We start from the raw sequence: 57,146 nt of genomic DNA, 5'->3' as shown, positions 1-57,146 counted from the left end.
GACTATGTCATATACTTACGGACGCGGTAGTCACACAATTGAGGGAGAAATGCTAATATGTCAAATAAGAGTTAAAGTTCTACAATTGATGGAATAGTAGATGTTGAATAACATATATGTGAGATGACACGCATATATACGCCTAGATATTTTGAATGAAGATATAATATTAATCTCACGTGTGTGATTTCTCATAGTCTAATACGATGAGACAACCCAATGCAAGCTCTATCGGAAGCATAGACATTATAATGATTTTTTTTTGACAAAACATTACAATGATTTGCTTTGTTAGTTTTTGAGTGTCATTTGTTTATTATTTTATCTTAAATTTGATACTTTGAATGTCATTCGTTTTCATGCAAATTTTTTTATTCAGCCTTTATTATTTCAAATTTCTTCACCCTTTTTAGAGTTTGGGCAAATGAGAAAGCTAATAATGAGGTGTCAGCATAGTTGAGAAGTCGTAACTTGCTCTTAATGCCTTTGTATTTTATTCCTTTAAAAGAATCATCTTTGGTCTTTTGTGGGAGGATCTCACAAAAGGAAAACATAGATGTATTGTACTAAGTTAACAAAGTTCATGTTTATTAGACATTTTAAATTGATATTTTTTTAAGGGTTAATTAAGTTTTTGGTCCCTATAAATATCTGCAGTTTTGTTTTTAGTCCCTATAAAAATAAATCACATTTTTTAGTCCCTACAATATTTTTCGTTAGTGTTTTTAGTCCCTGTTAAATTAAAATTTGTTTAATTATGCTTAAAATTTTAAATTTTTTAATGATTTTTTACATACTTGTTCATAACATCGTAAGACACTCTTTTGTATAAAAATTTAGTTTTTTAACATGTAATGAATTAAGTATGAATTTGTCTAAAAGCCAAATTTTCAATATTATATTAATGAAAATTTGGACGTAATAATAAAATTTTAAGTTACTTTTTTGCGGAGAAACTTTGTATAATATTCTAAGTAAGTATATGAAAAATATATTACAAATTTAAAAGTTTAAGTACAAATAAGCAAATTTTAATTTTACAAGGACTAAAAGTATTCGTTGGTCCCTGTTAAATTGAAAATTGTTTTATTATACTTAAACTTTTATATTTTTTAATGATTTTTAACAGACATGTTAAGAACATTATAATAATCTCTTTTATAAAAAATTAGAATTTTTTGACACGTAATGAGTTAAATATAATTTTTTTAAAACGCCAAAAATTTAAGATAAAACTAACGAAATTTAGACGTAAAAATAAAATTTTGAGCTAATTTATTGTGGCGGAACCTTTTATAATGTTTTAAACAAGTATGTATAAAATCATTAAAAAATTTAAAATTTTAAGCATAATTAAACAAATTTTAATTTAACAGGGACTAAAAACATTAACGGAAAATTTTGTAGGGACTAAAAAGTGTGATTTATTTTTATGGGGACTAAAAACAAAACTGCAGATATTTATAGGGACCAAAAACTTAATTAACCCTTTTTTTAATAACTCTAATATTTTGGTAGTATAATTACCCATAAATCTCCAACTTCTTCAATAAACCCATAAAATTAACATCAACTTATTATTTTCCCTTATTACTTCTCTATGTTCAAATTTCTTTTTCATCTTATTTCTTTTTCTAATTTAATTTCTCTCTTCTCATGAAAGAAAGGGAAAAAAAAAAAACATCTCTCTTTGAAACTGCCACCCACCCACCTTTTTTACCAAGTTGTGCCTCTGACCTTATCAGACTATCTAACCAAGTCACAAATACAAAGAGTCTCACACTTAAAAAGAGATGTTAATGTGTCATGTGTGAGTTAAACTTCTAGGTTGGATGCAGGAGTAGATTTTAAGCAACGTGTTAGTGAGATACGTAATGTCTTACGGTTTTGGATCAAAATATGCCGTCGATCTCATTTGTGAAGTTTCTCTTAGCCAAATGTGGCGATCCAACCTATTGTATACTTCCGCGAAACTCTGAACATTATGATGATTTGTCTTTTTAGCTTTTTTTTGCGTCATTTGTTTGGATTTTATATTAAATAAAAAAACTATTTCAATTTTTTATTTTATTTCAAATTCCTTCACGCCTGGTCTTTGGTGGGATCAAACCATGAAAAAACGTCAACGTGTTATGATGAATTGAAATATGCATGTTTATATTGCTTCAAATTCCTTCACTTTTTGTCTTTAGTAAATGAGTTACATACGTACACAACAAAAAAAAAATGTACAAATTTTGATCTGCAATAGATGAAATATGTCGGGATGCAAATAAAGGTCAAGGTTTCAAATTTAAAAGGCAAGAAAGTCCTTTTTTTTTTACAAATGAAAGTCTGCATCCTTATTTACTTTGAAATGCATGTTGCCGTGTACATCTTTGCGATGAAACCATTTGATTGTCATTGCTATTGCTATAAATACAATAATGAGCTATTAATTGATATTATATATTTCTTAAAAAATGTTTGATTAGAAATTATGATATCACACATTTCCAGGTTAACATAGTGAATGATGACACAATTGAATTCTGAGTGAAGAGAAAATTTAGTTTTGTATAAAAATTGAGACCCAAGTTGCTAAGAAAAAATAAAAGCACTTTTAGTTTAAAAAAATAAATTAGAAAATTTAGCCTCAATCTCACTATATGTTTAAAAATATTTTTCAGATTTCGTGATTAGATCTATGCGATAAATTGTTAGAACTTGAGTATATTAAACTTATATAATTATATGATATTCTTATGTTCTTCAATAATATTTTTTCTTGTAGAATTTTCCAAAATTTAGTCTTCTCGGTTTGAAAAAACTAATTGAGGCTATTTAATGACTACTATAGAAATTTAAAATTGACAATTTAAATAAAACAATTTTTTTTAATAATTTTTTATGTGAATTGGACTCCGAAGACTCGTCTGAATCAGAGGACATCTCTCACTCTCATGATTCAAAAAGTATTTAAAAAAATATTTGCAAATCACTCACTCATTAGATTATCATGATGGCAACAAAAGTTGAATCAACAACTTTGTGGTTGGGTGAAAAGAGTGGTGAGTTGTGAACTTTTTTTTAAGCTTTTTCTTTATGTACTGAACCTTTGTCATTTATTTTAATTTATTTTTGAAGGAGACATTTATTTGAATTAAAATACATATAATTAATTTCTATGTAAATGATAGTGTGTTATATATTCACAATGTATTTTATTTAGATCTGTTAATTTAGTATGATCAATATTCATTGCATTGTATCCGTCAAAAAAAAAATATTCATTGCATTGTAACATTCTAAATTTTTTTGTACGACTTTAAAAAAAAAAGGTACAAAAAAGGTACATTTTAGCTTTAAATAAGATATTGAAAACATCTTTAAATTGAATTGATTTGAAATGTTGGTGGACTTTTTTTTTTTTTTTTGTGAGATGTTGGTTGGATTTATCAATTCCTATCCAACCATTCTTATTTTATTAAATACTATTAGGGTCTGTTTGATGGTCAGGATAGGGAGACAGGATATGATACATTAATTATATCCTGCTTAAATATCACGTTTGATAGACCAAAGGGATAGGATAAAATAAATCATTTTCTATCATATCCTGACTTTCCTTTGTAATTTTTATCCTGAGTATAAGCTGGGTTAGAAATTATCCTGATGGGATTAGAAGATCATTCCTTATTTATTATCTTGATATTCTGTCATTATTAAAATATTGTCATTTTTAAAATAATGATAGGATGTATTCTATTATAATTAATAACGTGCCATTTTTATAATATTTAATTAAATATGAGAGCAATTTTTTCATTTAATTATAATGATATCTTGTTTGTTATCATGTGTGCATCAAACACATGATATGATTAATACTTATCATGTCATTATCATATCTTATCTCTATCCAGCTTTATATCATATCCTTCCTCTATTCTATCCTGACCATAAACGGACCCTTAATATGATTCAAAAGAATTTGATAATTGGTGATTTCTTCTTATTCTTACTTCTAATATATGATTAAAAAATAATTGGGGATTTCCTTTTACATATTTGATAATTGACTAATATATAACCAAAAAATCATTGAGAATTCCCTTTTACATATTTGACAATTGGCTCAACTTAAAATTCCAAAAAAAAAAATTGGCACGGATCTCTGAATTAATCCTTCACATGTGTATGTAAGAATTATCATAGTGGCAAAAGAACAACCATGGAACGGAGATTGGACATGTTACTCATTCTTCGTTTAATATATACATTTACTTTATCATTAAAAAAAATATCTTGGAGATTGTCTTATATTATGCGACTTCAAATTGAAAAATAATAGCGGAGTAGTGAGTTGAGCCTTCTATTTTCTATATGATCAATTGCCACAGAGACACGCACATCTTCATAAGAATACACCCAGAATCTCATTGTTATTCTGATTGAAGGTACAATTATCCGAATAAATAAAATCTTTGACTCTGTGAAAAAAATTGTAAATAAATAAAAAACAACAACAGTCTTATCTCACTGAGTGAGATCGATTACATGCATGAATCAAGCATACAATCAGTGGCGGAGCCAGGAATTTTATAGAGTCTGGGCAAAAAATTTATCGCAAAACGTTACTTCCTTCCTGCGAATAATTTCACATTTCCTACGGATATATCTTTCCTGCGGAACCTAAATCCTTGGCAAAATCTGCAGGAAATGTGTTTCCTACGGAATTTACACAAAAATCCGCAGGTAAATCCGCAGGAAAAGCTAAAAAATTTAGTAATGGTTGGGTTTGCTACAAAGAAAGTTGGAGCCGAGCCTGGGCATTAGCCCAGGCTAGCTGGGGGGTGGCTCCTCCCCTGCATACAATAATGTTCTATCAAAAATCATGTCTTTAATTCTCTAAGACATTTATCTCTAGATTCTTCTTAATAGTTTTATCTTATAATTTTTTTAGTTCTAACCCTACATACTCAAACCATCTAAGTCTAATTTATATCATCTTTTCTTCTATATGAGCAACCTCAACTCTCTCTAATGTTGTCATTTTTAATTTTATCTCGTCTAATCTTAGAACACATTCAACACAACATCCTCATTTCTGGAACGGATCTCTTTAGAGACCCATGGAATCCATGACATCCCAAGAGTTTAGTATATATATATATATATATATATATATATATATTATTATTAGGCGTAAATATATAATTATATTTCCGTCGGCTGCAGTGGAAGGGTGACCACTCTTTCAGGGAGATTAACAATTATAAAAACTACCCAATCAAGGAGTTGTTAATTACTTGTTGCTATTTCTTGAAACAGTTTCATTATATGAGATAGGATCTGTTGACATCAAGTGTCAATGGATTCGTTGACACCAAATCGTAGCCTTCCATTTCATTTTAATCAATGGCTCATAATTAATCAAATCAAGTAATCATGAACCCTTCTGGTATACTTTAATTTCGCTCTTTAAAAAACAAATCTCATTTTTATGATTAGTCAAAGAAAAAGATCTCGTTCTTTATGATATTAAGTGCAAGTTTATTATATGGATTATCGTATTGGTAAAGATGAATGAAGGTATTTCAAGCAGACAAATTACCATGATAATGAAGGTTTTTTTAATTAATATTCAAATGGATGCTTATAACAACAAATGATTGTAAAATTCATCATGGTAGTTATTATATGATGAATAATTAAAATAAACTTGTTGAAAAGAGGATCACAATGATGTTGGATTGCCTTTTGAATCTTGTGATAGATAAAATCAACACTTAGTAGACATAGATCAATCGACACTTTTTATTCATTTTTTAATTAAATTTCTAGAATTAAATTTCTGGATTGCCTCTTTCATCATGTGTTTCATGAATCAATTATTTCCATCTGTAATTCTTTAGAGATGCCATGGCAAAATTGGATCAATTATTATTGTGATAATTCATGAATAATAGTGTGCGATTCTGTCTTTGTAATTGAGATGGTCTTTGTTGCACTAAAGTAGATATTTAAATGGTTTTTAATAGTGTAATATTAAAAAAGAGGATGCGTAGGAAATAGAATATAGACACTATTATTATCCTTTGATTAAATAAAATCAACGGTTAAGATTTTGTGTCAACGAATTCATTGACACTTGGTGTCAACGGATCATGACTCTTCATATATATATTAAATACATTATTAGCATCCCTAACAAATAACTCAAGATCCGACACTGCTCATTTCTATAATGTTTACTTTATGTTTATGTTAGTTCTTCACCGCCAAACATAAACATTGTCAATCTTACAACTAAGAGAAAATTTGCCCTAAAAAGTTCAGATAAGGAAAAAAAGTAAAGATTATTTAGTATTAGTATAAAATTTAAATATTGATTTGAATGATATTATTACTGTTTTATAATTAAAATTATTACCTTTTATATTAAATAAATATTATGCTCGTATGAAGAAATATATTTTTTTAGGAAAAAAATATAATGCTTGTTGACTAAAAAACCATTTCCAAATTTAAGACAAGACCAAAAAATTTGTGTTAATCCTAATGGCCTAGTCCACTCACCATCTAGCTCTCTTATATATAGATTGCATTTTGACCCTAATTTTCACATCTTGAATTTACAACACTTTTAGTTAGTTCTAAATTACTTCAGAAAAATGATTTCAAAACTAACATTGCTTATCCAAAGCCTCTTGGTCATGGCTGTTTTAATCTCTTTCATGGGGGAAGCTAGGCACTTGGGTAAGATTTCCTCAATCTCTAGAAAGAATGAGTTTTCAATTTTCGTTTGTATTTTGCAGTCATAATAATTGAATAAAATGCAATAATAGGTTCAAGAGTTATTCATTTGATGATTGGCAATTTTACCTCCTTACAACGCTCATATAGAATTGACCATAGAGGAATAAATTTCCATTCCATGTTCAATTTCCCTCCATAAACATATCTTCATACTTTTCTTAATGGTCAACCCCATTACATTAAGGATCCACCCTTTTCTTAACCATAAAAAATAATTCAAGTAGTAAGTCATTTTCACCACTTTCACTCTAATTGTTTATTTTTAATTGGGCACTCTTATTGACTTGTTTTGTCTATAGTAAAATTCATGTGATCATCTCATGCACCTACACAATTTTTGATGGATATATGGATGTCATTTATTATGTCGAACCAAATTTGTGAAGTTTATGTTCACTATTCTTAAATTACTAATTTCAAGAAAATTTTGATGGAAAATATGTGTAATTTGATATGATTATGGCTCTTATTTTTGCAGCTGAGACAAAGCAAAATGATGCAAGTTCGGATTGTTTCAATATACCTGGACTTCCCGGTGTTCCAGGCCTACCGACATGGCCCGGTATTCCAGGCCTACCGACATGGCCCGGTATTCCAGGCATTCCAGGATGGCCCGGTGTAACACCTGTAACTCCTCCATTAAAAACAAGTTCACGTGCAGTTAAGGTTGCTACAAAGCAGAATGGCGATCCAAGTACAGATTGCTTCAATATACCTGGATTTCCCGGTGTTCCAGGCCTACCAACATGGCCTGGTATTTCGGGCATTCCTGGATGGCCCGGTGTAACACCTGTAACTCCTCCATTAAAAACAAGTTCACATGCAGTTGAGGTTGCTACAAAGAAGAATGACGATGCAAGTACAGATTGCTTCAATATACCTGGATTTCCCGGTGTTCCAGGCCTACCAACTTGGCCCGGTATTCCAGGCATTCCAGGATGGCCCGGTGTAACACCTGTAACTCCTCCATTGAAAACAAGTTCGCGCATAGTTGAGATTGCAACAAAGAAGAATGGTGATGCAAGAACAGATTGCTTCAATATACCTGGATTTCCCGGTGTTCCAGGCCTACCAACATGGCCCGGTATTCCCGGCATTCCAGGATGGCCCGGCACAACAAATCCACCTCTAACTCCATTAATACCAAGTCCACCATTAATACCAAGTCCAGTTCTAATTCCTCCAGTTCCATTAGTTCCAAGTCCACCTCCACCTGTAACTCCTGCAGCTCCATTAGTACCAAGTCCACCTCCACCTGCAACACCTACAACACCAAGTCCACCTCCACCTGCAGCACCGACCACACCAAGTTCACCTCCACCTCCTACAACATCTACTCCACCTCCACCTAGTCCACTATTTTAAATTATCAGATGTTGCTAAAGTTAAGTTAAAATAATGTTGATTGTATTCTTAGTGCTATTTATGTTAAAAGGTTGGAAGTATATTTGGTTTAATTATGAGAATATATTTCCAGAATTTTTATTCCGTGCTTGCAAATGACATATCTTATTTTATCGTAAACCTCATAATAAGTCACAAACTTTTTGAAATAGTCAACAGTGTAAACTTTTTGAAACTTAGAGGACATATTGAAGGTCAAATGCATCTAAAGGTCCTTTAAGTTTTTCGTTTTTCCTAAAGTGGTCCTTTAAATTTCAAAAGTCCAAAGTGGTCCTTTTAGTTTTTGAATCGTTTTAGAATCATATTTTTCCTCTGAAAGCTACGCAACAATGGTCTATGAATAAACTCTTCTCCATTACCTTCTTCACTTTGTTCAGTTGGTTGAACTTTGATTTGCATTGTGCTATGAGGATTTGATCTAATCAACTAATGACTATAATCATAAAGCCTTCTAAATTGCTCCTTAAATGACGGAAAGTGTGATTCTGAAACGATTCAAAAACTAAAAGGACCATTTTGGGACTTTTGAAACTTAAAGTATCATTTTGAGAAAAACAAAAAACTTAAAGGATCTTTAGATGCATTTGACATATATTGAAAGTAAGGTGTCATTTAATTTGGGAAAGGAGAGTTCTTTCCCACCATGGGAAAGTTGATCATGTCCATTAGATTAAATGAGGAACATATTCCTATCATACTCTCTCAACCACTAGATTATTTTTTTATACTATCTTTCACACTCTCTCTTTCATGTCCCCAAACACTCATACCACCACCACTAAATCACAAATTCAACAACCACTTTGACCACCACTGCACCACCACACACCACCATGGTTGCTGCCGGAAAACTTGTTAGCGTACCATTTTCAAGGATCAAACAAAAATTGTCAGTCACAATTTATGATTGCACAGGACGAACGCCTTCAGAGATTGTAAATAATACGAAGATCATTAAGTCACAATCACTTGTTCCTGCTTTGAGTTAATGGCTTTGTTCAGAATGTCTTCCAGATCCATCAATTGCTTTTATCATTCAACATTGATGATATGATTATGACTTTAATCACTTACGCGTACAGTGTATTTTAAGAAAATTTAATTATGTTATATTTTTCATAGATACATGCGCAGATCCTGAAAGCTACTAATTCATTTCTCTATTGGAAGTATCATACGGTCATACCTGCTTTTGTTTTTGTTTGATGTGTTGTTACCTACACCATCCTATTAAATGCTGAAACCATTTTCACAGTTCTTGCAACATCGAAGAGCATGGGAGAACCTGTTAGAATGATCCCTGAGGCACTATCCATTATGATTCACACCACCAAGATAAAGAATTTTGAAGATCCATGGTAGATTTGGTGGTGGTCAAAGTGTGTGAGAACATGAAAGAGAGAGGGTGGAAGATAGTGTAAAAAATAATTTAGTGTTGAGAGAATATGATAAGAATGTATTCCTCATTTAATCTAATGGACATGATCAACTTTTCCATGGTGGGAAAGAACTCTCCTTTCCCAAATTAAATGGTACCTGAAAGTAAAACTTCAAGGAAATATTTGGCATAGACATATAATTTATGAGCAATGCTATAGATAGCGACATAATTATGACAAATTCTATGGTACACCCAATGAATTTGGGTGTATCGGTACACCAAGTCGTAAAATTAATAATAAATCAGTTGTTTTTTTGAAGAAAAATAATTATTTTCTATCATTGACAACTAAGATAATTAAATTTTATTTACCAAAAGCTTCGACGAAATAAAATTTAATTTTTAAGAATTTTTATTACTCATAACAATGAATATTGATTATTTTTTATGACAAAATGTAATTTTTTTAATATAATCCTTATAAACAATGAAATGATGTTTTCTAAAATATAAATATTGACAAATACCTTTTTATTTCATTAAACTGATCGTTAATTTATAAATTTTGTGCAACAAAAGTACCGGTACATTTAAAATTATGGATGTACCATAGAAGTTTCCACATGTTATATCCGGAACAGGTCAAGAATAGAAATGGACCAATGAAAAATCAGGAACCAGCGGAAATCAAGGGAAGTTTGGAAAATAAATAGAAGTGAACAACATAGGGCAGAGTAGAATACAAGTTCGGGATTATTTTCTCGCGTTAAATAGTATTTCCCATGACTTAAATGAACACTTATGCCACCTTGCTCGCAAGAAAACTTATGAATATTACTAAAAGAAAGAAATATATGATTTACATATTTATTTATGTGTGAACCCAATATACAATATATTAATAATTTATACAATAAATATATTAATAATTTATACAATAAATATGGACATAAATGATGTTGTCTTATACACTAAATATGTTTAATATGGACATAAATTATCTCTTACTAATATATAATATATTAATAATTTATACAATAAATATTTTAAATTCTAATAAAAATCAACCTTCAATTTGATACTGGATTTTGAACATAGACCTCCCTTCTCCTTTATTAGAAAAAAATATAAAAAATCAAGATGTGTCTTGCAATATGTACCGCTATTAGGGAATGTGAGATACTAATTGCATTAAAATTCAAAGTCAACAAAAAAAAAATCTAGTAAGATAAATCCAATATACTACCAAATGGAATCGAGAAGATAGAGGCCGTACGCATGATCTCCCGTAAGTGTAGATGGATGAAATGTTGTCACCTCTCTCTATCGAGAAGATGAGTGAGAAAGTAGATAAAAAATAAGCAAATAACAGTGAGACTAACATGCAAGCAAAAATCAAATGCAAGATATGAAGTAATGAGGGAATAAAAATAGTTAAGTCAAGGATGGAATAAGAAGATCTTAAACCTGTAACTAGAATTGAAATTCTGCTGAGTTGATGAAGGAGGAAGAAAATTCAATTGCTTTAGTATCAATGATTTCTTTACTAGGAGGTTTCTAATGGAGTGATTGATAGTAGTAATTGCTTGAAATTTGACGAAAACAATAATGTGTGATTAATGATAATCAATTGCCAAGATACGTTGATAGTATTGGTTGTGTATGTTTTGGTTAGTGAAGAATTAAGGCATTTTAGGCCAAATCCAAGGTCAAATCGGTCCCAAATAATAATATTATAGATGGCCTCGTCCACTCACCATCTAGCTCTCTTATATATAGAATACATTTTCACCCTAGCTTTCACATCTTTCATGTAGAAAACTTTTAGTTGATTCTAATTACTTAAGAAAAATGGTTTCTAAACTAACCTTCCTTATCCAAGGCCTCTTGGTCATGATTTTTTTAATCTCTTTCGTGGTGGAAGCTAGGCACTTGGGTAAGATTTCCTCAATCTCTGAAAAGAATGAGTTTTCAATTTTCCTCTGATTTTTGTAGTCATGATTATTGAATAAAATACAATAATAGCTTCAAGATTTACTCATCTCATGATTGAGAGTTTTACCTTTGTACAATGCTCATATAGACTTGACCATAAATGATACAATATATATGTATGTTAACAACTATGACTAACAAAATTTGTGAAGTTTGTTACTCAAAAAAAAAATTGTGAAGTTTGTGCTCATTATTCCTAAATTACTAATTTTAAGGAAACTTTGATACAAAATATGTGTAATTTTATTTGAATATGATTCACATTTTTGTAGTTGAAACAAAGCGAAATGATGTGGACAGAGTCAAAGATTGTGCAAAAACAAGTGGTAAAGACAATGGTGATGCAAATTTTGATTGTTGGGTACCCCGTCCATTGAAACCAAGTCCACCATCTCTAGTTGAGGTTACTACAAATCAAAATGTTGTGGATAGTGTCAAAGTTTGCGCAAACACAAGTGGTAAAGACGGTGGTGATGCAAGTTCTGATTGTTGGGTACCCCATGATCCATTCAGACCAAGTCCACCATCTGTAGCTGAAGTTGCTACAAATCAAAATGATGTGGACAATGTCAAAGATTGTGCAAAAACAAGTGGCAAAGACAGTGGTGATGCAAGTTCTGATTGTTGGGTACCCCATGATCCATTCAGACCAAGTCCACCATTTGTAGCTGAAGTTGCTACAAATCAAAATGATGTGGACAGGGTCAAAGATTGTGCAAAAACAAGTGGCAAAGACAGTGGTGATGCAAGTTCTGATTGTTGGGTACCCCATGATCCATTGAGACCAAGTCCACCATCTGTAGCTGAAGTTGCTACAAATCAAAATGATGTGGACAGTGTCAAAGATTGTGCAAAAACAAGTGGCAAAGACAGTGGTGATGCAAGTTTTGATTGTTGGGTACCCCATGATCCATTCAGACCAAGTCCACCATTTGTAGCTGAAGTTGCTACAAATCAAAATGATGTGGATAGGGTCAAAGATTGTGCAAAAACAAGTGGCAAAGACAGTGGCGATGCAAGTTCTGATTGTTGGGTACCCCATGATCCATTCAGACCAAGTCCACCATCTGTAGCTGAGGTTGCTACAAAGCAATTGGGATGATCGATTTTCTAAGTTTAATATTGGCCAAATAAAGAAGACCATGTAAAAGTCGAAATGCCACGCATGCAACAATATATCCTCTTATGCGGGTCAAATTATGTGCTCCTTCCTTTCCTTTGTGTGTCATTGTCCATTAAATATATATATATAAATAAATGAAAGATGTTATAAGGAACTTTCCTTGTAAGCATGTCGTTATTATTAATGAGATGCAAAAATATGGTTAATCGAATTAATAAATAAGGTTGTATTGATTAATTATTGAGGTTTGATAGTTAAACTGATTTTAATCGAATTAATAAATAAGGTTGGATAGTTGAACTAATTTTAATCAAGTATTAAAAGAGTTGAAAATTTAAGTTTGAATCTCAGACTAGTGTTAAGAAAGTGATCTAACAAAATTATTATCATATAAAATATTAAAAAATATATATATCTTGAATACCATTACCACTAAATAAAAACTACACCAATGAATCAAAAATCATTTTTCCTTTATAAATTATTCATTATGATAAAATAATAATAATAAAATATATAGTCATGAGAAAAACGAGGGACGCATTGTACTACTACAGTTCCAATCTTGATCACATTTAATTCAGTTTTGTATCCTCCAACTAACTCAAAATTGAGTTCTTCGATCTGAACTGAAAAGATGGCAGAGAAGGAAAACGGAGTTACAGTAGAACAAGAGAGCTTCAACAAAAAGAAGATATACGACGTCGTTCAGAGTTTGATATTAGAACCTTGTGATACTGCAAATCGAATCAAAACCTCACTCTCTCCTTACATTCCCGAAGCTTCTAGAAACTACACTCGCCGTGTTCTTCGTTGGTCTCGTCAAGGCTCTTCCCTTCGACCTCTCCTTCTCATTTCGGTTCGGTTACTCTCTCTTCATATTTTCTATTTCAAGTAATGAATTTCAGTGTTAATTCTTGTTGTTGTTGTTCGTATATTATTCCAACGCTTTAAATTTTGATTGCACGATGGTCTTAGATCTTCAAAATATTTATATTAATTAACAATGCTTGTTTTCATGAGTGTGATTAATGATTATAGATTACTTCTTAACAAGAAAAAAATCATATGAAAATTACTAAATTAGTAATGTTTTTCAGAGTTTTAAATAGCGAGTGTAGTTTATGTGAGCTTAGTTGGTAGGGACATTGCAATATAGAGTGGCCGCCCACCGGGGTTTCAATCCAGGATTTCCACTTATTCGAATGAAATTTCGGTCACTTGGCTACTTGACCAACAAAAAAACGGGTGCAATTATTAGTGTAAAAAAAATAAAAGAGTAATGATATTCGGAGACACATTTTTTCCCACTTCTGCGACACTTTGTTAATCATGTTAAAAAATGTGGTTAATTTAGTTGATTAGATATATTTTTTTCAATTCACACTCAATTGTGATTAACTCAAGTACATGATTAGGGGTTGGGTAGCTCACTTGGTTGAGCTAAGGGATTAACGGTCGAGAGTTCGAATCTTGACAAGGGAGAAAATATTAACGTAACAACTAACATACTAACATTTGTCATTCAAAAAAACAAAAACTCAAGTACATTATTAACCACATTTCATAATTTTGAATGTGATCAATCTAAACTAACTATTTACTCAGCTGAATTAACAACAATTTTGCATGTGATTAACCGGGTGTCGCAGCCCGTAGGTGTAAGGAAAATTGGGTGTCCATGAAACACTTTGGTGGGGAAAAAAAATAGTGGTTGCAGTAACAATTGGAATGTTAATCATGTTTTGATCATTGATATTGTAGAGGATCACAATCGATGAGCCTCAGTTGTGGTCGCTTTATAGTTTCAAAAACATCAAAAATCCGTTATATCCCAGTCTTGATTGTGGTTGTGGACCGCTCCTTTATTTAAAATCCTTATGTGCTTATCCATGAAACATGTAATACTAAGTAAAATTAGTCCTCAATGAATATTAGACTATCATTATGCAAGTTGACTTTGCTGTGTAAAATGTTAGTTTTAGACTTTTAGTTAGTTAGTTAGTTACAGAGTAGTTAGTTAGTCTGTGGCTTCTATATTTATTTTATGTGGGACTTGGGTTTTCCCATTACACCCCCTCACTACATCACTATTGGGCTCTGGTGTTTATAAGCCATTTGGTTGCTCTTTGTTAATCAGTGAATGAGAAAGATGGCATTTCAGTTTCATCCTTCTGGTTGTGTTTCCTGCAATATTTGTGTGTAATAAATCTCATTCTCAGTATTGAAATCATGGATGTTGCTACACCAATTCAAGAGAACATGGTAAATGAAATTGTTAAGCTGCATAATTATCCATATTCTTGGTGTAATCATCATGTTAAGAAAATGGGGTATCATAAATTATCCTTTTAGCTGAATGTTTATGGTTTCTTTTTCACATTGCTGCAGGTTGGGACAATTGCTCTTGTTGCCTTGACAGGACTCCTTACCTTTATGCTTCTCCTTCTGGTTGCAACTATCAATGCCATCATCGTCTCTCTTTTCATTTCTTTGGCGGTAGCCGGAGGATTCTTGGCTCTTTTCTTTGCTTTAGTGACAGCAATATATATTGGAGCATTATCAGTAGCCATATTTGCAATTTCGACGGTTGTGTTTTGGACAACCGTGGCTATTCTGATAACTGCAGGTAACTAGCTGTTTCCCAACCTTTTTCTTTTCTCTTTAATTGCTTAATCTTGTTTGCTATTTAAATTGTTATGAACATTTTGATAGATTAGCTATAGATTAAATTTTCTTAGCGACATGTAGATATAAATTGGACTATGATACATGCTGAGATTCTGAGTTTCAATCAAATTGCTTTTTTTTTAATGAAGACTGGCATTATTTCAGATCTTCGATTGGGCCAGTTTCTTGCATTACCCTGTATAGAAAGATACTTGAATCTTCCCAAAGTGTGTGTTCTGGTTACTGTATGCATTTTCATGATATATTGATTGTTTTCATTTTTGCATGTAATTGTACATTGACTAGACACAATCTTGTTGACATCTATGAAACATTAACACACACACACAGGCACAAAACCAACACAAACACATAGAAACAGGTATCAATGTCGAATGAGTATCATACACTGACACCTAACACAATTAGGAGATTAAATGATTATCTGATAATTATTTGAGTGCTGACACACTGCCAGCCAGTCAAAATAGTTTCTGAATACCAGAATTACCTGATGGAATTCTTTCTTTCAATCTCAACTCAACAATTTGGAAATGGATTCACTGCAGTTGACATTTCCAACAGTTGTGATCTTGGCAATAGGATGAAAATCGATCAGCTTTGATTTAAGTTGTATTCTATATCTAGTTTAATAAGTTCAAAGTTAAAATACAAGTAGCAGATCTCCATCCAATGGTTGACATTCACCGACTAAAATGATTGCATTGTTTTGCGACTATAGGAAACCTAGGTCCACTGCTTGTTTACAGATGTAGCCACATCAGAGGTTCTGTGGTAGCTCTTACTATAACATGACAATGCATTTTGTCCTTGCCAGTCTGAAATCAAATACAATGCTGAAGTTTTTAGCTTTCTGAGATGGATTTTTATGTAAGATTGCTTTTTATTTTCTCCTTTTTTTTCTGGTCTAACACTAGTATTGCATGAACATGAAAATATACGAGCAGGATGGGTTGGATTCTTTTGTACTGCATGGTTAATAGCTAGCAAGAGCCTTGGATTTGCAAAACACTCATTTAGCGTGAGCGGCTCAGCAATTTCAAATTATTCTGCTGCTTGGGGTAGCCGCAACCTTTCACACAAACATTCTGATTAGGAGCTGATCACAGGCAGGAGCTTATGTGTTGAGTTACATGTGGATGCTGTGAAATAGCAAAAACTTCTTCTGTCGACTGGAATATTCCCAAATCCCACTCACTGTTTGGTTTCGATGGCTATGATTATGTTTGTACTTATGAGCTGAGAGCAGTGTTGATAAAATATGCTGGTTGTATGTATTGTGTTACACAATTAAGGGTTGAAAAAGTATTGGCTTTTCTTTGTTAGCCTACGTTATTACCTGGTATTGTACAACTTAAAGCATGCATAAAATTGCATTTGTGTGGTTAATAATGTAATTTTGAAATGTTTGTAGTTTATTGATGTGCTTGTATGAACAAAAGTGTATATGCGATATTAATGTAGCTAGCCATCATCATAAAGAAACAGATGTGAAAACATCGGGTATTCAGTTGAAACCAGAGCAGGATCATATTAACATGCGGTCTATTGGTTCCAAGTTCCAACATGCCATTTTATGTCTGCAATTTTTATAAGTGTGATTGAAATTGACCTAAATTGGTGCAGAGTGCCAGCATCCACGAGCTAGCCTCTCCCAAACGATATATTTTGTTGGGAAATGTAGCACAAATTCTTAGTTTTCTCCAAATTTATATAAGGGAAATACTAAAGAGTGTCCTTAGGGCATTGGTGAAGAAAACAAAAATAGAAAAATTGTAGGCAAAATTACACAATTAGTCCCTTAACTTAATTTTAGGTAACACTTTCGTCCTTTATCTTTTTTTTTTTTTTTTGTAACGATTTAGTCCTTTATGTTATAAAATGACACTATTTTATCATTTTTGTATGAGATTTTTTCAATGAAATTTGATTTTCTTGACTAGTATGATGAAGATTTGCGTTTGTCTATGAGTTTGATGAATTTTTTTATTATTTTTTTCATAAAAAGGATAACTATGTTGTTATTTTATAACATAAAAGACTAAATCGTTACAAAAAAATAAAGGACGAAAATGTTATTTAAAATTAAGTTAAACGACTAATTGTGTAATTTTGTCAAAATTGTATTATGAAAATGAAGGAAAGTTGTGAATTCAATTTTTTAAAAGTCAAAAAATGTACAACTTAAGACACTTGTTAGCATTGTCTCTTGGGAGCTTTTATGAGCATCAATCAATTGTATTACACCTAAATTTATTTAAAATTTTAAGTTAATACTAAATATGTCGTTTTCATATAATTTTTCTCAAAACTCTTTCTCCATTGTCGCACTCTAAACTTTCACACCCTCTCATGGATGTGCAATGAAATATTAAAGATTATGTCATAACATTTTCCATTCATACTCTATTGCGCCCTCTTCTGCATATATGTAAATAAATTTCTTCTTTTTTTACAATTTTTCAATGATGTTGGTTGTCTATCATGTCTTTTTCCATGTCCTTTGTCTTTTCTGGAGAAGTAGTTTTTATATAGTGTGTGTTAAGGCAAATTCTATGGTACACCCAATATATTTGAGTGTACCGGTACACTCAAATTATATTGATGAAAAATAAGTTGTTTTTTGATGAAAAATATTATTTTTCATCACTTTGTGAGTGTACTGTATAAGTTCCGTGTTAATTAGGTTTAAGTGTTAATCGAGGTTAACATAATTTAAATTTAGGTACTCTATCACTTAAAAATTAAAATAACTTTAACGCAAAGAATGCACAAATCGTAAAAAAAATTGTAGTACTATAATTCTTCTAAACAATAGAATCATATTTCATAAAAGTAATTATTTTTTTAGATAGATAGACGAAATGACAAACCATCATAAACTAACGCACATAAATGGAGGTATCAAGGTTCGAACTCCTGTGATGCGATGGCATTCAACCTAACAATTTCGGGTGATTTTTAATTTATTGATTTAAGACTTCTAAAAATAAAAATTGACAAAAAAAAAACGACCATGGTGTAGTTAGTTTTACTTCTCTGCCTGTCTCCCCCAGTTAGACTCTCGCCGTCACCCAACTGAACTGCCCTGACAATCCCGCCGTGATTCCTCCGTCACCCTCGGCGGCCACAATGTTAAGTCAGTGAATCTTCATGGCGGTAACAGCGACGGTGACATGCTTACTCCGCCGCCGCAGCAGCAGCAGAATCCATTTCTTCAGCAGGTTCTACTCTCCATCTTCTTCTGCAGCATTACTGTTAGAACCCGAAGACAAAGACGAAACTCCAAATTTCAACAACACCCCACGTCACAAAACCACAACAAAACTGCCTCATTTAGTTGCTAAAGTCTTCAAGTCCTTAAATTGGGGTGTTGCAAGGGAAATCAAGTTCAAGGGTTGGGTTCAAACTCATGGTTTTTCTCTTCAATCAATTTCTTTACTATCATCATTCACACTTATGCTTTCGCTTCTACGCCTTTAGAAGTCTTTATTTTGCTTAGAGAAATTGTTGAATTCTATAAAAAGGATGCTCGCGACGCTAGCGAATTGTTTTCGATATTGCTTCATTCGGCATGTCATGTTATTGTGTTTGATATGCTTATCAAAGTTTTTGCTTCAAATTCTATGCTTGAACATGGCATGTCATGTTATTGGGATTGAAGTTGATATTATGTCTTGCTATTTCTTGTTGAAATGTTTGGTAGATGCAAATAGAGTGGGTGATGATGATGATGATGATGGTGTGAGTGTGAGGTGTTTTTTTGAGGATTTGAGAAATTTTGGTCCAACGCCGAATATCCACACTTATACAATCATGATGAATTTTTATTGTAGAGATGTTCGGTGCAGTGCTGATATCAGTCCGGCTTCTGAGATTTTCGGGAACATTTATAGGAGTGGGGAAACCCCGAATGTTGTCACGTATAGTACTTATATTAAGGGACTTTGTAAAGCTGGTTCTCTTAGGGTTGTATGGAAGTTAATTTGTAACATGTGCCGTGAAAACCAGCCAATCAATAACCATTGTTTTAATGCTATCATGTATGGGTTGTGTCAAAGAGGTGAGTTAGATGAAGCTTCACAAGTTTTGGAAGAAATGAAGAGCATCGGAATATTGCCCGATGTTTATGGTTATTATGTTTTTGTTAATGCTAAAGATGTTGGGATTGAAGTTGATATTATGTCTTGCAATTTCTTGTTGAAATGTTTGGTAGATGCAAATAGAGTGGGTGATGATGATGATGATGATGATGATGATGGTGTGAGTGTGAGTGTGAGGTGTTTTTTTGAGGATTTGAGAAATTTTGGTCCAACGCCGAATATCCACGCTTATACAATCATGATGAATTTTTATTGTAGAGATGTTCGGTGCAGTGCTGATATCAGTCCGGCTTCTGAGATTTTCGGGAACATTTATAGGAGTGGGGAAACCCCGAATGTTGTCACGTATAGTACTTATATTAAGGGACTTTGTAAAGCTGGTTCTCTTAGGGTTGTATGGAAGTTAATTTGTAACATGTGCCGTGAAAACTAGCCAATCAATAACCATTGTTTTAATGCTATCATGTATGGGTTGTGTCAAAGAGGTGAGTTAGATGAAGCTTCACAAGTTTTGGAAGAAATGAAGAGCATTGGAATATTGCCCGATGTTTATGGTTATAGCATTTTAATTGATGCCTTCTGCAAGAATGGAGATGATAAGAAAGTTGTTGACTTGAGGGAGGATATGAAGCTCAACCAAATAAAACCATCCATTGTTAACCACACTTCCATCATCCACCGTCTATGCAAGAGCAAGACTATGCCGATGCAAATCGTGATGAATAAGTTCCGTGCTATTGGTGCTTCGGGTTGCAAATATGATCAGACTATTTATGAAACTTTAGTTGATGGATTTTGCAGGGAAGGTGATATGGTTTCAGCCGGAAAGCTTTTGGAGGAAATGGGTAGCAATAATTTTGCTCCCTCTGCTTTTTGTTATTGTAGTCAAATTAAGGGGTTCTACAAATTGAGACAATTCGCTAACGCGTTGAAAGTTTATAGTATCATGCAAAAACGTGGTATAAGGCCAGATACCATCGCTTGCAATCATATCCTTAGTATTTACTGCAGGAAGCGTGAATTCAATGAAGCCTTGGCATTGTCGGAGGAATTCCGGGATCATGGAGTTTCCCTCAACCCATATTCATATAATGAATTCATCAACAAGCTTTGCAGAGAAAGTTTTCCAGAAAAAGCACTGCAGCTTCTGCCAGTAATGCTTAAAAGGAATGTACTTCCCGGAGTTGTTAATTATAGTACTCTTATATCTTGCTTTGCCAAACAGACGAATTCTAAAAAGGCTGTGAAGTTATTCACAAGAATGACAAAAGTAGGAATCACTTTCAACATCAAAACGCATACAGCTCTTATTGACCTATGCATCCGTAATTGCAAAATTGATAAGGCATGTGACTTATTTGAGGATATGGAAAAAAGGGGTGTGCATCCAGATCAGATTACATATAATACTCTAATAGCTGCTTTTTGTAATACTGGAGAAATGATAATAGCGAAGACATTATTTGATAGAATGTTACAGGAAGGCTGTTCACCAAATGTAGTTACTTATTCATGTTTCATTAATGCATATTGGAAGTTAGACATGAGAGATCAGGCTCATAAGTGGTATGACGAAATGAGGGCAAAGGGTTTGTCCAGATTATGTAGGTCATAAGTTTCCGTGTCCGGAAGTTGGTGCAATTCATGGAGTTAGATAGCTCTGTCAAGGCCTCCATTATATCCAGCTGGTATGTGTTTTGACATAGTTTCTTTCTTTTTGTGTTTTGACATCTCTATTATAATATACCATGTTATTCAACTTGCGTGTGAATTGTTAATCCATTTTAAACTGTTTGATTGTAGATTCATAATAAAACCTCTGTGGCTCAATAGTTGTATCACTCATTGTCATCCACTTATTATCAATCATGTTATTTGTTTTGGGTAATAATATAGTTATTTGTTGTGAATATCCTTCTAGTTTATATAACAGCTCCCTACTAGCTTGTATTTTTGTGAGTAATATTTTAACTATCATTTTTAAGTCAATAAAATGAGATCTATCTATGCAATTTCATTTTGGGTTATGCAACTTGCATATTAGATTGCCTGGTCTTTGTTATGAATAGAACTGTTTTTTGAATCGAAAGTTCATTGTTCTTTATCCACATGTTGCAGAAATTTGCATAGCTGTAGGCGATTCAGCTGGGGGAACTAAGCAAGTTTATGACAGGCGCTTCAGGTACACATTATTAATTGAAAGCCTACAACAGTAGAACCACCTGACAGGTGTGTACGCGCATGCGCACGCAGACACACACACACAGTCACAATTGTACACATTCATTCATGAGTTGCATACTTTCCCCTTCATGCAAGAGAGTTGTGGGCTTGGATTGGTAACAATGCTTAGGTCCACCAACTATGTTATACTATTCATTTTGTTATTAGAATAATAGGAGCGGTTTAGAACACGTGGTCATAGATGCTGCAATGTCAAGTCTTGAACAATTGTCCTAAAAGCTTAATTTGATCGATAAAGAGACCTGAGTGATTTTGATACTATCTCTGTAACAGTGCACAACCTCACTATACCTTGTGCTGAAATTTTACCTTTTAATTTGATGAAATAGAAGCTGTAAGGACTAACGCCTAACTAGTGACCACTTGTTGATGAGGCTCTGCTATCATATCAAGGGAAAATACTCGGAGAAGTTTAAAATCTTAGGTAAAAGACTGTACTGGATTTATTACATCTGTAACAAAAACTGTTAATTTTACCGGATTTAACTTGTTGCCTAATTTATGTGCTAGTTTTCCCTTCTGGTTGCAACTATCAATGCCATCATTGTCTCCCTTTTAATTTCTTTGGCTGTAGCCGGAGGATTCTTGGCTCTTTTCTTTGCTTTGGTGACAGCAATATATATTGGAGCATTATTAGTAGCACTATTTGTTATCACCACAGTTATGTTTTGGACAACTGTGGCTATTCCAATAACTAGAGGTAACTCGTTTGCCAACCTAATTCTTTTCTTTTTAATTGCTTAGTACTGTTAGCAATTTAAATTTTATTAGTTTTTTGATAGGTTGTTTAATTTGAGCAAAGCTATAGATTAAATGACTTGTAGATATAATATAAATTGGACTATAACACATGCTACGATTCTGAATTTCAATTTAACTACTTTTTGTTGAAGACTGGGATTATTTCAGATCAATGATTGTTCTAGTTTGTTGTGTTACCCTTTGTAGAGATACTTGAATCTTAAAGTATATTGTGTGTCTTCTGGTCACTGCGTACATTTTCATGATATATGGAATGTCTTCATTTTCGTATGCAATTGTGCATGGATTAGACGTATCTTGTTGACATTTATGAAGCATCGACACAGACACGCACAACATGGCACTAACACAGGCACAGACACTGACAATGATTTAAAAAATGAGGGATTGAATATAACCAAAGTGTGTCAAACACTGTCACACTGACAAACACCTTCAACCTGAAGTATCTATGCTACATAGATTGATATTGACCTTAGAACTCCCTAATAACCTAATGCCCATTGGAGATTAAATAATTTATATGCCATTGTTTGAGTGTTGCCACACATGCCAGTCAAAAGGTTTGCTATATACCAAAATTGGGTGATGGAATTGTTTCTTCAACCTCAACTCAATAAATTGGAAATGAATTCGCTGCAGTTGACATAATCCAACGGTTTTGATCTCTTCTGTAGGATTAAAATCGAATGGCATGAACTTCAAGTTGTTTTTTATATCCGATTTATTAAATTTAAAATACTAGTGGCCGATCTCCATCCAATGGTTGACATTCACCAACTGCAATGACTGCATTGTTTTGTGGCCGCATGAAATCCAGGTCCATTACTTGTTTGCTTATGCTAGCCACGATATAGGTTCTGTGCAATGCTTAACTATAACATGACAATATCCGCACTGAAATCTAATGCAGTTCTTTAAGGTTTTAGCTTTCTGAGATTGATTTTTATGTAAAAAGTTCTGTGGCAACTCTTAACTATAACATGGCAGTAGATTATGTATGGTTATGCAGTCCATTTCTTGGGTCTAATTTCTAGTATTCCATGAACATGAAAATAATACGTGCCAGGATGGGTTGAATTCTTTTACACCGTGTGGTTGGTAGGTACAAAGAGCCTTAAATTTGCAAAAACGCTCACGGAGCAAGAGTGGCTCTGCAATTTCAACTTATTCTGCTGCTTGGGGTAGCTGTAACCTTTTACACAAACATTCCAATTAGGAGCTAATCACACACGGCAGCTTATGCGCTAAGTTACATGTGGATGCTGTGAAATGTCAAAAGCTTCTTATATTGACTAGGACATTCCTAAATCCCGCTCACTGTTTGGTTTCCATGGCTATGATTATCTTAATCTTAATATTAGACTTTTTGGTGCCCTGTTTTAGGTATGTTTTTACAAGTGTCAAATTTTAAAGCTATCCGCATGTACATCACAAAAACTAAAGGTACACTTTTTTAGCCAAATTTAGCTCTCATGGTTTAGGCGGCAAACTCAATTTTTTGAAATTCAAATCCTCACTAAAATACAAAGAAGTTTCTCTCTGATATACATTTTACTTGGGAGAGTATACTTAGGGAGGGTATCTTTCTAGTTCCACTTCCTCAAAGACGCGTACCCACTTTCTCTCACTAGCAGCAGATTTCTTTTCCTCTCATAATCCGAAACCCTCTTCTCTCTTTGTTTACTTTCTTCTTCTCTTTCACTGTTTCTTCTTCTCCTTCTTTGTAAAACTCACTCTCAACATCCATGGAGAAACAACCTTCCATCAATTTTCTACTCTCATCTTTTAATCATTCTCAAAATTGATTATACGCACATCTACAAATCACCAGCGGTCACCGTGTCGGAGTTCGCTTCTGCTGCCCCGGATTTGCAGTTAGAAACTTCATTCAGGTTTTCTTAAGTGTAATTTTTTAATTTCGATTTTATTCCTCTTTTATCGGATACTAATTCATTGTCTATTCTTGAAAAACAATAAGGTTGAAAAAGCTTGCGGTGAAGAATGGAAATCGTGTCCGGTGAAGTAAGCATTTTGTAATGAGTAGTTTATTTTTGGGAGTTGTCATAGTTTTTTAATTTTTTTTTTGTCTGTTCTTTATAGTGGCTTCCTTCTTTGATATGTTTGTTTTCTTGACGGTTTTTTTTTATCATAAATATATATGCATGTCAGTAATTTTTGGATTTCATTTTCTTTTTTGATCGTGAAAGTGAGGACTCAAAAAGTATTTGAGAAAATGTCTCAAGATGAAAACTGATGATACTCAATAGGAAATGTTTCTATGTTCTTTAGCCTCTATATCAATTCGTATTTGCAAATTTCAAGTTTGATAATTAGGCATTAGTGGCTACAGCTATTATATACCACCGAGTCAATGACTATTTCGTACAATTTGCATATTTCCACACTTTAAATTTTAATTAATAGTTCTCTTTCAATCTACAATACAGTCAATATATACTTGAATGTAATAATTGTTTGATTTGATTCTGCTACCAATCTCATTGATGCTATGTTGCTTTGTACTTTTTCAGGTAGTTAACACCAATACAACCAAAGGTATTTTTCCTTTAATCAATTTTATGTTGGATTTTTGTAAATTTGTATTTTTCGTTGAATAAACGTGAATTTGTGGTGCCTTTGCTGCAGGATCAGTTTATTAGAAAACTACTAGCTTTGCAGTTTGTTTCATTGTAGAAGCTCTTTTATTAAGGTTATTTTCTAATTGTCATTTTTTTGGTATCAACTAGGATTATTATTTCCACTAAAAGACGATTTTCAATCGTAAAAGTGTTCTTATAAAATAGTTTTCATTTTGAGACTATACATGCGCGTTATGTTTTTTAGGCTTTTTATAGCAGAATATTATGTCATTAGCATGCCTCTTCAAAGTCAAACACAAAATGCTTTGTTGGTCCCCTAAAAAAAAGGATGCTTTGCTGTACACATGACCAGTCCCGTTACGTCTTCAATATTCTCCTTGGTCAATGTTGTCTCATTCAACACTTAATTTAACCCAGAGACTTACAATAACCCTAAATTGGTACAAGGTTTTCCCACCAAGAGAATCTTCCCAATTCACACAAACCAACCCATTTCCTTTTTCACTACAATAACAGGGATCGAAAATTTCTATTCGCAGAAGTTCACTACAGCCCATCCTTGAATGCCGGTTTTTTAAAGGGATGAAAATTTGAAATTCAATTCCGGTTTGTTAAAGGGATGAGTTTTGAGTAGGCAAGTTTTGGTTTAATTCATGTGCTTCTCTTGCAGTTTTCATGATTTTACACAAGTTTGATTGTGTTATTTATTTGCAGGATGTTGATGGTTCTTTTGAAGTAATGTTCAAATTTAAAATTTAGATAGTATAGGTGATGGTTCTAATAGTTTTTATTATTGATGTTTTAGTTTCATGTACTCTAGGTGATGATTTTTGTAAATAAATCTACTAGCATTGGTATGTAGTGGTTTTGATTTCTTTCTTTTTTCTTATTTATTACACAACAAAGATATCTAGGAACTTTAATCCCTTAGTCCTCTCCATGGATGTGAGAATATTTCGGTGGACAGCAAAGATATCTAGGAAGAACTCCAAAACATGAGATGATTTTGATTCATGAATTTGTGTCTCAAAATGGAATTGCAAGTGCAGATTTATCCTACCATATTCATATTTACCTCTCTTTGTAGATATTAGTTGATGTACTTTCATTGAGTCATTTTCTTTTGATGTACTTTCAATTTGAATCCCAGTTAGGAAATACGGGCTCTGTGTCATTATTTTCTCCACAGTTCTGATTGTTGCTTTCTGTTTATTTATTTTACTATTAATATCTATCTTTTTATTGTTTTTTGTAGAGATTGAGATGAGTAAAAAATAAAAAACATTATTTGAGTTTTATTTACCATTACCAACTCCGTTTCAAAGTTCAGGGTCCTATATACACTCCCTCATAAGGTACTATTTCACTGTTTTTCTTTACGTTTATAGATAGATATAAATGAACTTCATGTGTACAATCCCAAAACTCAACTCGGTTTGTATATTGCAGGTGCAATTTCTGGAAACAGTCACTCGTGGAGACCTGTAGCTTGGTCAATATTCACCTAACTTGGTAAACAACTTGTTGCATCTGTATTGTCTTTAGCTTGGGGCTGATTTCATATGTTTCCAATTCATTCTCTGGGGATTGTAATGTTTCCACTTCAAACCTCAATACATTGCCATATCCTCTATATGTTCAAATTCATAAGCACCTACAAAGTCAAAGGCCATTAGTATTTACTGTTCACAAATTCTTTATTGTAACTTTTGGACGGGGTTTGAACTAGTATTCACATTTCAGAAGTTTTTTGTTGAAGAAGCACTTGATTTTTCATTCTGGCCTGCAGTTTTTTTTAGAAGCACTCGAGAGAGTATGCTTAGAGGCACTTGTGAGAGACTGCTAAGATGCAATCCAATTACCTTTCTCATTTGCTTCTTTTGTTTTCCTAAGATCTGAATTTTCTTAAATTATATGAAAACTTGGGATTGTAGCTATTTGATATATTTTGTCTGGGATAAGTGCTATAGGTTTTTTTACTACCATAGCATGTCTCTAGGGCCATTGTGATGGAAGTTTTAAAGTACCCGAACCAAAATCATTTGATTAACTTGCAATGTTGAATTTGATCTATACATCTGATTTTGTGATTTGATTTGATTTCTGATTTTTAGGTGGAATGTTTTTTGGTATGTTTATGTTTGCAAATTAGTGTTCTCTTCTCAATCTTTACAATATTCATCTTTGATGGCAAGTGGTTGTTCATCTAATATGCAGAATTGGATTTGTGATTTGCATTCTGAGCTAGCTTAAGGAGTTGAATACATGACAATATGAATGGTATGGAGCTGTATTTGGAATAGCATATTTGTGTAAAGATTTAATGCATCTAATCTATGTGGGTGTGTATTTATATTAGCTTATTAGTATTTTACTTTGATATGAATGTTGGCAGCATCTCTCAAGTATATTAGTATTTTATATGAAAAATTGTTTGCTACCAGAAGTTGTTAATGCTGATTAAGTAATTTCTTGATTTGATGAATATGAATATGAAAAATCATTTGATTAATGCAGGATTCACAATTTTCAAGTTATCTTGCTCTTATTGCATTTGGATAATGAATATGAATATACTTTCACGTTTGATGTTTAAATCTACCAACCCAGACACACACATGGTCCCAACATGTAGACAAAGTAATAATTTGTGAGAGTGAAAAGCGAGGGAATATAATCACAAGTTTCGTATAAGTGCCAGATACTGACACTTGCACACACTTTTTCAACCTGAAAAGCTTGTGATACATAAGTTATTATTGATTTCATTACTTCCTAATCACCACGTGCACGTTAGAGACTAAATAATTGTTGAATGCCAAAATAGCTTCATGGAATTCTTTCTTTCAATCTCAACTCAATAAATTGGAAATATGACGAGCCATGATGAATTCTTTCTTTGATTAATTTTTTCTTGAAGTTTTTAGCTTTATGGGATGGATTTTTATGTAAGATACCTCTTTTATTTTCTCCTATTTCTCCGGTCTAACACTAGTATTGGATGAACATGGAAATGTGACGAGCCAGGAAGGGTTGGATTCGTTAATACTGTATGGTTGGTAACTACAAAGAGCCTTGGAATTGCAAAACACTGCTCGTTGAATGAGTGACTCTAGAACTACAACTTGTTCTGCTGCTTGGTGGTAGCCGCTACCTTCGGCACAAACATTAGAAGCTGATCACACGCAGTAGCTTATGCGCTAAGTTACATGTGGATGCTGAAATTGCATTTTTGTGATTAATAATGTAATTTTGAAACGAGTTGTAGTTTATGTACTAATATGAACAAAGGAGTATGTGATATTAGAGTAGCTATCACGAAGTAGAAAAAAAATTAAAACATCTGATATTTTATTGTAGACACAACGCATGCCCCTATTATATGTGATTATCACCTTTAATTCGTTATAAAAAATTGTGTTTATCACCTTTAATATAACTTGTGTGATTATTGATCTATTGATTTTAACTTGCCATTTCAGGTCCACATGTGATTGAAATTGATCTTAAATGGTGCATCATAACAATATTGATCTGTACACTCATCAACATCAACATTTTAGTTTCCTAATCAGGGTATTGATTCACATTTGCCAAGTTTTTACGCCATCTTTCAACAATGGTACTGATATATAACACACCAATCCACAAATATTTGTAATTCTTTAGGATATGGACACCCATAACGTAACAAAAATTGTCTTAAGAATGAGAAGTTAAGAATGCATATTTTGATTCCATTTATAAGTGAAATTCTAAAAGAATGCATTGCCAACTAGAGACACCACCATCCTTTAGCTACCTCATGCCACGAAACATCAATTGAACTTGGCCAAACCTTATCAAACACAAAAACCAGTCCTGCATGTTTAACCTAAACCTTTTAACAACTACGATACTCTTCTGAGCCTCCTAACACTGCAGCATGCTGCAGAATCTAGCCAATCATTCATCAACCTCACAACAATAACCTAACAACATTTTCTTTTCACCAACCAAATCAAAATGTTCTCAAGAGGGAGAGGGAGAGAGAGAGAGAGAGAAATACTAACACCCATGTCAACAAAGCTGTAAAAGAATATCTACTCAGTTAACTGAAACTTGCATCATATGTTTCAGTACCATAACCAAAAAATATATATAGTACTTTTTCCCTCAAAATAAAAACTAGAACATGATTTAGCAGTTAGCACCACTATCATTCTATCAACATGCATTAAACATCACTGATTCACCAACAGCATAAAACATTGTCCTACAAATTTAGACTCCTGTTATAACAGAAGCAGGCAGTAAACAATTTTGGCCATTATTTTGAGATCAGACGGCTCAAATTACACGATCACCAACTCAGTTCTAAACAACATGTGTCATTGATTTAAATCAGACAGTCAAAATCAGTAATTGTATGCACATCAAATCTATTTCCTTGTTCCACACTTCAAACACTAATTAGTTACCCTCCATGCCCTTAACTCTAAACCAACAACTCTAGGATATTGGAACAGTATCTACTACATTCGTAAGTTCAATTTTAAGGTAGAATACTTCTCGGCCAGAGTTTACTTACCTCCCGGCCGAACTGCCGATTATCAGGCGGCGCCGAGGCCCTCAAGACTCAAAGGGTTAACACAAAATAGAACTCAGTCACAAAACCATAAACAACTACTTTAAATTCAAATTAAGAAAATGAAAATAAGAACTACATTTTTCATTTACCTACAAACTCTTCCCTCATTGTTATATTCTTCATTTACCTACAAACTCTTCCCTCATTGTTATCTTCAATTCGTAACACAACACCATGAATCAAAATCAAACCTTGATTCTCCAATAAAATATACACATCTAGATTAAAACTAAATCAACATAAGAGAAACCACTTTCTGTTCTTTATCATAATTTCAATTTTTCAACATTGAGACAAAAAAATAAATAAAAAGAACTAACTTGTTAACTTACAAAGCAAAACCCTTCAAGTATTCAGGATCACGCTTAGCCCTTTCTTGAAACTTCAATAATAGGCATATGCATCCATAACACCAGTCCACAAATATTTGTAATTCTTTAGGATATGGACACCGATAACAGAAATTGTCTGAAGAATAAGAACGCATATGAAATGCCAAAAGAGCTATATATAGGCATTACTAACTAGAGACACCAACCTTTAGCTACCTCATGCCATGAAACATCAATTGTACTTGGCCAAAGCCAAACCTTAGGAAGTTAAATACTAGATGCTCCTATGAGACTCCTAACACTGCAGCATGGTGCAAACTCTAGTCAATCATTCAACAATAGACCCAACATTTGCTTCTGGATTCAACTAATTTTTTAACAACATTCTGTTTTCACCACCCAAATCAAAATGTTTTAAGTGGGGGGAGAGATGTTCAAAGTAAGAAGAACTTCTAAGACCTAAGCTGTATAACTGGATAAAGACTTTCTACATATAAATGAAGAGGTGCATAAAGGTTTAATTGTGTCATCAGCTGTAGAAATGAGTGGCTTTACAGCTCATAAACTATAGCAATTGAGTTCTCTTTTGAAAAAGAAATAGAAAAGATCCTACTCAGATAACTAACCCTTGCATTATATGTTTATGTACCATGACCAAAAATATTCTTTTTAGCCTTTTCCCTCCCTAGTTAAAACTATAAATTAGCACCATCATCAACAAGCATTAAAAATATTACCTATTAGCCGTCCCTAATTCATCAACAACATAAAGCACTGTCCTAAAAATTTAGATTCACTATTATAACAGAACCATGCAGTAAACAATCTCAGTCATTATTTCAAGATCAAACAGCTAAAATTACACGTTCACCAACTAAGTTCTAAACAACATGTGTCATTGATTTAGATGGGACTGTCAAGATCAGTAATACTGGAACAGTGTCAACAGTTCTAAGTGTATATTTGGATACATTCATGTAAAAGTAACTCGAGCAATAAATTTGAATGTAAAAATCATTTGTAGAATCAAAAGATATAAATCTTAACTTCAAGTAAAATCAATTCTGCAGCAAAATCACTTCTACTAAAAAACAACAAAACATGTTAAAATCAATTTTATACCTAGAATCAATTTTGGCTTGTCCAAAAGCGGGAACCAAACATACACTATACTCACTCACAAAACAATAAACAGCTACCTTAAATTTAAATTAACAAAATAGAAATTGAAAATAAGAACTACATTTTTTCATTTACCTACAAACTCTTCCCTCATTGTTATATTCAATACATAACACAACACGATGAATCAAAAACCTTGATTCTCCATTCAAAGAAAAACATCTAGATTAAAACTACATCAACATAAGAGAAACCACCTTCTATCTTCTATTCTCTCTATCATAATTTAAATTTTTCAACATTAAGACAAAAATCAAATTAAAAAAACTAACTTTTAAACTTACAAAGCGAAACCCTTCAAGTATTCAGGATCACGCTTAGCCCTTTCTTGAAACTTCTTAAACCAGCGATCCAAAATATCCATCGGAACAATCAATTTCGAACCATCAACACCACAAAAACTCTGCATAAAATTAAACAAATTCTCACCAACTTTCATCGCCAATCTTTCAATCCTCTTCTCACCAGCAACATCAATTGAATTTAATGACGCCAGATCCTCCACGGAAACACCGATTTTTGCGGAAATTGGCACCGCATCAGCAGTCAGTTGTGGTTGTATCGCGCCGGAGCCGGGCTCCGGCCAGAGGAGGGATAAGACAGCGGAGGGACGAGCGATGGTGACAGCGCCGCAGAAGACGAATGGGGAGCCCGGTGATTGAACGTAGACTGCGAGGGCTTTGTCTGGTGGGAGAGTGAAGTTGTTGAGAAGGAAGATGCAGATTTCAGTGACTTGGTCGTATGCTTCACCTAGATAGAGGGGTGTTGTTAGCACAGAAAAATAAATTAAATGAATGTAATCACATGTGTTGATGTCGTGTCAGTGTTAGTGAAAGAACTTACCGACGAATGTGTTCATGTCGAGGATCCAATGGAAAGTGTCGATTTGAGAGAAAGTTGAGATGTCCATTGGGAAACTGCGGTTTGGGAAAACTACTCCGAACATTTTTTTAGATAGATTGTGTTGTGAAGTGAAGTTGTGTGTCTTTGTTTTGTTTGTGTGAGGAGTTGTTTGTTGTTGTTATAAGGGTTTTGTTCTTATGGGTGAAAAGAGGGAAAAGAAGATACTAGAAGAATCTGGATGCAATGTAGGGATAGATATGTCTTTTCGTGTTTGTTATTATGGGAAGAAAGTAGAATCTAACTTTTGGTTTGGAAGTCGTCACAGCCACAATTTAGAGGAAATTCATAGATGAATTTTGTCAGCATTGTCAAGCACTCTAGGTGGCTTCACCTATGGAACTCCTTGCATCCTAAATTAGGTTTAAGGAGACAAATATTTTAAGATGCAAAAGGAACTGAAGTTATAAGATGCAAAAGTCTAAGAGCAAAAACGAAGTACCATCTACAAGCTAGATTTGGAGAAAGCTTATGATAAGTTCCATCTAACATTATTTCTCTTATCGTGAGTAAAATAAGTTAAGAACCCAATGCATTGACATAAAAATAAGTGAGTGTTCTTAAATCTTATGAGACAATTGTAAGTCCGTAAAAAGTAACTTTAGAACATAAATATGATATTTAGTTCTTCACACTCTCTCTCACCTATTTCTCTCTTCTCAGAACCAAATACACCCTAATAGACGCATTGTTCCGTAGAGTCAAAGTATGCAATCAATGGTAAACTTTGGGACATACTTTCACCCGCTTTCACTGCTAAAAAAATTTCAATGTTTATGTAAGTGTGCTTCTTTCCTCTGCTATAAGGTCTCAAGCGCATTGTGAAAAATCAGAATGTCGACTGTAAATATTTAAAGCCAACCCTTTTACATTTATCAGAAAACTTTAGTATAAAATCAGTAATAAAACATCAAAATTTTGCAAAAATTAGCATACTGCTGAAAATATAAGAAAGAGTTTTAAAATGCATAGATTGATCCATCACCAAGGAGCTAATTCGTTCATAACTGCAGCCACAAGTTCCTGTTATTTATATAGGTTTCCTCTGGCTCTCCCATTTCTTCCCTCTACGCCGGCCATGCAAATATTCATCGAACTAAATTAGATATTTTCAGGGGAAGAATGAACCTCATTCCATTTCAAGTGATTAAGTTTTGTTTTGTGAGTTTATTTTTATATATTATTATCTCAGTGTCAAGTTTTTAGTTCTTTTGATCAAGTTTTTTATTTGTGAGGCATATTATTCACATGAGTTTAAAAGTGTCTTTGCTGCAGAAATGTATGGCCGTCATATTGTTTTCACACACACCACATGACAGTGTGTGCCATGACCTTGATGAATTTGGTCACACACACACACACCATATTGCTAATCTCTCGAAATGAATTTGGTTCCAGGGGTTTGCCATAAAAGCAAGACATTTTGATTTATACTTGGTTTTATAATGGCACAACTTTAAATAACAACATAAAGGCCTTATTTGCAAGTAAATCAAGATCACATTTTTTTTCCTTTTTTTCCCCTATTATTACTACTTTTTTGTGCTTCTTAAAGAATGTTTTATTTGTCTTTGTATGGATTTATTGATTAATTGTTGAATACATACTTGAATCTTCGTCAAAGCAAAATTTACACACTAATGAAGAAGATATGATGTTGCAATAGGTGCTATTGGCTAGCTAGAGTGCAGTTTGGATTATTGCAGTCGTCTAATACTTTTCACATGGAAAATGCCATTCTTTAACATTTGTAAAAGTTATATTTTGATGCTAAAGTTTATGCTATTACTAATTTGAGAGTATCCTACTCCTAAGATTAGTTATATTCTGTAAAATGCATGGGACAAGTGTGGCTGAGGTTGGAAAACATCTAATCATAGTTTTAAAAAGAGAGAATGATTTACGATGCCATTTTTTTTGAATCACCTAAAAGGTTATTGTTGTTTTATATATGCTTTATTGTACATAGCAGAGTATTTTTATCAGTGATAAATAAACATAGTATGACTGAATAACAATCCTTTTCTCTTGATGTTGAGTAAAGTATATTGTTTTTAGTTAGGATAAGTGAAATCACAATCCTTCGGTTTTTAGTTCGTAAATGTGTAAACTCATGACTCATGATATGGTACTCAAATTTTAGTTATTGAAGTCCTAAATCTCATAAACTTAAGTCGGCTTTTCACAGCTCTGGATATCATATTGTTAGTTCTTCGTTCTGTCTAGCTGATTTATATGATTGTATGGATTATTTTGAAACTTCAATTATAACCTTTCCACCTCAATGGTCCACTCCTTTCTTTATTTTGAAATATTTCTAATGTTTGTGCAATATTTCTTAATTTACTCATTTTTTCTTTGAAACAATTTTTTTACAAGATACGTTATTCAACCCGTGCGAAGCACCGGTTTGTAACTAGTTTGATGACAAAATAGAACCCCAAAAAATACATAGTCATGACGGATCTATAAATCTTAAGGAGTGGAGGCAATATCTAGTTTGTTCTTGTTTATACTAAAAATGTTGAATACTTTTCATTCTTAATACTATGAATACATCCATGCTATATAAGTAAGTAAACAATCATTCAACTATTTCTCCCATTTCACATCGGTATTTTTTACGAGAGTATTATAGTAGAGAAAATTATTTTAGTTGTTGTTATGAGTGTTCACATCCAAACCAATAGTATAAAATAAAAGGGTAATTAGACATGGACACCCTTTTTCTTGTACCACTGTTGTACCACTCCTATGTGGCATGGACTTTATAGTATTTTCACACCTTTTTTTTTCTCTTTCTAATTTACCCTTCTACGCGTTTCCCCCTCTCTAAGACCATTTACAATGGTAAAATACATTCAATAACCTTCAACACCCACTTTTTCAATTCCCAACACTCCACATCATTTTCTCTCTCTTAATTCAACACCCATTCAATTTTTACCTCTCCAATGGTTTTTTATTCAACACCCTACCCCACCACCTTTTATTTCTTATTCTTATTTAATTTTATATTTTTGTTTTTATAATTACATAAAATTACAATTATCGATTATAATTAAATTAAAATGAAGAAACACTTAACAATTTTTTTTTTTTGTAAAAACAAAATTTATTTAAATTATTTATTTTTATTTTCTTAACATAAATAAAATGCAATACAACAAACTAAGAACGGGTCACACAAATAGCTTAAAATGCAAGACAACAAACAAGCACACAACACACAACACACAAGTAATTTACTTAGTTCGATACAAATCATCTTCAATCGTGAAACATTCCAAACTTTGTCCATATGTGCTTCACTAGATCTGCTTGCAATTCGTGATGAACATTTGGATCACGCAACTCGGATCTAGCACGCACATGATTTGCAAAAGTGGGTAACACCTCGGTCGAGTATGGTTGTGCTGTACTAGATCCACTTCCCTCGGATTGCTCAAAATCGGTCCAACGTTGAGCATATGTATCTCGTTCATCCTCAACAATCATATTATGCAATATGATGCATGACCTCATGATGATACCCAAATCGGCTATGTCCCACAAGCGAGCTGGTTCACGGATGATTTTAAATCGAGCTTGAAGCACTCCAAAAGCACGTTCGATGTCCTTCCGACAGCTCTCCTGATGTTTTGCGAATAACTTATCAGGTTCACTTTGAGGAAGTCTAATTGATTTGACGAAAGTTGGATAAGAAGGGTAGATACCATCAGCTAGATAGTATGCCATATTATAGGGACGTTGATTCACAAAGAAATTCACCCGTGGAGCCTTTCCCTGTTCCACATCATCAAACACCGGTGACCGGTCTAGAACATTGATATCGTTCAACGTTCCTGGACATCCAAAAAAGGCATGCCAGATCCATAGATCATGAGATGCAACTGCTTCAAGAATAACTGTGGTGGTTCCCTTATCCCCCCTGGTGAATTGACCTTCCCATGCTTTAGGACAATTTTTCCACTCCCAGTGCATGCAGTCAATACTCCCGATCATCCCTGGGAACCCCCGCATTTCACTAACATGTAGTATTCTTTGAAGGTCATCTTGGTTTGGTGCTCTCAGGTACACTTCCTCATACAATCGTATGATTCCTTTACAGAATCTACGTAAGCACTCCAATGCTGTAGTACCTCCTATTTTGATGTATTCATCGACCGCATCTGCTGCCACGCCATATGCTAACATTCGCATTGCTGTGGTACATTTTGCTAACGGTGATATACCTTCTTTGTTGGCGGCATCAACTCGCTGGGTGAAGTAGTTATCAGTAATTGAAAGGTCTCCAACGATTCGAAGGAAAACATGCTTTTGCATCCGGTACCGACGACGAAACATTGCATCGTCATATGTAGGCTCATTGGCAAAGTAGTCGTCAATGAGTCTTTGGTTTGCCGCTGCATGATCTCTATTTAAATATTTTCTACTACGAGATCCACTACCTTCCTCTAATTCTTTTCGACGCTGAATAAATCGGTTGACGATATAAGTGTCTTCAATATCACGTTTTTGTTTGTAGGCTTCGATATCAAAAGGATCCATTGATAGTCTTTGGTGATATTGGAAATAGATAGGAATGAGATTTGTGATATTGGAAATAGATAGGAATGAGATTTGTGATATTGGAAGTAGACATGAGTCCCTATATATAAGTACATTGTGTGGTGGACACTGACGGATTCGAAATAAGTTATTGTATTGTATTAAAGCAAACACTGATAATTATTAAAGCAAACAGTGACGACTAGACAACACTCTGATAATTATTAAAGCAAACAGTGACGAGTAGACAACACTCTGATAATTATTAAAGCAAACAGTGACGAGTAGACAACACTCTGATAATTATTAAAGCAAACAGTGACGACTAGACAACACTCTGATAATTATTAAAGCAAACAGTGACGACTAGACAACACTCTGATAATTATTAAAGCAAACAGTGACGAGTAGACAACACTCTGATAATTATTAAAGCAAACAGTGACGAGTAGACAACACTCTGATAATTATTAAAGCAAACAGTGACGACTAGACAACACTCTGATAATTATTAAAGCAAACACTACGGACTAGACAACACTCTGATAATTATTAAAGCAAACACTACGGACTAGACAACACTGACAAATATTAAAGCAAATAGTCGGGACTAGACAACACTGATAATGTTGACTGAATACAAACAAATATTTGATTAAAATTAATTTTCAAACAGCTCACGCTCCAACTTCCCCAACAGCTCATTCTTCCGGTCATCGAGATGCTCTTCGTCCCTTAACTTTAGATACATTTTCATTTTTTTAGCTTGAGTCTTTTCTTGCAGCAACTTGTTTTTCTGTTGTTTCACCAAAGTTAACTCTTTCAATTGTTCAATCTCTTGCTCTTTTAATTCTTTGAATTGAACCCATTCCTTTTCCACCTTCTCCAATGTCTCGCCCTTGCTTTTCTTCTTACCTTTTTTTTTAGCTGCATCCCTATCCATTGGACGAGCACTAGATCCTACAGAGTCCTCGTAAGATCTCTTAGATCCACTACTTCCTGAGTCAACATTTCCTCCCACTTGACTACCATACCGTGGTTGATCTCGGAGAGCGCGCCATTCTTCCATTAAAGTAAATTGAACATTCTTCCCACATCCATATAATTCTTGAGCTTTTTTGAAAACATCATCTTCCGACCAACCGCTTCCTTGCATACGCTTAGCGCTATCATAAGCACCAACCCATTTATTTATTAATTTGTTCATATAATTAAAACGGTTTCGGCATGCAACTATATCGCGCGGAGAATCGAATGAGCAATGCTCATTACAATACTCAGCAATTTTACCCCAATATGATTCACTTGTCTGGTTTCTTCCGACAACACTGCATGTTCCATATTTTATCCACCCACTAATTAACACCAAATTTTGTTCAGTGTTCCATGATGGTTGTTGGTTTCTCTTGCTCTTTGGAGTTGTATCCTCTGGAGTTGGAGCAACTTCATTATCTCGTGTCATTCCACCACGATTTATTTGTGATGAAAAATCAGGATATTCACCAACACTCTGAAAATTTTCATTCACCATTGGCATATAACCATTAAATGGGGGTGTTTGAGATGAATATCCCATCATAGATCTAAAATATGGATTAAAGTTGTTTGGAACAAAGGATGGGTGATTGAAATTTGAGGCAAAACCAAAATTAGACATGTTTTGAGGATTTTGGTTGGGGAATTGATTTGGGTTTTGAGGATGTTGGTTGGGAAATTGATTTGGGTTTTGAGGATGTGAGTTGGGAAATTGATTTTGGTAGCTAAAAGGGTAATCAGAAGAATTTTGGGTGTTGGATTGATTGTTAGTGGGATCCATTTCACTAATTAAAGACTAAAACTTCAAAAGAAATGCTAATAATAAGATTAAGAGAGTGAAAATTATGGTTTTTTTTTCTGTGTCCAAATCAAATGATCCAAGTCTCTATTTATAGAGAAAAAAAAATCACGAATTTTGGTGAAAAAATAAAAAATAAAAAAAATTATTTGCAATGAAATAATTGAGTCCAAAGTATTAAGAAGATAAAAATCCAGGCCAGCCAACCAGAAAGCGACGCGTGGCGGCATCTATCCAAAACAGTTTCTCTCTCCGCGTCCCTCTGTCACAGACGCGCCTTGTCGGCGCGTGTAACGCACGCGCCAAAAAAAGCCCAATCCGAGCGCGCCACGTGGCTTCCGGCGTCAGGATTCAACCTATTGAATGTATTCATCATCTCTTTCCTCCAGCTCACTTTCAACACCCCCCTCTCCAATGGTTTGCTTGTTGAATATGGCTTTCAACACCCTCATTGTAGTTGGTCTAAGGAACCACCACCAGTTCTCTCACTCCCTTTGGAAACAATCCTCACCTCCCTTCCACTTTCTCAAACTCTTATCCACCAGTTCTTCCCACTTTCTCTTTCCATCCTCTTTCCTTCATATCACACCTCTGTGTAATGGGTTTGATAACTATAGTAAATCATACAAAAGTGGTGAAACAATCTTCTTCGTCATTTATTCTCCTCCAAAGAAATCAATGAAATATTGCAGTTGCTTCTATGGGGAACACACTGACATACACAAACTCAAACTAAACACAGTATGTAATTTTTATAAGAAAAATTGAAATCTGCAGTTTTCATAAAAAAATTCAAATCTACAATCATTTAACCACGCATAGTTTGATTGAAAAATAAATAAAATTTGAGGCTTTTATGAGGGATTGTGCTTCATTACAATTCTCTAAATTTCACCATAAACCAAAAAAAAAAAACTTAAAATTTAACTTGAAACACCAAAACTATGACATAAAACTAATGACCCATACCCTTTCAAAAAAACAAAAAAAAAAAAACTAATGACCCATATGCTACATGTCAAGGTCCCTGTGATTATCAAGGTATGTCATTCTGGGCAAGACATTCATCAAAACTCCACCATCCTCTACGATCAGCTTCAAAGAGTTCCTCCATCCTCTAAAATCAGTTCCACACCAAGCTAGGGGCGGCGGGGGTGAGTAGGGGAAGAAAGAGAGAGTTGAGTTGTTGAAATCGGAGTTGGGGCGGAGGGGTGGTCGGAGTTTGCGGCGGTGGCAGTGGATGGCGGTTGGGAGAGAGAAGAGAGATCTGTTTTTAGAGAAGCAAGGGTTGGGACTTAATTTTTTTTTGTCTTCTTTTATGAGCTGGCACTTTCATAAGATTATTTATATTTTTCTTAGACATGTGAAAGGTGTACAAAGAGTGGTAGCCACATAGGATGGTTCATGTATAACCACTCAAAATAAAATTGCTATCTAATCTAAAAAATAAAAGACTGTGCAAAATCGAAATATATTAGATGTTTTTGAATGTAGTTTTCTATCCATCGCTCGAGTTAGATTGAATCCTTTTTTAAAATCGAACAAAACCACGAACCCCATACATATTAGAGAAATCGAGAAATAATAGTAAAAAAAATAGTATATATACACACACACACACACACGTAGTATCCACCATCCGGATATCAATAATCTTAACCACAGTGTTAATAAAATCCAACTGTTCAAACGCGAATAAATTATATTATCTTCGCCTTTATATAGAAAATTATATAGTAGGCTTTCCGCATTGGGCATATTTTAAGTGTGTAGTTGCTTGGTGAGGTTAAACATAGTAGGTTTTGGGGTCTATAGAGATGTTGCGTGCAATAGGTTTGGGATGGAGATTGTGGTATCCCATTGATTTTTTTTGCACCGTTGGATAGTTGATATTCTTTTGACATGTTGATGTACAAGCCTTTAATTGTACTTGGGTTGTTTAGTTTTTATTTGCATTGTACTATTGTTTTGTCCTTATACGGCTTGAGTTATTTTTAATACGTTTTTTAATAGTTATTGCATTTATGAGACACTGTTGCATGTACAAGCAGTTCTTCTTGTTCGTTTACTATAAAAGCCACACACCTTCTGCTTTGTTGCTCATCGTTTTGGACTCTCTTTGCTTGGTTTGTTGAGTGGTTAAAGTTGTATTTGTTTTGTGTTGGTCGCGATGGTTATGGATAAGCCGTCTGTTGTTGTTTCTGGTATTCCTGGAAATTTGTTGTTCTGGTGGTTAGGATGTGGAAATTTGTTAAGCTCGGTGGAGTTGGTGTTGGTTGATCAGAATGTAAGTGTTTATCTGTACAGGGCTATATATATTGTATGATTGTGTTTGTTTCTCTGACGAAGTGTGCTTAGTAGCTAATATTTGTGGATGTTGATATTTTATGATATATGTTTTTTATCCTGATAATTTAATTAATTTTGTTTTTTGATTATTTTCTTGAATAGGTCTGAAGTATTTGGATGCGTTACGGAATAAGGTTTTTGTCGAAGACCTGTGAATGTTTGATCTTTGAGAGTTTATCGTGTTTGCTTGGGATAAAGGCATTCGTGAGATGTGGTTGGTTGGGTGATGAAGACCGGGTTATTTTGTCGACGAATTTAGTTTAATTCTACATGTTTGTGTAGCGTGAATGGTTGATTATTTTGTTCCTAAAAAAAATGATTATTTTGCATATGTTTCTTGTGGTTGCCTGTTTATTGTTTTGATTTGCCCTTTTTGGGTTATTAATTATGTGTAGTTCTCTTTTATTCGATCATTGATCTTGATTGAAGTTTTGTGTAAGCCTTGTATTTGTATATTTTGTTGGAATGGTCAGACAAGGTATCTGTTGAAATAATCATAAATTTTAACAATTATTATTTACACCCGTGCTTTGCGCACGGGTTTTAGACTAGTATCATACAGTCATATGGACATATGAATTGAACAAACATATATGAATTACAATGATTCACACGTACGGGTAGCTAGAGCAATGAATCTGATGATGCACGAGGCCAATACAACCAAATACAATACCCTCTCTCTCTCTCTCCCCATGCATGCATGCATGATGCATCCATACACCGTACAACATTTTTTTCATATGTATAAGACTACCTCATATATTAAATTACCACGACCATTTCTAAACAAACTCCGACATATTCTGTGTCAGATGTTCCTTAAAACTACATCCATATAAATAACTAGTCTAATGTATTTTTCATCCAATTTAAATTACTTATAATAACACTCCAGAGAAATTAAACTCTCAAAATCTAGGACATATGTATAATTATGAAGTAGTATGATTTGGTTTGGTAGAATTAATTCGAAGAAATTATTGAACCAATCAATTATAATAGCCAAGATCAACCTCGAAACAATATTTGTACAACAATTAGGGAAAGAATCTCTTTTGATTGATATACTACCACCACCACCACCAAATGTAGTAGCCAACAACTGATTGCAATAAATAGGTTTGTCTTCTCTGATTCTCTGATTTTCCTTTTGTGTTGTTGTGGGACCCACAATGGTGTGCAGCCAAAATAGATTGTCCACAAAGAACCAACAAAATATACATACTTTATTTTAACGCTTTCTCTCCATATTTTCCCAAATATCCTTTTGACATTTGATTTCTCACAACCACCACCTTTATAAGTCGTGAGAGACTACATCATTTCTCTTTTCTTGGTAAATCTTATAGGGCTGGAGTTTGTTTGTTAAGAGTCCAATTTTTGCTACTAAATGTTGCTTATCACATACATATTCCATAAAGGATAAATTTTAATTTATTTTTGCATTACTTAAAAGAAAATTGCTACAATACCGTTTTAATGATTGTATTTTATATCTTAAAAGAACATCAAGATAGTATTTGTATTTGATCTCATGGTTAAGTTGTTTCTATAACAAAAGATAAAATAAAGTCAAATTATTTTTATATAAGCTATGTGTTTGGAAATAAGTCGAAACCTTTGAGTGTTTTGAGAATAAGTTGAAACCAACTTATGGACTTTTTACAAGTTAATTTCCATAAGCTCTCTCAAACACTCACATGTATTTTTCTAAGTTAAACAAAAAAGGGAGTAACTTTAAAAGAAAAACAACACACTTCTAATCGTGCCAAAGAAGGGTATCAACATACACATCATATATTTTTCACATAACTTATACCATTTTCAGGCTTATCAGTTGCAACATACTTATACGGAATTTGAAATTCATCAATTTATAATGACATCATATTTTATAGATAGGATTCTAATTTAAAATCATTCTCCAATTCAAGCAACTGAAAATTGAAATGCATAAAACAAATGCTAGTTTTCAACTACGGACCAAGAGTTCAATCCTGCGAGATATCCAAACTACTGAATGAGTTCATCAGCGCTCCAACTCCAACTGATCCTCCAATTGCAAACAACCCTAAAATTCAAGACCTGCATCTTGCATGTATAAAGATCAAGAGAACACCTACCACAACCGTTCCAATTACAACTATTGTAATCATGAGTAACAAGATGCGTATTTCAGACTTTTCCAAACTAAACTTTCAGCTATCAAGTTTATAGCTTTCATTCCATGTTTTAGATGCAGCAGAAAGTCCAACAAACATGAAATTTCTATCATGATACAACATATAAGTTGTAAGATCAACTGAATGACTGTAACACCTTATTTCTATTAAAGCGATAAAACATGCGAATAATACATATACTCAAGAAATAGACGCTACATCATCATACAAAATTCAAGAAATAGACGCTGCGTCATCATACAAAATTCAAATTCACATGCATGCATAAAAATCTCAATAGTCGCAGCGGATATATAAACCATATAAATCCAGCATACATGTCATGACATCAAAAATACATAATCATGAAAGTTCTCCAAGTCCCGAAAAATGGGCAATCTCCAAATATGAATAAAATTCAAACAGATAAATCTAGGAAATCTAACAGACACCTAGATCAGAGTCATCCTAGACTCAACTACACCGATATCGGAGATAGCTCCTGGTATCCATCAAGCATCAACCAACTCACTGGAGCAACTAATCTTGCACAACGTCTACCCATCCATACAGACAGGTATAGGCGGTCAAACCACAGTGGGTAAGTATTACATCATCATAATCCACATAGCAGTTAAACATGAATAAACAATTCAAATTCCAGATAATTGCCATGAATAATCAACCTCAACAATAATACATAATGATAAATTCAGATATCACAATCAATCACTCACGACCACAAGTGTGTCAATTATTCCACATTTAGGACTCTTGCAACAAAATTCTATGTCCCTAAACATGACGCATAAATGCATGTGGTACCGAATCACCTCAAGGTCGTCACCTTCGATGCAACAAAAACATCGTATGTAAGATTTCACACCCGTCTTACATAATCTCCGAAGTAAAAGAGCTCAACCCTTTTACAACTACAAGACTCAACATGACTATGATGCATGGACATACAAGTAAGGACTCAACAATGCAATCACCTCCAACTTTCACAACAATATAAAGGACAACTTCCAAATATATTGATCATCTCCACAACATTTGCATTATCAAGAAATTACATCCATACAACATTCCAGTCATAAAACAAATAAGAGTCATCATCACATTATCACTATAATCATCAATATTAGCATCATTCAACGTCACATGATAATTATCATATTATTCATATCATATCTCATTCACACATCTTCAAGTAGTTATGTAAAACTGGTCACAAAAGGTCATAAGATATTCCAGTTAAAAGACTCATTTCCGATAAGCCGTATCAAGTGGCAAACGACCAACATTGATAACTCCCACGACAAAGCAACATAGACAAGTTGCAAGCTCTCAAACAATTTTAATCAATCATGCAGTCATGAGCTTAAGCCACTTGTAGACTATTAGACATTTAGTCCAAAGAATAACTTAAGTTCGTATGAGAAACTCAAATTCACTTTTTCCACATTCCCACCTGAAATATCATATTTGACATGATTAAGATGTTTGATCAAACTTACAAGTCTTACCTAAGTCTATATGAGCTGTAGGTTCAACTTGTAATCTCAAATAGTTTGCAAAAGTTTATTTCGATGAAATTCGAATTTCCCAAAAATGTACAAGTTTCATCCCAAAACGGAAAATTTCAAGTTTAGGTAAGCTAAGCATGTTCCAGTAGGTTTAGGGGTTCAAACAGTAGTTAAATAAGTTGAAAGAATCATTTTACAAAGCTCGGATTGGCCCCCTAAGTCTCGGAACAAAGAATTAAAGTGGCTGAAACTGGGCATGCTCGCTTAAGCGAACAAGTTCCAGTAGCCACCTGAAAGGTACGCTTACTGGTCGCTCATCAGTTCATTTAAGCGACCACATGGTTCGCTTAAGCGAACGAGTTCCAGTAGCTACCAGTAAAGTACGCTTACCGGTCGCTTGCAGGTTCTCTTAAGTGACCTACACCCAGAACTCACTATGATAGTTCGCTTATCGGTTCGCTTTAGCGACCCTTTAAGCGAACATTCATAGTTCTGCAGAAAATGTTACGGGTTTCAACCCCTTTTTACCCAAAATCCCCAATTTTGATCTCCCAATGCCCAAATGTGTTTCCAGAGATTGTTTACAGGTCAATATGACTAAAATGATTCACAAAGACACGACAAACATAAAAACCATTAACATTTGAACCAATTCAACCCATTTTACAAAGTCACCAACAACAACTCATTTCTCATCAACCAATTATGAATTATGCACGCTCAAGCCATGAATTATCAATAACAACACCACTTAGAAGCAATTACATCAATTGAACATGAATCTCAACATAATTCAACATCAACATATCACAAGATGTCATTTAGAGCATAATATCATATATTATTTTCATATACTTTGATCATTCAATTTCACCAACAACAAATCAATTATCACCAATTTCTTACATTCCAACATAACATCATAATTGGAGCACGAATTTTAACAATTATGAACAATTAATCATTTACTCAATTAAGCACTTATTTATACAACAATTGAAAATTCACACTAAAAATGATTATGATGAATTCTAACCCTCTTACCTTAGTTAGATCAATTCCCTAGCCCAAGCTTCACTTTAGCTCCTAGGTTCTCTCCTCTTCTTGAATCTTCAAGTTCCTCCTTCTCTAACCCTTTTCCTCTTTGCTCCCACTTTCTCTCTTTATCTCGCTCAAACTATCTATGTAAATGAAAATTGTGTGATATTTTCTCTTAAGACAACCCTTATATAGTCTATTCTCTTAATGGTGGACTTTGATTGCTTAGTCTCCAAGTAATAGGGGTATTTATGTATTTAGGGCGGTTTCTAGAAGATTCTAGAGATTATTAAGGCGGCGCCACGGATAATGCGCGCCCGGGACCCTAGGGCTTCTTCTAAGGGTGCTAAAGCCTTCTTGACGGGTCTTAAAGCCATTTTAGAGGTCCTTCAGGTTCTTAGGAATATTATGACGGTCCACAGCCCCCAAGCACAAGTCTTGGTACAAGGTGTGGTGCTTTTAAAGCTTAATAATTCTTTAGAATACTTTCAGACAAGTTTTGAAGGTTCAGGAGGGCGACGTTCTTTAGGAGGCGCGCCTAAACCCAATAAACCTTTTGGAGAACCTTTTAGGTCCTTACGGAAGGCGTTTAAGACCTTTCCGAGGGTCTCTAAGCTTTGAAGAATATGATGATGGTCCAGGACTTAACCCACTCCAACTCAAATCTAAAATGTTTCTACACTCACAACGGTAAAATGCTATTAACGATCACTTAACGGTAAAATACTACCAACGGTCACTTAACAGTAAAATATTAATTACTACCCTAGTAACTTAGTAAAATAATGGTTCTCACTAAAACACTAAAAATAATTCTCACCAAATTACTAATTTACTCTTACACCTAAAATGACCAAACTACCCCCTGAGTTCAAAATGATTAAATTACCCCTCTAACACGGAAACCCATGAAAATGTACCCAATAATGAATGATCATACACAAACACATATAAACACTTATTAAAACAATTAAAAATAAATCTAACAAAAATCGGGCTGTTACATTGAGCGCTAATTAAAGAAGATGGTAACTTAGAATTATCAAAATCATTGACAAACACTAATATATTTGTTCCTTTGCTTTATACACAATTTCAACCTTAAGTTTCTGAGGTATATGAAGATTGAAACCATTGTGGTGGTTAAGTTTGGGAAGAGGGAATATGTGAATAGTGCAACATATATTAAGAAAGTCGGATGGATGTTAAAGAGAGAACCAATATAAAAAAAATGTTAAAAAATATTTTTTTTCTTTTTTTAAGGTGTTAAAAAAGCGTTGTAACATATGATTAGTTTAGTTAGTTTTATTGTGATAAAATATGGTGATACAATTTTTCTCCTATTATGTCTATTAAAAAAATCAAAGCGACCGTTAAATAAGAACATAAAATCAAACATCAAACAACAGTGAAAAAAAAATAGAAAGTAACATTTTTTACTAGACAAAAGATAAAATGAAATAGTATTTATTTAATATCCATAATAATTAATAACTTTATATTAACATTTCCTTTGCATACTTAGGGCCCGTTTGGAATAGGCTTGTTTTGAGCTTATGCAAAACAACGTATTCAAATAAATAAGCTTTTATGTTGATTTTTTTTTTTAACAAACAAAAATGATATTACCTCCGTCCCTAATTATAGGGTCCTTTTGAAAAAATAACGGGAATTAAGATAGTGGATATTTGTATTAAATATGTTTGTAATTAGTATTGTTTTTACAATTTTATCCTTTAAGAGAGTGATGGTTTATGTTTTCAACATGTTATTTATTGTTGATTGAAGAAAAAGATGCATAATTAATAGGGACATGTATGTAAAGAAATAATTAATGTAGTTGGAAATAGCAAAGGAGTCTTATAAAAAGGGACAAAAAAAATCTCAAAATGGTCTTATAATTAGGGACGGAGGTAGTATATAATAACAACGGTGCTTTCCCCCCGCACAAGGCGTACAAAAGGGAAACACACAAGAGTATATACAAAAAATTAGGTGCTAATTAGAACAAAGCACCTCCAAAACAACACAACATAAACAAAAATTACAAGTGAACGCCCATACAGAGAAGCGGTTGTTTCCAGCAGTCATGATAATTGTAGGAAAATGTTGCCTGTTTTGATTTCAGCCATAAAAAAGATGTCAATTTAACCTTTTTGATGTTAATTTTAAGTTTTCACTAATGAAAATTGTTTCTTTATAATTTGTTTGTTGATAAACTACAGTTACAAACTTAAGAATAATACATAGAAGTTTATTTATTTGCAAAAACTGTTTTAGACTAATTTTTTCACTTTCGATTATATCCTTCATTTAGAGTATTTGTTATTTGTTAGTATCATTGAAAAAAATAATATATTTTATAATAACATGAAAATGCAAAATATCAAAATATCTGCAAAGAAAGTCTACCATAGTCTCATAAATTTTATTTATTGTTTTTGAGGATCAATAAATAAACACAATAAATAAAATGAAAATTTATTTTATTTATTGTTATTTTTTTTCTTTAGACGAAGTGATAATAAATACACACAATGTTCCGAATTCAAACTTTAATAAATGTATCCAACTTAATGATTTTGATATCGTCAGTTGATCTAGATACAATTATTTTTATTTATTGTTGTATTTCTGATTGTAATATATTAATTTTTTTTTTTATCATGCAATGTAATGACAAATTTTTTATCTTTTAAAGTAAATAAGGATGAATTTATGGTTTGAACCGACTTCTGCATGTATTATGCAATGTTGATACCGACTCACATGACATATATTAATATTTTTCTGTGGAATATCGTTTTTCTATTGTCTTTTGTTTACATAATTGTTTGTTTAAATAACTACTCCATCCGTTTTAAAATGAGTGTCACTTTAGTCAAAAAGTTTGTTTCAAAATGAATACCACTTTACATTTCCAATACAACTTTATTTTTTTTTCAAACTTTACCCTCAATAAATACTCTAACTTTTCTTTTTCAAACAATTTCCAATGCAATTTAAGTTTGTCTTTTTCTTATAAAGTAAAGTTATTTTAATAAAACTGCTATGACAATTGACTACTCTATTTCATTAATTAATCTGTGTGCAATTAGTTAAAGCGACACTCATTTTAAAATAGAGGAAATCTATACCACAAAATTCGTCCTATAGTCAAATTGGGGAAGGACTAAAATGAAAAATATCCCTGACATTAGAGAAATATCTAATCTGCAATTAGCACTAAAATCGTAGCCATCCCACACTTCTCATTCATTTACGCCGCTTTCCCTTAAACCCTCTTCTTAGTTCTGACACTTTCTCTTCACTCGCGGCTTCGTTTCTCAACAAGGAGGATAGTAGTAACTTTCTCTTCAATATCGCTTACAAATTTCCCTGTATGTGAAGAGTAAATCCCACTTCAACATTCAAACAAACATGTCATGTGCAGAAATTTTCCCTGTAAGTTCTTCTTCACTTTCTTCACCTTCTTCAAAATTTCTCACCAAAATTTTCACTAAACCTCTTCTGTGTCACTTTCCACCCCTTAATCCAAGATGGGTTTCTCCTCCTCTTACTTGTTTCCGTTCAAAAACTCTACCTTTACCCACAAACGTTTCTTCGACGGAAAATGATTCTGACAATGTTTTAGATTCAGTTTTGAAGTTATTGGAAACTTCTAATGATGTTGAAGACACCCTTGATTCATTTGGTGAGATTATTAGTCCAAAAGAAATCACTATGATTCTTAAAAAGCTGAGAAATTGGGAAATTGTTGTTAGGGTTTTTAAGTGGTTTAGATCTCAAAATAACTATGTTCATAATGTGATTCATTATAATGTTGTGCTTAGGACTCTTGGTAGAGCTAAACAATGGGATCAATTGAGGCTTTGTTGGATTGAGATGGCGAAAAACAATGTTTTGCCGACGAATAATACTTATAGTATGCTTGTTCATTGTTATGGGAAAGGTGGTCTTGGTAAAGAGGCTCTTTTGTGGGTTAAGCATATGATGGTGAGAGGCTTTTTCCCTGATGAGGTTACTATGAGTACCGTTGTTAAGGTTTTGAAGGATGTTGGGGAGTTTGATAGGGCTGATAGGTTTTATAAGAATTGGTGTGGTGGGAAAGTTGACTTGGATGATCTTGATTTTGATTCGTCGGATTGTGCTATTGCCGATGGCTCTAGATCGTCGGTGCCCATTAGTTTCAAGCAGTTTCTTTCTACAGAGCTTTTTAAGACAGGTGGGGGGATTCGGGATTCTAATATGTTGTCGATGGATATGGAGGAGATAGCTCCTCTGAAACCTCGGCTGTCTACCACTTACAATACTCTGATAGATTTGTATGGCAAGGCTGGGCGGCTAAAAGACGCTGCTGATGTCTTTGCTGATATGATGAAATCTGGTGTGGCAATGGATACTTGCACTTTCAATACGTTGATCTTTATTAGTGGTAGCCATGGAAATTTGTTGGAAGCTGAATCTTTGCTAGATAAAATGGAAGAGAGGGGTATATCATCTAATACGAGAACTTACAACATCTTCTTGTCTTTGTATGCTACTGCGGGGAGTATTGATGCTGCTCTTTCTTATTATAGAAGGATTAGAGAGGTTGGACTCTTCCCAGATACTGTAACTTACAGAGCTCTTCTCGGTGCGTTATGCACAGAGAATATGGTTCAGGCGGTGGAAGGTGTGATCGATGAAATGGAGAAAAATTCTGTTTCTCTTGATGCGCTTTCTCTTTCTGGCATTGTCAAGATGTATATTAATGAAGGAGATGTTGATAAAGCAAATGACTTGCTTCAGAAGTATGGGGAACCGCCATCTTTTATATGTGCTGCAATTATTGATGCTTTTGCCGAGAAAGGATTTTGGGCTGAAGCAGAGAATATTTTTTATAGGAAAAGAGACAAGGCACGACAGGCGAGGGATATCTTAGAGTTTAATGTCATGATCAAAGCATACGGCAAAGCAAACCATTATGATAAAGCCGTTTTGCTCTTCGAAGAAATGAAGTATCAAGGGATTTCACCTGCTGACAGCACATACAATTCTATTATTCAAATGTTATCTGGTGCTGATTTAGTTGACCAAGCAAGGGACCTCACTGTTGAAATGCAGGAAATGGGGTTTAAGCCACATTGTCAAACTTTTTCTGCTGTTATTGGATGCTATGCTCGTCTTGGTCAGCTTTCTGATGCAGTCATTGTATACCAGGAAATGATAAGTGCTGGTGTAAAACCAAATGAGACTGTGTATGGTGCTTTAATAAACGGTTTTGCAGAACATGGTAGACTTGATGAGGCACTTCAATACTTCCACTTGATGCAAGAATCTGGATTATCAGCAAATTTAGTTGTGTTAACAACCCTAATGAAGTCGTACAGTAAGGCCGGCGACTTGAAAGGGGTAAAATCCATCTACAAGCAGATGCAGAACATGGAAGGAGTTCTCGATTTAGCTGCACGTAGTAGTATGATTACCGCCTTTGCAGAACTCGGCTTGGTTTCTGAAGCCAAGCTGACTTTTGAAAAATTTAAAGAGACTGGTCAGGCAGACAGTACTTCATACGGAATAATGATGTATGTTTATAAAGACATCGGCATGATTGACGAGGCCATCAAGATAGCAGAAGAGATGAAAATCTCAGGTTTACTGAGAGATTGTGTTTCCTATAACAGGGTACTTACGTGTTATGCCATTAATAGGCAATTTCACAAGTGCGGTGAATTACTATATGAGATGATAGTATCTAAGAAGCTTTTGCCAGATGATGGAACTTTGATAGTGTTATTCACTATACTAAAGAAAGCAGAGTTTCCTGTTGAAGCGGCAGAACAGTTAGAGTTGTGTTACCAGGAAGGGAAACCTTATGCTTCACAAGCTACCTACACTGCTTTGTACTCTTTACTTGGTATGCATACTTTGGCACTTAAATTTGCTCAAACAGTCTTAGAAAATCTTGACTCTTCTGCTGCCTATAACGTGGCAATCTACGCATATGCTTCTGCTGGAGATGTTGAGAAGGCGTTGAATATACATATGAAGATGCGGGATAAGCACGTGGAACCGGACATTGTAACGTACATTAATCTGGTTGGTTGTTATGGAAAAGCTGGCATGGTTGAAGGTGTGAAAAAGATACATAGCCTATTCGAATATGGAGAGATTGAGCGGAGTGAGTCGTTGTTCAAGGCTATTAAAGATGCCTATAAAATTTGCAATATAGATCCTAGCCAACACATGAGATTCAAATTCAACTCAGAGGAATATTCTGAAGGGGAAAGTGAAACTGAATATGACATTGAAACTGAATATGACATTGAAAGTGAAACTGAATATTCTGAAGGGGAATATGACTCTAATTCTGATGGAGATTAATCTCCAGGTTTGTAAAATCCCGAGTTAGGGTTTCTTCATACACTGAAACTGTATAGATTGTTGTTTACTCGTATTAAGGGTTTGGTTGGATAAAATATAACTTGGATGTACAAAAGTATATGTAGTCATAGGATGGAACAAACAATTTTATATTTTGTTACTAAAAACTGGGGAGTTACTTCTTGTCTCATGTACACTGTAAAACTCAATAGTTAATACAATGTTTTATTTTCCCCCTTTCCCTTGTTAATTGTTGATTCTTGCACGCCTCTGGATCACAAAATGCTTTCACTCTAGGTAAGGTTTTCTATCTCATTTCTACATTAATGCTCTATAGATTCAATGATGGATGAATTATTAAGCTATAAAGTAGAAAATAATATAGGGATTTTTTAATAACTGGTTATTTGATTACTCATGACACTTATTGATATATCCACTAACTTGCTTCTGTAATTATCATTTTTTTTCTCTTTTTAATTTTCTCGTTGGAAAGTAACTGTTCAAATCAACTATTCATATGTCATAAAGTCAATAACTATTGCAAATTCAATTTTCTATCAAGTGGTATTGCAGAGTTAATCCACAGTTCATGTAAAGGAACAATCACTCTTTTATCCTATTGCATGATTTGAACATCAAAAATAAATACAATCCCGCATCTAATTCTCAGTTTTTTTATTTTGTTTGTATGTATGTAGACAGAACTTCTTGTAGTGCCAATCTAAATCAGGGTCCTCTGTTAGTGAGTTTTACACCTAGATTAACACAAAAGCTATTTGATTATCACAGTCAAATTACTTGCCCTTGTTTGTTTAACTTATGTGACTAGTCATAAGTAACTGAATCTTTGAATTAGTGTGAGCAAGTGTGAGAAATTATTTTGGATTATAGAATAATTCAACTGCATGCGACTTAATGAACCCTAAAAATCAAGTACTGGATTATTGTATATTTTGCTTTGTTAAAAATCGATGGCCTATTTTCCACATTTTCATTGAGGTTATTTAGGGAGTTTGACTTTGCTCCATTTATTGTTCATGTATGAGATAGATAGGTACAAATAATACTCATTCTATATTGTGGATCTCACTAAGCAATCACTTGTGTCTATCTCTCTCTTGTAAATAAACAAATGAATAGAACAAATCCAAACACTTATTTAGAGTGTGTTTGGGAGTAGGCATTTCACTGTGCGACTTTGTGTCATGCCAAAGTTCCAAGGCATAGCCTTTTCGACAGTTCACCATGATTCTGCTCCTCCCACCTTCATTCCAAACATGCATTTTTCTTGAAAAATTACTAGACCTTAACGGAAAACATCATTCTTGCCATGAAATATTTCATTGATCTATTTTCTAGCAATGATAATTAACTAAGCATGATTACTTTGCTTTGCCAAGTATGAATTTATTTATATTTATATTTGGAAACTAGCTTATATATTGGTGATATTAATTGAATTTATATTTATGCTATGAAGCACACATACTCCTTGGATTAATTGAATTTATATTGGGTTAATAGGGCTTTACCCTCTGTCATTTGGGCGACTTTTGGTTTACCTCCGAAAAAAAAAACTTGTTAGATTCTCACTTGTAATAGGGAGATTCCCTAGTTTACCCCCTACAGTCAATAATCAGCATCTGACTGGATAAAAATGTTGACGTGGCTTGCTGACTAGGTATTATTTTTTTTAATTTCCACCTAGATTATTAAACACCAAAAGTCCAAAAATGTTGTTTATTGGCATACCCCCCCCCCCCCCCCCCCTCATTTCCCCCAAAACTTAAAACCTAATTTCAGAAATTGAGAAGAACAAAGGGACGAAGAAGAAGTTTGTTTCCAACTTGATTTAGGGTTTACAATCAAAGCAAGATTTCTGGGTTTTAGCGATTTTGAAGCAAGATTACTGCGAATCTGGGAAGCTGCGAACGAAGAAAGAGGGTTTTGAACTCGATTTAGGGTTTCTGCGAATCTGGTAACAAACGGAGAAAGAGAAAGCGAACTGAACAACGAAGGTTGGAGAAGAAGCTTGTGGTAAGTTTACTGAATCTCTCTTTCTCTTTATGCATGCGTGTCTCTTTGTTGTTACTATTTGTAGATGGTAAAGAAAGGAAAAAATGTATGTTGTGGTCCCAAAACTCTGATACTAGATTCCATTACTGTCTCTTTCCATGTGCAAAAGTTCAATTTTTAGGGTTTATTTATTGAAGCTTTTTGTTTTGTCTGAGTTGTTTATATCAACCTGGTTTAAACCAATGGGTTGCAGGCACGTGTCAATCTGATTTTGATTAATTTTTTTTTTACCATAGATAATGGGTTTGTTTGATGCTCTTTTCCATCATGGTGGGGAGTTTGTTATGGATAAACGTATATTTTATAGAGGTGGTGTACAAACTGTAGTGTCTGGTATTGAAAGTAACAATTGGGGTGCGTGTGATATTCATAATATTGTGGCTTCTTGGGGATATGAGAAGAATAAGTGTAGGTAGGGGTGGGCAAAAAGAACCATGAACCGAACCGAACTGCACAAACCAAACCATTATAATGGTTCACGAACCGAACCGTTAATTTATTAACAGTTCTTAAATCATAACCGAACCATCTTGAACCGATCCGAACCGTTTGAACCGAACCAAACCACTTGAACTGTTTTTTTTTTAAGGAAACCACTTGAACTCTTTGTTGGATCTTTCCAAAAAAACAACTTATTTAAAATAGCTTATTTTAAAAAGCTTATTTTATACAAAACACCTTATTTTAAAAACAGCTTATTTTATGAAAACAACTTATTTTTAAAAAACAGCTTATTCAAAACAGCTTATTTGAAAACAAGCTTATTTAAGCAAAATAGCTTATTTAAAAAAAAACTTATTCAAAACAGCTTATTTGATGCAAAACACCTTATTTTAAAAAACAACCTATTCGAAAACCTTATTTTATGAAAACAACTTATTTTTAAAAAAACTGCTTATTCAAAACAGCTAATTTTATGCAAAATAGCTTATTTGAAAAACAACTTATTTTAAAAAAAAAAAAACAACTTATTTTATGAAAAACACCTTATTTTAAAAACAACTTATTCAAAACAGCTTATTTTCAAAAAGCAACTTATTCAAAACATGTTTTGAATAAAATAAGTTGTTTTGAATAAGCTGTTTTAAAATAAGCTATTTTTTAAAAATAAGTTGTTTTCATAAAATAAGGTGTTTTGCATAAAATAAGCTATTTTTTAAAATAAGTTGTTTTGCATAAAATATGATGTTTTGAATAAGTTGTTTTTAAAAAGAGATCGTAACAAGCTATTTTTTATAAAATAAGCTTTTTTTAATAAGCTATTTTTCATAAAAGAAGTTATTTTGAATAAGCTGTTTTCAAAAAGAAGTTTTTTTTCATAAAATAAGCTGTTTTTTAAAATAAGCTGTTTTGAATAAGTTGTTTTTAAAATAAGTTGTGTTTCAGAAAATAAGTTGTTTATCAAATAAGCTGTTTTGAATAAGCTGTTTTTTTTTTAAATAAGGTATTTTCATAAAATAAGTTGTTTTTTAAAATAAGCGGTTTTGAATAAGCTATTTGTAAAAAGAGATCGTAATAAATTGTTTTTCATAAAATAAGTTTTTTTGAATAAACTGTTTTGCATAAGATAAGTTGTATTTGAAGAAATAAACTATTCTATCTTTTAATTTTAATTTGTTATTTTTTATAATAAAAGTGGTTTTATTCATTGGATAAAAAATATTTGTTTTGGTTCGGTTCGGTATGGTTAATAGGTAAGCAAATGATTAACCAAACCATAACTTTGATTCAGTTCGGTTAGCTCCCAACCTGAAACGGTTCGGTTCGGTTTTTCCGAACCATTTCAAAATTTTGGTTTGGTTTGATTCGGTTTTTTGGGTTGACCGAACCATGCCCACCCCTAAGTTTAGGGTTTGGAGTCGAATTGAAGTGGTTTTAAAGAGTTATTTCAAATCAATGAGGACCATATTGCTGAGGAGATTTCTGGGTATTCAGTTGCTAATAAAGTAGATGCACATATCTTTGTTGAGCACAATGTGTTGGATATAACTGTCAAAGTAGATGTGCTTAGTTTTTTAGATTTGGATGCAGGGTATGATGAGAAAGATGTTATGGTTAGTAGTGATGATGATGGTGCTAAAGTTGTTGGGTTTAATGACAGTGAGGATGAAAGAACCACTGCACTTGAAGATGGGTTTGAAAATGTTGAAGTTGAAGCACCTGCTAATGGTACCAGCAGAGTCACAGTTAACAACAAAACATTAAGGATGAAGAAGTGTGGTTGGAAAACACCTAAGAAAAAATCTCCTAAGAAAAATAATAGTGGTAGGATGAATGTGGTTGCACCAGTGTCTCTTTTGAAGAATTGGAAAGGGAAGGATGTTGTAGTTGAAGAAATAGATGGAGATTACCTTAGTGAAAAGTTGGGTAGCTCGAACCCTGATGACTCAGATGATGACACAATTAAATATGAGCAGTTTAGGATGGTACAATTAAATAAGGATTTTAAGTTCAAGATAGGTATGGAATTTAATACTCTGGTAGAGTTTAAAGAAGCAATTATTGAGTGGAACGTATTAAATGGTTACCAAATTAAAATGCCAAAAAATGAAAGTTACAGGGTAAGGGTGGCTGGCTCCAGTATGGATCAGCCTATGGTCCTTGATGAGTCTGAAGAGGGCACTTTGACTCAGGAGGATGATGGTCTGATTAAGAGTAGGACATGGTTGTCTGTGCTAAGAGGCTTACCAAAACTGGTTATGAGAGCCTCCAAGCCTAATTGAAGAAGCACAAATTCATTCTAGGCCATTGTTAGCTTTTTTGCTTAATGATGTAATGACATATGCACTATAAGTGCTTTGCTTGTTTATGTTTTTTGGTTCTTGCTAAGACATATGCACTTAATTGCTTTTGGTTGTATGGTTATGTTGGTCTGCTTATGTTTGTTTAATTTCAGTTTAAGACTTATGCACTATAAGTGCTTTTGTTTAAGTTACATACATTTGCACTATAAGTGCTTTTGATTGATGTAATGACATATGCACTATAAGTGCTTTTGATTATTGCTTATGTTATGGCATGTTTAGAATGATGAAAAGATTACTTCAAACATTTTTCATTAATATCTAAAGGAGTTACATTAGT

At 33.5% G+C, this 57,146-nt stretch overlaps 7 protein-coding genes across 8 annotated transcripts; 4 read left to right on the top strand and 3 right to left on the bottom strand.

Moving 5' to 3' along the window:
• Positions 1-13,227: 13,227 nt before the first annotated feature.
• LOC11432091 (uncharacterized) lies at positions 13,228-16,915 on the top strand. 2 transcript variants are annotated; one of them, XM_013598745.3, is made up of 3 exons: positions 13,228-13,563; positions 15,096-15,333; positions 16,117-16,316. In XM_013598745.3, the coding sequence occupies exons 1-3, from the start codon at positions 13,342-13,344 to the stop codon at positions 16,188-16,190; spliced, it is 534 nt and encodes a 177-aa protein (XP_013454199.1). In that variant the 5' UTR covers positions 13,228-13,341; the 3' UTR covers positions 16,191-16,316. The 2 variants fall into 2 exon arrangements, with proteins under 2 accessions (XP_013454199.1, XP_003616200.1); XM_003616152.4 differs by lacking the exon at positions 16,117-16,316 and adding an exon at positions 16,343-16,915 and having other exon boundaries at positions 13,236-13,563.
• Positions 16,916-19,031: 2,116 nt separating this feature from the next.
• LOC11431624 (pentatricopeptide repeat-containing protein At1g62680, mitochondrial) lies at positions 19,032-19,931 on the top strand. Its single transcript, XM_024784963.1, has one exon. The coding sequence runs from the start codon at positions 19,032-19,034 to the stop codon at positions 19,929-19,931; it is 900 nt and encodes a 299-aa protein (XP_024640731.1).
• A 2-nt stretch (positions 19,932-19,933) lies between these two features.
• Positions 19,934-28,522, top strand: LOC112416095 (pentatricopeptide repeat-containing protein At1g05670, mitochondrial). Its single transcript, XM_024784185.2, has 12 exons — positions 19,934-21,186; positions 21,617-21,680; positions 22,072-22,166; positions 22,253-22,442; positions 23,610-24,399; positions 24,486-24,529; positions 25,039-25,063; positions 25,154-25,217; positions 26,363-26,462; positions 26,557-26,619; positions 27,325-27,387; positions 28,135-28,522. The coding sequence occupies exon 1, from the start codon at positions 19,962-19,964 to the stop codon at positions 21,111-21,113; it is 1,152 nt and encodes a 383-aa protein (XP_024639953.1). The 5' UTR covers positions 19,934-19,961; the 3' UTR covers positions 21,114-21,186; positions 21,617-21,680; positions 22,072-22,166; positions 22,253-22,442; positions 23,610-24,399; positions 24,486-24,529; positions 25,039-25,063; positions 25,154-25,217; positions 26,363-26,462; positions 26,557-26,619; positions 27,325-27,387; positions 28,135-28,522.
• A 2,729-nt stretch (positions 28,523-31,251) lies between these two features.
• Positions 31,252-32,383, bottom strand: LOC11435352 (protein OPI10 homolog). The gene is made up of 2 exons (XM_003616150.4): positions 32,095-32,383; positions 31,252-32,001 (listed from the first exon to the last, which is right to left on the bottom strand). Exons 1-2 carry the CDS (start codon positions 32,195-32,197, stop codon positions 31,532-31,534), a joined length of 573 nt encoding a protein of 190 aa, XP_003616198.1. The 5' UTR covers positions 32,198-32,383; the 3' UTR covers positions 31,252-31,531.
• Positions 32,384-35,415: 3,032 nt separating this feature from the next.
• Positions 35,416-36,597, bottom strand: LOC112421755 (uncharacterized). Its single transcript, XM_024783323.2, has one exon. It carries the CDS (start codon positions 36,496-36,498, stop codon positions 35,422-35,424), a length of 1,077 nt encoding a protein of 358 aa, XP_024639091.2. The 5' UTR covers positions 36,499-36,597; the 3' UTR covers positions 35,416-35,421.
• Positions 36,598-37,363: 766 nt separating this feature from the next.
• On the bottom strand, positions 37,364-38,278 carry LOC25494872 (glutathione S-transferase T3). The gene has a single exon (XM_039834738.1). The coding sequence runs from the start codon at positions 38,276-38,278 to the stop codon at positions 37,364-37,366; it is 915 nt and encodes a 304-aa protein (XP_039690672.1).
• Positions 38,279-48,816: 10,538 nt separating this feature from the next.
• Positions 48,817-52,224, top strand: LOC11428707 (pentatricopeptide repeat-containing protein At1g73710). Its single transcript, XM_003616148.4, has one exon. It carries the CDS (start codon positions 49,038-49,040, stop codon positions 51,981-51,983), a length of 2,946 nt encoding a protein of 981 aa, XP_003616196.1. The 5' UTR covers positions 48,817-49,037; the 3' UTR covers positions 51,984-52,224.
• The last annotated feature ends 4,922 nt before the right edge of the window (positions 52,225-57,146 follow it).

This window comes from Medicago truncatula, chromosome 5, assembly GCF_003473485.1.
Source record: "Medicago truncatula cultivar Jemalong A17 chromosome 5, MtrunA17r5.0-ANR, whole genome shotgun sequence".
NCBI lineage: Eukaryota > Viridiplantae > Streptophyta > Magnoliopsida > Fabales > Fabaceae > Medicago > Medicago truncatula.
Note: the sequence above shows the minus strand (reverse complement) of the source record. Positions and strands in the feature narration are given on the sequence as shown.

What these genes read in the sequence shown, in the direction of transcription:
- LOC11435352 (XM_003616150.4), bottom strand. Translation starts at nt 32,197, where the DNA reads ATGTTCGGAGTAGTTTTCCCAAACCGCAGTTTCCCAATGGACATCTCA. An exon ending in CGACATGAACACATTCGTCG is followed by an intron (nt 32,002 to 32,094) that starts GTAAGTTCTTTC and finishes CCCTCTATCTAG; the next exon opens with GTGAAGCATACGACCAAGTC.
- LOC112421755 (XM_024783323.2), bottom strand. Translation starts at nt 36,498, where the DNA reads ATGTTTCGTCGTCGGTACCGGATGCAAAAGCATGTTTTCCTTCGAATC.
- LOC11431624 (XM_024784963.1), top strand. Translation starts at nt 19,032, where the DNA reads ATGGCATGTCATGTTATTGGGATTGAAGTTGATATTATGTCTTGCTAT.
- LOC11432091 (XM_003616152.4), top strand. Translation starts at nt 13,342, where the DNA reads ATGGCAGAGAAGGAAAACGGAGTTACAGTAGAACAAGAGAGCTTCAAC. An exon ending in GACCTCTCCTTCTCATTTCG is followed by an intron (nt 13,564 to 15,095) that starts GTTCGGTTACTC and finishes ACATTGCTGCAG; the next exon opens with GTTGGGACAATTGCTCTTGT. An exon ending in GGCTATTCTGATAACTGCAG is followed by an intron (nt 15,334 to 16,342) that starts GTAACTAGCTGT and finishes ATATACGAGCAG; the next exon opens with GATGGGTTGGATTCTTTTGT.
- LOC25494872 (XM_039834738.1), bottom strand. Translation starts at nt 38,278, where the DNA reads ATGGGATATTCATCTCAAACACCCCCATTTAATGGTTATATGCCAATG.
- LOC11428707 (XM_003616148.4), top strand. Translation starts at nt 49,038, where the DNA reads ATGTCATGTGCAGAAATTTTCCCTGTAAGTTCTTCTTCACTTTCTTCA.
- LOC112416095 (XM_024784185.2), top strand. Translation starts at nt 19,962, where the DNA reads ATGTATGGGTTGTGTCAAAGAGGTGAGTTAGATGAAGCTTCACAAGTT.